At 42.8% G+C, this 72,089-nt stretch overlaps 4 protein-coding genes and 1 pseudogene across 4 annotated transcripts; 2 read left to right on the top strand and 3 right to left on the bottom strand.

The window, feature by feature from the left end:
- The first annotated feature begins 19,192 nt into the window (after positions 1-19,192).
- Positions 19,193-20,140, top strand: LOC149862681 (olfactory receptor 4D9-like). The gene has a single exon (XM_090054053.1). It carries the CDS (start codon positions 19,193-19,195, stop codon positions 20,138-20,140), a length of 948 nt encoding a protein of 315 aa, XP_089910179.1.
- A 9,751-nt stretch (positions 20,141-29,891) lies between these two features.
- LOC149862680 (olfactory receptor 10A7-like) lies at positions 29,892-30,854 on the bottom strand. The gene has a single exon (XM_090054052.1). It carries the CDS (start codon positions 30,852-30,854, stop codon positions 29,892-29,894), a length of 963 nt encoding a protein of 320 aa, XP_089910178.1.
- Positions 30,855-44,240: 13,386 nt separating this feature from the next.
- On the bottom strand, positions 44,241-45,188 carry LOC149862679 (olfactory receptor 6C74-like). Its single transcript, XM_090054051.1, has one exon. It carries the CDS (start codon positions 45,186-45,188, stop codon positions 44,241-44,243), a length of 948 nt encoding a protein of 315 aa, XP_089910177.1.
- Positions 45,189-52,705: 7,517 nt separating this feature from the next.
- Positions 52,706-53,644, bottom strand: LOC149862678 (olfactory receptor 4D9-like; annotated as a pseudogene).
- Positions 53,645-66,502: 12,858 nt separating this feature from the next.
- On the top strand, positions 66,503-67,441 carry LOC149862677 (olfactory receptor 11L1-like). The gene has a single exon (XM_090054050.1). It carries the CDS (start codon positions 66,503-66,505, stop codon positions 67,439-67,441), a length of 939 nt encoding a protein of 312 aa, XP_089910176.1.
- The last annotated feature ends 4,648 nt before the right edge of the window (positions 67,442-72,089 follow it).

Genomic DNA, 72,089 nt, shown 5'->3' with positions numbered 1-72,089 from the left:
GCTATGGTCTGTTATTACCCTAGGTCCCTTTCAGTCATGGTGCTAGTCAAGTTGGTGCCACCGATACTGTATGTGTGCTGGGGATTGTTTGTCCCCAGATGGAGCACTTTACACTTCTCAGTGCTGAAATTCGTCTGGTTCTAATGTCCAATTCTCCAGGCTGTCCAGGTCCACCTGTATCTGAAGCCTATCTTCAAGCATGATCATGCTCCCCAATAGCTTGGTGTCATCTGTGAACTTGGCCAGTGAGCTCTTCACTCCTATATCCAAATTATTGATAAAGATGTTGAAAAGCACTGGACCTAACATGGATCCCTGAGGGATACCACTGGCCACTTCTTGCCAGGATGACACAGATCCATTCATTAGAACTCTCTGGGTCCTACCTTGCAGCTAGTTTCCTACCCACCTAACAGTCGAGCTGTTAAACCCTTAATCCTCTAATTTTCCCATGAAAACATCATGGGATACTATATCAAAGGCCTTTTGGAAGTATACGTATATGATGTTGACCTTCTCTTCCTTATCCAGGTGGTGAGATACCTCGTCATAGAAGGAGATGAGATTGGTAAAACAAGATGTCCCTGTGATGAAGCCATCCTGGCTGTCATTCAGAATCCTACCTTCTGTGAGCATATTGCACATAGACTCCTTGATTAATTTGTCCAGGATTTTCCCTGGGATTGAAATTAGGCTAATTGGCCTATAGTTGCCCAGGTCCTCTCTCCTCCCCTTCTTGAAGATGAGCACAACATTGACCCTCTTCCAGTCCTCAGGTACCTCCCCTGCGCGCCATGAGTTTTGGAGGAGTTTCGCCAGAGGTCCTGCTATGACCTCGGCCAGCTCCTTCAGCACTCTTGGATGAAGATCATCCAGTCCTGCTGACTTCTAAATGTCCAACTTTTCTATTTGATCATGAACTAGCTCAGAGTCAACAGTAGGAAGGTGGTCAATCCCACCATGCCCACTTTGAACCTTATCTTGCATGATATTCCCTTTGGTCCAGTGAAATTCTGAAGCAAAGTAGTCATTCAGTTCAGGTTTTTCCCTGAGTGTCAGTAACCAGCTGCCCTGAGGTGTTAAGCAGTGGCCCCATACTTCCATTTGTTTTCCTTTTCTTCCATACATACCTAAAGAAGGACTTTGTATTGTCCTTGATTCCCATTGCTAACTGAAATTCAGTCACCGACTTAGCTTTTCTAATCTTCTCCCTACAAGTGTGGGCCATTGGGACAATCCTCAAGGAGGACTATACAACAAGTTTTCATTGTCTGTATACCTCTTTCTTCTTTATCAAAAGGACCATGATATCTCTATTAAGCCAAGAGGGCTTGCCAGCTGTTCTGCTACCTTTGCTCTGCACGGGAATGGTCTTCTTTTGTGCTGCGAGGATTGTGTCCTTGAGGAATGACTGTTCTTCATGTACTGCATTCACCTTCCATCCCTGGGCCTGTATCACTTCCCCCACTATTGCCTAAGCCTGTTGAAATTTGCTTTTTTGAAGTGCAAAATTTCAACCTTGCTAGTTGAGTGCCTGCCTTGTGATGGACAGTGAACGTGATGATCCCATGGTTACTGTTGCCCAGGCAACCCTCTATGTACAAGTTGCTTGCAAGATGACAGTGATTTACAAACGAATTTTTATATCTTAAAGAATTATATATTTTTCATTAATTCAATTGGAAGGATTAGCCTTAAATGACTATATCCATTTGGTACCTAACTGGTGGAATAGAGCATTGGAGAGTGTCTCCTGTCTTTGTTTTCCCCAAGATTTAGTTGCATTTTCTTTAGGTGCAAACCATGACTAATAGCCATCCCATAGTCCTCCTGTTCGGAACTGAGAGAGTTCCTGATCTGTAGAATTTCTTATTTCAGTTCTTTCTGCTCAACTACATTGTGACCAGAGCTGTGAACCTCATAATTGTTGATTGAGTTATGACTGATTACATTCTTCATAGCCCCATATCTTTCTTTGGGGAAAACTTGTCCTATATGGAGATCTGCTATACCTCAAACTTCCTGCCGAGGATGCTGGCCAATTTCTTAATGAAAACAACAGGAGTATCATTTAGTGACTGGTTCATACAATTGTCATTCTTTGCTTTTCTGGCAGGGTCAGAATGATACTTGCTATCTCTGATGCCTTCTGACTGGTAATTAGCTTTATACCATCCTCTGCACTGTGCAGCCCCCATGTACAGCATTTTCTGCCTCCAAAATGCATCTAGGGCCTGGAAAAGTGGACTCCTAGCTAACTGGACCCTACCATCACTGGCTTCCAAAATAACGTGCTGTGGCCCCAGTGTAACTGACTATTTCTTTTGGGATTTTGCCCTTTTAGTCAAGCCTCTCTTGGTGTGACAGTCAGCTTGCCTTACTACTAGACAGCATTCTGTCATCCCTGTTCACATTGTCTTGCTTTCTATTCTAACCATCTTGGATCTTGGTTAGAATTCAAAGCATGCCTTCCATAAGTGAATTATCCAACATCTAAGTCAGTGCTTTCTATGGAGTAGGCCTGTGTGAATAGGCAGCTATTCAGTTCAGCTTCGGATCCAGCCAATTCAGATGCCAGTGATCTGATTCAGAGCTCCAGATCAGTTTCTCACTTCAATTCAGCCGAATCAGCTTCAAAGCTTTGGAGCTGCTTTGGAGATCTAGCCATAGGCTATAATGGGGAATCAATGAAATATGTATAAATTTGTAATTTTTTGTCTGATTTTGGATGGAACATGCAGGGGTGGTAGCCTCTTCTGAGAGCATGAAGTCTGCCAAGTGTCACAGAGATAGGTGTGGAGGGTTTGGGGGAAACTTCACCCCAAATTCTTGAAATCAGAATTCATGTCATATGTGTGTGAGTTATGCCACAGAGGGGTGAAAACTGTAGGGGTGGTCACCCCTGCTGAGGCCATGAAGTCTGCCAAGTTTCAAGGTGATAGGTGCAGGGGGAGTCTGGCTTCTTGGGCCCTGCACCTCTGGCTGCTAACAGGCAAAACTCCTGACATAGATGACTCTGTGTGTGTTAAGGCGCAGCAGGGTGAAAGCTGCAGGCCTGCTAGTCCCTGCTGAGGCCACAAAGCCTGCCAGCTCTTAAGGAGATAGGTGAAGGGGGGGTCTGGGGCCCTGCACCCCTAGATGCTGACAGACAAAGCTCATGACATGGGTGCTTGTGCAACTGTGTCTGTCTTGGAGCAGTTGATTGTCTGTATTGATTATTTCCTCTCCTTAGTCTGTGATTTTGCAGGTGTTAATCCTTGCTAATTAACTGGCTACATTAGGAAGCTACTGTGTACTGAGCTGGTCCCTGAGTGAATCACGATTGATTGGTAACTGGTAACACAGTAGCTTAGCAGCCAGGCCTGCAGTAGTCTCGTCCCTTTCCCCTCCCCCACCATGCCCCAAGACAGACACAGTTGCATAAGCACCCATGTCATGAGTTTTGCTTGTCAGCAGATAGAGGTGCAGGCCCCCAGAAGCCCTGCACCTAGCTCCTAGACAGCTGGCAGGCTTCATGGCCTCAGCAGGGGCTACCATCCCTGCAGCTTTCACCCTGCTGCGCCTTAACACACAGTGTCACCCATGTTGCAAGTGTTGCTTCTCCACAACTTGAGGTACAGTTTCCCCCAAACCCCTGCACCTATCTCTTTGAAACTTAGCAAGCTTTGTGGCCTCTGGAGGGGCTACTACCCCTGCAGTTTTCACCCCCCTGTGGCTTAATGCATATACATGGCATGAGTTTTGCTTTCAGGAATTTGGGGTACACTTTTCCCACAAACCATTGCACTTATCTCCTTGGAACTTGGCAGGCTTTGTGGCCTCAGTAGGGGCTACCACTCCTGCAGTTTTCACCCCCCTCCCCCCAGTGGTGGAACACATACACGTGGCATGAGTTTTGCTTTCAAGAATCTGGGGTGCAGTTGCCCCAAAATTCCTACACCTGTTTTCTTGAAACTTGGCAGGCTTCATGCTCTCAGTGTAGGCCACCACTCCTGGAAGTCTCATCTAAATCAGACAAAAAACAACAATGCTATAGATATTTCATTGATTCCCCATTATACCCTATGGCCGGATCTCTGAAGCGGCTCTGAAGCTTTTCTGAACCACTTCACAAGCCTAAAGAAGCCAAAGCTTTGATCTGGACATGCTGCTTCAGACACCGTATCGTCCGAATCTTGTCCAGATCCAAAACACAGTCCAAAGCCTTGCACAGCCCTACTATGGAGCACTTATCGTTGATTACTTGTTACCAAATGGCAAGCAATTGAAAGACCTCAGCACATTTTTCTCTCTTTCCTACTCCCACTCTCAGCCCACTCTTTAGAGAAGCAGGATGTTGCCAGCTGTATCACTCCTGCTTTACCTGTGGCAGGTTCTGGTGTTAATTCCTTGTGTTGTGTCAAGTTGATTTACAAAGAGTTTAGTTTGTGGATTTTAATAGAATGGATTGAATAGGGATGATCCTGCCTCGGGCCAGGGGGTGTAGCAGAAGACTTCTAGAAGTCACTTTAGGCTCTGCTTCTCTCGGAATCTCTGACTGACAGTCAAAGGAACAAAGAGGTAAAGGAGGCACTGAGGAAAGGGACAAGGAAACTTATGAGTTTCAGTCAATTTAATAAAAATGAAGCTTTGCATTTAAGGAATGAAACTTAGCTAAATCAGGGAGTCAAAAATGCCAGCTAAGGCAGGCCTATAACTCTCTCTGGCTAATTTAGAGAGAATCATGGACATATTAGGTGGGATGTTCAAAAGTAATGCTCTGATTTAGAAGGTACAGATGAAAGTTAATGCATAACAGGAAATCCAGCGTGGTACTTTAGGAATTGAAACACCTAAAAAGTAAATACCTGGACCAAAAAGGGAAAAGGAAGATGCCAGTTTGCTTCCTTGGCTCATTATCGTTAGACCTGCTGAAGGCTAATGCAGAGATGTTATAGGCTGATGGGGAAACAGCCCAGAGAGTTCATGGGAATTGCTGAAGAGGGTTATTGGTCTGAACTCACAGTCCCTCTGCGGGGAGGGGGGGAGGTGAATACCTTCATGTGATCCAGATTCAGAGGACAGAGTTCTTCTCTGGCTTTATGCTGGATGTGCAGAAATGCATGCACAGAGACTGAACATGTGTGGTAGGGCGATTCAAGTTCTGGGAATGATGCATGTAGCTGTATATGTGCACTCCTTAATCTATGCCTTGCCTGGCTTGAACCAGGGATATCAAATTAATCTAGCCCCAGTGGCCAGATTAGTAGTGTAAGGCTGGTCTGCAGGCCACGTCAGGTAAATGCATCTCATGCAGCCTATACCCATGTGACACAAATGTCCCGGACCATCCTCTGACATGCATGTCCAGTACTACAAGCTGGATGACAGGTGACCATTGACCATACCCAGTCCACAGGCCATATCTTTATACCACTGTATTAAACAATGGGAGGGCCTTACTCCGTCTCTGGAGTCTAACTTCTGCTAGTCATGGATTTCTGGCATCCCATGATTTACATATCAAGAAAAAAAAAGAATTATACTCAAGGTAACTTTCAACATCCAAATATAGCTTTTTGAAATTATTATCATTTTAAAATGTGATTGACATGTTGAAATTAAGGGGAGATTAGGATTTCTTTTGTCTTCTATTATTTTAAGGATTATCATTAATTTTGATTATTTTCCCAAGTCAAGCGTAACCCTCAAGAAAGCACCAATGTTCTAAGCATATTCCACCTACGAACACTCTAAGGTGTAGCAGATTTCGGTTGATTCATAAATAAGAGGCAAAATCAAGGAATTATTCCAATATGTGTTTTTTTTTAATAAGGGGGGTTCGTTTTTAAAACATTTTTTATAACCTGAAAATGAAATAACCATTTCTGTTCCCTTTGAATAAGCATGATTTTCATTATATTATTTTTATGAAATAATACAAAATAGATGTGACAGCTAAGATTATGAACTCTGCTACCCCCAGGAAATACATTTTTTTTGGTGAGTTCTGAACTATTATTTCTGATTTTTTCAGTTGAATCACTGACCCAACAATCAATTACACACCCATTATACATCTAAAATGGAATAAGGGTGGTAGTACTAGGGACAACGTGAAGTGTATTCCTGGCCACCTTTTAAACTATCTCACAATATCTTCCTTGGATTTTAGTACTGGTATAATTTTATGAGTTGTTAGACCTTTAAGGAAAAGTTTATTCTGTATAAAAGCTTTTCTTAAGGCATCTTTTACCTTTTCATTCCTCAGGGTGTAGATGAATGGGTTCAACAAAAGTGATCACTGTGGTCAGCACACTCACAGACTTCTTGATAGCAAGAAAAAATCTGTGAAGTTCTCAAACACCTGAATATAACGCTGCCATAGTATATGGAGGCCACAGTAATGTAGGTGCTGCAAGCAGAAACGGCCTTTGTCTCCCTGAAGCAGATGGAATCCTTCATACTGTGGAAATGATGTAAATGTAAGACACAGATGTCACCGATAGCAAGCACAATAACACAACAACAGCACTAAGGAAGTTTGCAGTCTCCATGAATATTACAATTAGACCACTTTAAGAGCATTTAAAACTTGAAAGATTGCACATTAAAGCTCCATAACAAGTGCTAAGTGCCCTGTAGGCCTGTTAAAGTCATGCCACTGTATTTGAGGATTATCTTTGAACTGTGCTACCTAGCTCAACTTCAGTTAATTTCTCGGTGTTCACTTGAGAGAAAACCACCAATTTAAGGTCCCATGAGACACTGCTCCTAGGTGGACTGCCTATCATCTAGGACTCTGCAGTCCTAGACTGACCTTTGGGGCAGCAGGTGAGTGGAGGGGGGTGAGTGGCGAGGAATGTGAAAGAGGTGAAGCAGGGGAGGAAAGGGCAAAATGGAGGAGGCAGAGGGAGAGGTGAAGTGGGAGAAATATCCATTTTTAGCTGGACCCCCCTCTCAAATGAAGAATTTTTGTAGTACTGTTTATTTATTGTATCCATTGATTACTAAACACAAGGTGAATTCAGTCAAGAGGAGAGCTGGGAAGAAGTATGCCTATTCTGGATGAGGAGTTCAACACCTAGTTGTCCCATTCCTTTTGAAAGGTGTTCTAGCTCCTGGAATAAGAGGTGGAGGGACCTTTTTTTACTTCTAGCAGATATATGTCTACGGCAATTCTGTTTTGCACAGAGCGAGCAGATTCCCAAACTATGTGTAAGAGTCAGTTCTGGCAGTCACATCGCTGCGTAAAGGGTATATGGGCTGAAAACATGAGGCCCTTTATCTATGTCAGAATAAAGAAGTCATGAAGAATGCAATCAATAATTGTCCTTTGGAATAATCATTAGACTCAAACTCTCGTAATAGAATTAGTAGATAATCTCCTACTTTAACTGTTGCATTATCTTTATATAAGTGCTAGAACCCTAGAGTGTACTTTAACCCTACAGTTATCTCAGTGTGAGGACCAGGACCCACAGGGTCACTTCTAGTCTTCAAGTCAAGCAATTATCATTCACTAGACAGCTCTATACAGGAGGGAATCTCCTAATTCTCTTGTGTGGGCATTTACTAGAGTAAATACAAATAAAATTAAACACTCTGTGAACCTTTTAATATCTCCTTACCTGGGAGAAAGCAAAGATTTTTCCTAAATGAAAGCAGAAAGTTGTTTGATTCAGCCTCAGTAAGTTATTGAGATATGTTTAAATATTACTTTTTATTGTTTTCCTCTCTGAATGCTGGCTAATTACTCAGATCAGAAATCATATAAGGGAATGATTTAGGGGCTGTCTGAATTTATGAACCCATCCACATCCCTGAATTGTCAAGACAGGGAAGAAGAGCTCTGAGATGGGATTTTCTCCAAACATCTTTGATCCTTTGAAGCCAGCCAGCTTTGAGAACATTGGTAAGATAGCTTGTGTGATGATTAGATTCTTTATGTTTGACATATGCAATAACATTTTAAGGACTTTTAATATTATTGGGCAAGGAGGTCTGCTAACAGACATAGCCTATAAGGAAAGATACCTGATTGGGGATAGAATACTTGGCATTTACAGAAGTGTTTCTTTTCTGAAAGTCTTTAAGATATTGGCTCATGTTTTCTGAGGATTGTTAGTGAATAGGGAGAACAGTCCACAGAACTTCTTTTGACTGAAACTATTTTCTTTTGAGTAACATCCTTTTTTTCTCATGCCATCCTCCAGGCTTCTGTGATATGGCATTACAGTTGGGGGAATGATAGGGGTGAGAAGTGAAAACCATAAAGTGTCCAGGGAAGTACTGATCCCCAGTTTTGACATGAGTGTTAAGTTATGAAATGGGATTCAGTACTGGTATATAAAGGATTGACATGTCAATGCATTCAGTAAATGACACAAAAGCTTTAGTTATCAGAACTATTCACTATTAAATGCACCAGAAGAAAAGCAAAGTCCAGGATATTTAGCTGTAAAGGTGATTGGATCTCACCAGTACAGACAAAGAGGCAGTCTCAGTCTTGTCAGCTTCTCAAGCCATGGATCTTGTCTCTTCCTGCACATAAAAATAGTTAATTACAATAAAGATTTTTGTGAGTAGGTCCAGCTCAGCTTAAGCATCACAGTCAACAATGAAGGACAGACTTACACAGGCTTTTTAAAGTACTGGGGAAGGAAGACAGGTGTCCAGTGCCTATAGCAGGGCAGCAATTGAACCCAGACTCTCAGAATCGAAGCTTCACCAACAAAATCACCCTCCCACATTCCCCACAGTAAGACTGGACTTCTCTTGACAGTACAATTTTAAAACTTTTTTGACATCTTTCTTTGGCTGGGGTAGGTGTGGGGGCAAATCTGTTTTTAATTTTTAATGAAAAAAGATCACTGGGAGTTGTTTTATTCATTAAATTTTAAATAAAATGAGGGTTTTTTACTTTTTCAAGTAGTGAAAAATGTGGTGCACTTAGAAAGCAGGTTTTTAAACCTAGCTTCCCAAGAATTGACACAACTCTCGGTTGATGGCCTTTTGGGCTTCTCTGGACTGCACACACCTTGTTGGAAAATCTACTTAGTTCTTAGACTGTTTCTTTAAAGCATCTTTCCTTGATAGTTGGCTGCTTAGAGTCTGAACAAACAGGGAAGAAAAGGATTACCATCCTATTACAATTGTGAAATTGCCTGGCTCCTGTTTTTGGCTGGATCGGTCTAGGTATGAAGACTTGCGTTTCTCTACAGTTGTAGGTTGATTACAGGCGATGGGCTTTGAGTGGTCAAATAGGATGCTCAAGTGTTACTGGATCTGTTGCAATAGCTTGTACTGGCAGCGGTCTGTTTACAAAACTCCGGACATACATTGAACGATTGAGACATTCGTAACACCTTAGACACTGGATGCCTGTTTTGAGAAATATGAGCATGTCAGGTACAGGGCATCTTTCCTGTGCCTTTTTTCAGGTATTTAGTCCTTTGCTTTTTGTAGATGCTAGTTCAGTTGAAATGCATATGTAATTACATGGCCGTCACTGGCTCAACCTTTTCTTTGCCTTTCTTAGCCTGGAAATGCACGTGATGGGTGTGTTAGTTCTCTGTTAGCAGTTTTCTTGATTTGACATAATCTAGCATAGATAATATAACCAGTTGGGGTTGCTCTATTTTGTATGTTGCAGACAAATGCAATTTGGCTATAAAGATTTTATGTGTAGGCCTGGCCAAGCTGCTACAGTATTTAACAGTCCTTAGCTTGATGTTCATGAAGCATTTCTGTAGAATCACTGAGACATTTGTGCAGAAGTTAGTTATTAATACCTTGTTACAAAAAGTGATACATTCAATTTTAGTGTCACTGGGCTATATTACAATATAGCTATGGCTTAACTCTGGTAGGCTGTACATTTTAAAAAGGCAAAAAAGATCTAAAAATACAACTAATTAATTAATATAACATTTCAAAAACATTAATAATAATACATTTGTTTTTAACATATACTCAGACAATTTGCTAAGAAAGAGTTAAATATTTAAGACTGTTACATGCAAGTTAAGGCGCAAAGGAAATTTGTCACTTGAAGCAGAGACCTGCACAGAATCAGCTTTTTCCTTTTTTCTTTTTAATATGGACCCAGCTGGAAGCAAGTATTAATGTTACTGAACACCATGGTCCAGCTTTACAGAAAGGATGCATGTCACCTTCAGCTGCTTTTGAAGTCAAATAAAAACCTAAGCACTTAGAAGAAATTAAAAGAGTAACCTTGGAAAAAAAGAGAAGATAACAGCATTAGATAATAAGCTTAGTTTAAACTGTTACAGTGGTATAGTTTTTTTCTTTCTTTCTTCCTTTTTTCACTCATTAAAATAATGTTGTATTAACTAAATACTATTTGACATTTAACATAAAACCTGTGTGCCTTTTTTTTTTTTGATGGTGTATATACCACCAAGGTGGTTCTTTTTTTATATGCTGGCCAATTTATGAAGAAATACATTTTGAAATGCAACAAGCAGACTTAACTTTGACATCTCCCATGACTACTCAGATATACTACAGCATTTGTTTTTAACCGTTTTTTTTCTTTAGACACAGGTTTTCGGTTTAGGGAAAAATTAACTCTGCAGGTTTTTCTTTCCTTTAACACAGTGGGTTAAAGTAGTGTCTAACACACATCTGGCTAGATTAATATTTATTAATAGCATTTAAATACAAAAGAGATATTCTTTATAGTCTTGAAAACATTTCACTAGGTTGTTTGCTAAAAATGCACATATTACCTTTCAATAAATAGCAGTTTGCTAAAGAAGTGGAATTCACAACTTGAAACTTTTATATGAATTGCTGCCCTTTGTTTCAAAAGTTAGAACAACTGCCCAGTCCAAGCTGGATGGAAGTGTGCAGGGCTGGGATCCACAGACAAATTTAATTTTTAGAGGGGTTATTACCAACAATCTTATCACATCTTTTTGATATTCATATGCATTTAAACTTTTGGCAACTTACAACAAACCAAAGAAACAAAGAACCGTACAACAAGACAACACAAAACGGACAAGACAATTTTTGCTGTAGAGGTAAAGCCATGGCTTAGGTAAGGAAGGTGCTATTGATGGTAATGAGCCCTCATACTTTATCAGTCATCTTTGCCACCGGATTGAATGTTATACTATGGTTGCTGCAAAAGAGAACAAACACACACAAACCTACAGAGGAAAATTCCTTGCAGTGAAATATTATTCATATTCACAGCTTTACAAGACAATGCACACATCATTGCAATTCATGTTTATTTACACACACACACACGTGTGTCTATATGTATGTATGTATGAATGTCTATATGTGTGTATATGTGTGTCTATAAGTATACGTCTGTATACAGGAAACACTCGGCATTCATGGTTTCAAATATTCGCAAATGCTGAACCTACATTTTAAATAGACTTTAAATATTTACCGGAGCTCCTCAGGAGCTCTGTGATTGCCACCACCGGGCTCCCGCTACCACTGCCGCTGCCAGAGCTGTGCCCCCTAGCTGCTGGGGCCATGAACACAGACTGCATTCATGAACGCAGTGCCCTATTCATGGATTTCACCATTCATGAGGATCATAGGAATGTATCCCCCATGAATGGCAAGGGTTATCTATCTATCTATCTATCGTAGGTGTGTATACATACTAAATGGTAAGGATCATCTAGTTGGGGTTTTTTTCAATGGCCCACTGCACCATTCTGGCAATTGGAGTTGAGTCATTTACAATTTTTTTTTTTCAAATCTGAGATTGAGAGATGCCAATACCATTGTTACAATTTAACCAAATTGTCATTTTCAAGATGAGCTTTTCCTTCAGAGGGATAATTTCTTCCTCAGAATTTTTACGTAAAAAGCCTTTTCCCATGTTTTTATTGCTTGGCATTGTGACATTTTCAGGATACGTGGCATAAAACAATACTGTTGTCTCCTGAATATAAATTCAAAATTATACCAACACTTTTATATCAAGGAAATAGAAAACAAAACAAAATAAGATAAGAACTGCACTAGCTAAATGTAATGCTGAAAATCATTTTCCTACTATAGCTGCTAGAATTTCAGGTTTTCTCCTTTTGTCTTTCAGAACCTACCAAATTCCAAATCAGGGAGTCACACACACTAAGCATTTATATTATCACTTCCTGACTTCACAAACTATTTACTATGAGTTATCATCAGGGATCTGTTTCTCACAGAAAAACAGAGAAAACCACGGATTCCCTGTTTTTATTGGAGAAAACACAGATTTTTCTTTTTAGCAGAGAAATCCCCGGATTCTCCACTCTTGCAAAGAGCTCTTGCGGTCTGGCACAGCTCCAGCCTGTTAGAGTCAATTGGAAAAAGGATCGGAAACCCCCAGCCCTGGCCGGAGGGGGAGAGAGAAGGGGGATGGCAGGGCCTGAGCCTCTGAGACACCCAAGGTCAGGCTCAGGTTCAGACTCGCCCTTTGCCTCTGGAGCATGGAGGTAATTGGGGCTTTGGGGCAGGGCTGGGGAAGATGATTGGGGCTGACGGAGTGGGGGGTGCTGTCGGCCCCAGGCAGCATGTCGCAGCTGGGAGCAGGGCCAGAGGGCAAGGGCAGGGGTGCCCCTCTGCGGGGGGCTTTGCAGGCAAGAGATGCAGGGTCCAATGTGGTCATGCCTGCCATGTGCGGGCCGCACACATGCCGCCCAGCTGCTTGCCCAGGGGAGGGGGAGAGGGAGGCTGGCATGCAGCCGGAGCACAGCTCTGTGGCCAGATCTGCAGCCACGGTGAGGGATGGGGGAGGGGGCGGGGGTTGGGCTCTCACACGGCAGCTGCTGCTGCTTACCTGGAGGGCCATGATGGTGGTGATGGCCACTGCCTACAAAACCTCCCACTGCCACTGCAGAGCCATGCCTGGAGCTGGGTGGCTGGCTGCTGGGTGGCAGCGGCAGCATGGTGTTGGGCGGGTGGCATGCAGCCATCCCCACCACCACCCCGTGCTGCACCGCTGCCACTGGCAGCACAGCCCCGAGCACAGCTCCACGGTGAGAGTGGGGGGTTTTGTAGGCAGCTGCAGTCACCGCTGGCACAGGCAGCCCCACAAGGAAGCGGCAGCAGCCGCCCATGCTGGCGGTGACTGCCACTGCCTACAAAACCTTCCACTGCTGCCATGGAGCTGTGCGCAGAGCTGTGCGGCTGGTGGCAGTGGTGCAGCATGGGGTGGTGATGGGGATGGCTGTGTGTCACCTGGCCACCATCACGCTGTCACTGCTGCTGCCGCCTGGTGGCCAGCCGCGCAGCTCTGAGCACGGCTCTGCAGTGGCAGCGCGAGGCTTTGTAGGCAGTGGTGGTCACTGCCATCACGGGCTCTCCAGGTAAGTGGCAGCAGCTGCCGTGTGCAAGCCCCTGCCCCACCCTGCACTCCTATCCCTTGCCATGGCTGCAGAGTCAGCCACAGAGCTGTGCTCCTGTTGCATGCCAGCCTCCCTCTCCCCCTCCCCTGGGCAGGTGCCCAGGCAGCATGTGTGTGGCCTGCACAAGGCACACTCACAGAGGGGCACCCCTGCCCTCACCCCCTGGCCCTGCTCCAAGCTGTGACGTGCTGCATGGGGCCACCAGCACCCCTGACTCCCTCAGCCCCCAACCATTTTCCCCAGTCCTGCACCACAGTCCCCAAGCCCCACTTACCTCTAGGATCCAGGGGCGAAAGGCATGGCTCCACAGTGGCAGTGCTTGCCCACAAAGCCCTCCCCACCTGCCTGCAGCCGCCACCACCCTGCACCGCTGCGGAGCTATGCAGCCAGTTGCAGGGCATGCCACTGCATGCAAACCCCCTGTTTCACCCCCTGGCCGGGTGGTACATATGTGGCCTGCACACGGTGGTTGCCACCGCACTGCTGCTGCCGTGCTGTGTGCCACTTGCCCACAAAGCCGTGCAGGTGGCTGTGGGATGGTAGCATAGGGTGCAGTGGCAGAGTTGTGGTGGCGACCTCTGCGTGTGAACCTTCTGTCAGGCCGGCCGGCATGTGTGTGGCCAACAGCTTGGCACCCCTGGCTTTACCCCCCCAGCACCTTCCCTTTCCCCTGCCCTGCCCCTTCCCCCCCCCACACACTTACCTGCTGGTGTGGGTGTCAGTGTCTGTGTCTGCATGTCTGGGGGGCGGTTGCAAGGGGCATTAGGAGGGCTGTTGAGACTGGGTGGGGGGGAGTACAGGGCACCAGCAGTGCTGGGGAGGGGCATGGGGGGCCTTTAATTTTTTTCATTAATTTTGGGTTTTTAATCAGAGAATTTGTAATTTTTAATTGGAGAAAACCAGGATCCCTGGTTATAATCTTATTTCAGCTTCTAGTGAATATTTACACTGCCTTTGTGGGGGAGGGCTTTGTCTCTCAATCAAGACACGCATCTATATCTTGCTACCTTTTAACTCTTTTTCTGTCAAAACTTTAGGAAATAGCTTCATTTAATTGTCTTGGTTAACCCTATCAATCCCTCAGTCACAGCAAAAACCTTAATAGATGGTAACATTTTTCTTTTTAAGATACCTACGCTATAGCCATACTATTTCTGGCATACCTCACCCTCATTACCAATAACAGCGTACACTTTTACACTTCTAACAGTCTCTCTGTCTGCAAAACAGGCAGAGAGCAAACACACAACACTGGTTCATTTTCTGTTTTGCACAACACCTTAACAATCTCTGCAGTGTAGCCCACTTCTTAGCCTTTACTTCTGTTATAAACTTCCACACAGTTTCTAGCACAGAGCTTAGTCTTCTCTGCTACAGACGTCTTACCAGACCAGTGATAAATGTTGTTTTACTTAACCCAAACAGACCACATAACGGGCCTCAGGCACCCTGAGATCAGGTTACACCTTTTTCCTAAAGCAACTGTGTTTTTCCCTGCTATAAAGCAGTCATTCCTAAAATTTAATTCTTACTTTCTCCTCCTACCATAGGCAGTGGGGGGGGGGTGGTAATGGGGCACAGCTCCCACAAATGTGGGGTAGCGGGAGGGCCACAAAGTAGCCTGGTTACAGGCTTCCAGCAGCTGCAGGAGGCGTGGGGAGGATGGGTGCACATGCAGTGGTGAGGGAGGGAGTGGGGCTGGGGCAGGCACTGTCCATCTGGTGGGAGAGGCATAGGACAGAGCTACGAGTGGCTCATTGGGGAGTGCAGCTCCTGCTCCTACGCACACCCCAGGAGGGCTTGTGGGGGGCATATGGCCCTGGATCTGCTCAGAGCGAGGGTGGACTGCTGCTGCGGGCTGGGGCCAGGGCTGTACCAGGCTTTTCCCAGTGTGGGGGGCTCATGCAGGCTGCACTCTGGGCATTTGGTGGTGGCACTGGGAGGAGGGATATAGGGAGGCTGCAACCACTCCAGAACTCACCATGGCCCCCCAACTTCCCCTCCCAGCACCACTGCCACCCACCTCAATAACAGCACAGTCCAACCCCCTCTGGAAAGTTCCCGGTGCAGCTCTGGCCTCAGCCCACCCTACTCTGCCCATAGATCTGGGCCACATGCCCCTGGGGTGCACACAGTGGTGGGAGCCACCACCCGCTCCCTGAGCCAGGTGCCCACTGGACAAGCAACTCACAACTCTGTCCCACACCCCATCCCAGCTGTGCAGGGCTTGCCCCAGCCTCAGCCTCAGCCTCAACCCCAGCCGCACTTCTTCCCTCACTGATATGTGCCTCCCTGGCCCTTTTCCCTCTGCCCACCCCTTCCCCCACAAACTGAACTGCTGGGGGGAGGGTATGTGCCACATGTGCACACATGTTCAGCTCCCCTTTCAATTGTTCTGCCTCTGCCTCTGCCTCCAGCCTGCTCTTGCATCCAAACTTTTCACTGCCTTCCTTTTTAAACACTTTCCACATCTCTTTCTGTATAACAGCTGCTTTATAGTCTGTTTTTCCACTTCCCTCTGTCTCTTTCTTCCTTTTCCTCTCTGCCACAGCGCCTTGTTTTCTGAATCTCTGTATGTAAGGAAACAAATCTTGAATGAGTGAACTATGCATCTTGGCTAGTGAATTTTACTTTTAACTCCCTCACAATACAGGCACCCGCTGTTGGGGGGCAGTTTCAACCATAATGATTCTCAACCTGTTCAGACCGAGCATTTTTTTAAGAACTGGGTTTCCCTACTGTCCCAGAAATTGGTACAAAGAGAGAAGTCAGGGAACCAAGTTGAGGCCCTTTTTCCCTAACCCCAAAAGGTTACTTTAACCCTTAGGCATTAATGCAGGTTTTTCTGTAATGTGTGCTGACAAGTGGCTGCTCAGTAACCATCTGTGATGGTTGGTCCTGCTTCTTAGTAATTCTTCTTAGTTACACCTACCCTCTTTCCAATGTGGGATTTGGGTTAGGCCTCTGAATACTAGGGTGAAACCCTTCCTACTCAGGTCTAAATACTTGGACTATTCTAGCATGTCACAACAATAAATAACCTCAAAATCTCAAAAACTCAAACTCACAAGAACTCTAAAACTCTCAAAAACTTTAAAGCTTGAAACACAAAATCTCAAAAACCTCAAAGCTCCAAAACTCCCAAACTGAAAAATTCAGAACTCAAAAGTTCAAAACTCAAACCATCAAGACAAAACAATCTTACAAGCATTTCTGCTGTCAATTTACACTAGTATCCCAGACTAATGTAATAAGCCCCTACTTTGCTGCATTTAGAAAGTGGGTTTTTAAACTTAGTGCCCCAAGAATTGATGCAACGCTTGGTAGACTAATAGCAGAAAACCTTGTTTTGATAACTACCAACAAGCTATAAAATTCAATACCAGAGAAAGACCCTTTCCCAATATAAAATGAGCTATAGTCCTTGTATTGTCTTAGCTGCAAAGATCTTCCACAGTGCAGGCAGGAAGCAGTTCTTGTACAGCCTCACAGCATGGATCCTTCACTTATCAGCTCAGTGGCAGGATGGCTTCTTGGTCTTCTCTGGACTGCATACTATGGGTGTCTGAAATGGGCTGTATTGGATTTGGATTCAGCCCAAATTGGGGACAGTGTTTCGATTAGTTGATTCGGATCAGTGTCCCAATTCAATCTGGATGAATCTGAAGATTCAATGATGATTCAGAGAATCAGCGATTTGGCCATAGACACAGCTTGAAATGTTTTTCCTACACACCTTGAGGTACCAGGCCTGGCCCCTGAAGGCTGTGATGGTGGGGCAGATGGAGCGTCCCACAGAGGTGCGGGGGCTGCCCCCACGTGCTCAGCAGTGAACCTAGAGGTGGACCGGAAGTACTTCTGGTTCCCTTCCAGGTCCACTGCTGAGCACGTGGGGGCGGCTCCCACACCCCACTTGTTCAGCAGTCGGCCACAGGGGGACCCCAGGTAACCCCCGCAGACCCAGGAGGCACCAGTCGCTGAGCCAGCGAGGCATGCGGAGGTGGGCGGGGGGTTGTACCCTCCCCAGCAGACCCGAAATGGACTGGAAGTGCTTCTGGTCCACTTCTGGGTCTGCTGCTAAGCGCACTGGGGACCCCCACCATGCTTCTGTGGGATGCTCAGTCAGCCCCAGCATCTCAGCATTCATGAGCTGCCTGGTACCTTGAGGTATGTAGAAAAAACATTTCAAGCTGTGTCTATGCCCGAATTATTAAATCTTTCTAAATCCCTCCGAATCAATTCAGAGTTCCGATTCAATCTGAAGCGATTAAAGGGTCTTCTGATTTGATTCACATTCAGAGATTTGGCCACGAAAGTGGGCCAAATCTCCACCAAATTGAATCAGTGACTGAAGCTTCACATATCCCTTCACATGGTGAGGAAAAAGGTGACCATCCTATTACAAATGTGAAATTGCCTGGCTCCTGTTTTTGGATCTATCTAGGTGTGATTACAGGTTAATTGCACGTGATGGGCCTCGACTGGTCGAACAGGATGCTTAGGTATTACTGGATCTGTCAATGGGGTAAATTTGCAATAGGTTGTACTGGTGATGGTCTATTTACAAAACTCCAGACACACATTTGTAACACCTTAGATACTGGATGTCTGTTTTGAGAAATGTGAGCATATCAAGTACAGGGCATCCTTCCTGTGCCTTTTTCAGGTTTTTGGGCCTTTGTCTTTTATAGTTGCTAGTTCAAATGAAATGCATATGTAATTACCTTGCCTTCACTGGCTCAGTGTTTTCTTTATCTTTCTTAATTTGGAAATACACATGTGATGAGCATGCTAGTTTCCTGTTAACAATTTTCTTGATTTGACAAAATCTAGCACAGAAAATAAGGCCAATTGGGGTTGCTCTATTTAGTATGGTCCCAGCTGCCACTTTGCATTTTTGTGCAAGATGCACTGTTATTTTAATTTGGTGTTAAAGATTTTGTGTGTAGGCCTGACCTAGTTGTCACTGTATTCACCATCAACAAATGGGGCAAAATTATTTCTTCTATTTTTTTCCCATTTAAAAAATTATTTCATTTACTGTTTTCCCATGAAAATAAACCAAATATATTTTGTTTGACAGATTTCACTTCTAGAAACCTAGAAACACCGGATTTTTAAGCAACTCTACAGATTTTCTGGTCTTTTAAGGAAATGAGGTGTCTACAGCAGTTAGAAATCTATGAAGATTTCAGCATTGTTCTGCACCTGGAAATCCTTGCATTCACAATTTTCAAGTTTAAGGGTTAAAACTAAGCACTAACGTCTATTGCTACTTAAATATCCTGAACTGATTTTTCAGAACTACTAAATCTGAGTTGTTTCCATATTAATCAATGTGATATGATTTCTTCTTTGAACAGTCCACTATTGTAGAAAAGGTTCTTCATTGTGTCCACACTGGTAATTCCAGTTATAATTCACTATCCCTGACTATCTTTGAAATCAGGTTCATAAGCAAACCCCTGTATTCCGATCAATTGTTCTCAAGATTTAAATTATACTTGTCCTTTTTTCCTAAACAAGAACTACCTGGTCCTTCTTCATATTGAGTTACTTGTGAATGACATCTTAATCATCATGACTTCTGACTCTTGGCTCTGTCATCCCTGTACTGAGAACTAATATTGAGCCAATATTTGTTCAAGTCTGCTCCCTGCAATCCAGGTCTTCTTCTACTCAAAACCCTTGGGCACCAAGATGATTCTGTGGAATGGATGGGCTGTAGAAAGACAAACAGGGATAAAGGTTAACAAAACAAAAGAGTGAAAATATCTCACTGTTACTTCTGTTCATTTGATGACTATATTTTTATGGTCAAAATGAAACCAGAGAATCTCAGCATCACAGTGACAGAATTTATCCTCTTGGGGCTCACCCAAAATCCCGTGTTGAAGCGATGCATCTTTGCCTTTGTCTTCATAGTCTACTTGACAACCTGGTTGGGAAACTTCACTGTCATCGTCACTGTGATCATGGAACAGCATCTCCACAGACCTATGTACTTTCTGCTGGCCAACCTGGCCTTCATGGATGTTAGTGATGCCACAGTCAATGCACCAAAGATGTTGTCAAGTCTTCTCTTACAACAAGACACTATCCCCTTCAATGAGTGCATCGTTCAAATATTTTTCTTTCATTTCATTTCTGGTGCATTGGTCTTTTTACTTGTGATAATGGCAATTGATCGCTATGTGGCCATCCAGAAACCACTGCGATACTTGATTATCATGAACCGGGGCATGTGTATAGGACTGGTATCTGCGGCATGGCTGGGTGGATTTGTTCACTCTATTGCCCAGGTTTTCTTGATCTTCCCATTACCATTCTGTGGTCCAAAAGTCCTGGACAATTTCTTCTGTGATGTTGCACAAGTTATCAAATTGGCCTGTATGGACACCCACGTGGTTGAGTGGCTGGTGATCTCCAATAGTGGGGTGGTTGTTATACTGATTTTTGTTGTCCTGCTTATTTCATACAGCATTATTCTATTCAAGATGAGGTCACGGGTCACACAAGGGAAACGCAAAGCCCTGTCCACTTGTGGAGCCCAGATCACAGTTGTGTGTTTATTTTTTATCCCATGCATATATATCTATGCTCGGCCCTTCAAGAAACATGCCCTGGACAAAATAGTCTCAGTTATTTTCACTTTGTTTGTCCCCATGCTGAACCCAATTATCTACACACTGAGAAATGCCGAGATGAAAAGGGCTGTCAGAAAAATGATAAGTAGGATCGTTTCCTCAGCAAGGATCCTAATGGCATAAATATATGAAATGGTTCTTTCCATTCCATCCCATGCCATTTGTTTAGTCATTTTAAACATACCTGAACTTTATATGTGAATCACATTCACAACCTAATATCTGTAAAGACCTCAAATTGAAAAACAACTCTCAATTGTAATTTACAATGGCAGTTTATCTACCTATCTAGATAGATAGATAGACTGCCATTGTGAACCAAAAATATATATATGAAAATATATTTTTTTCTTCAAAACTACTGTTATCTTTTAGCAAGCTCATCCTTATATATGCATATAGGAATTTTATATATCCTTATATGCAGACAGCTTTTTATCCTGACCTAATATTTTCCAGAAATGTGTGGACCAGATTATGTCCCACATACCAGGTACTTAGTTGTGATCCCATGCTATGCAGGTCAAATTTTGACAAAAATGTTCACAAACCTTCATGCTAGACCACAACTTAAGTCACTAAAATCATCATTAACTGTTTTGTTTTTGTCTTTTTCCCTCAGACTCAAGTGTTGTGGGATAAGATGGCACTAAGAACCAGATCCTATTTTCTGGAATCAATGCTGAAGTGTAACTTTACCAGCATTCACCCAGCTAACTTTCTAGGTGTGACTGTATTTCAGGGTTTTCTTTGAGGGTGGGGGTGGGGGATGGGGGTTTTTTTGTTTTGTTTTTGAGACTTGAATCAGGCTTCTGTGACTAAGGACATTTCAAAGCCACAGCCAACTTCTGCTACCACTTAGCATGCCCTGGAGAGATTAATTCTGTCTCTGGCAGCAGCCAGTGGCCTCTTACATGTCAGAGCAATTCTGCTCTACTCCTCTCCACTGACAGGGGTATGGGTAATCAGAAAAAGGCAGTTGTCCAACAAGTATGACTAGCAGGACCTAGAGAGAGAGCCATGCTAGTCTGAAGTCAGACAGAAGTCAGGGTAGATTTGCACCTTTTAGAGAGAATCAGAGATGTATAGCATAAACTTTCATAAGAAGTGGGATTACTTCATCTCACAACAGGTGCTGCTGCTATACAGGCCCCATCCACATATAAAACACCCTGGGGAAGCTGTATGATGAGTTTCAGGTGAAGCAAAGGTGAATGCAGCAGAGGAAGAAAAGTGACTGAGGGGGACTCTAGGAAGTAGAGCCAGGTACACGGCAACCAAGAAAGCTGTAGGGATCAGGGGATGATGGAGCAGACTACGGAGTAAAGAGGAATAGATGATACTATAATGGGGCACAAGGACAAGCTAGGAACAGCTGGGGTAGGAAACAAAGGCTAGGGAACATGGTGCACCTAGGCAGACAGAGGTAGGACAGAACATACGGGACAGCTGTGGTTGGCTGGGCACTGGGAGAGATGATAGAAATGATTTCCTACCTGTGATTACATACATGCCCCCACTACAAGTACTGGAATCCATGTACTCATTGGGGGAAGGGGATTCTATTATGTGACTCCCATCCATATAGAGGGATGGGAGAACGTGGCCCCTTTTTAGGCATGGAAGGAACCACACCTCCCCACCTATACATGCTATTGGTCAGGCAGGAAATATGCAGCCTAGACCTGCTCCCAGCAGTTGCACAGAGGAGAGTATCTATCACATAGAGACAGAAGAAGTCCTGCTGTCTCTGAACAATGAATAATGTGGGAGGTGGGGGAGGGGGAAGAGAACAGTGACTTGACTCCAAGGGGACACAGCAGGGCATGAGAAAGGCAGGACACACACGGACAGAGATGTGCCTCTTCACTCAGAATGACAACACATAGCTCTTGTTTACAAAGTGGAGGCTGCATAGAGTCAACTCTCAGGACTGCACACACTTATAGGCTTGACACTACTGCACTTACTAGCACAGTAACCCAAGGAAACTTGTGGGTCATGACTGACCACAAGATGAACATGAGCCACCAATGCGATACCACAGCTGGCAAAGCAAACAAAACTCTGGCTTGCACCTACCAATGCATCTTGAGTAAAGAACCAGGATGTCATCCTCTCACTATACTCGGCCTTGGTGAGACCACAGCTGGAGTACTGCATCCAATTCTGGGCTCCACAATTCAGGAAGGATGTGGAGAAGCTTGAAAGAGTCCTGAGGAGAGCCACGCACATGATCAGAGGGCAACAGAACAGGTTTTATGAAGACAGGCAGCGAGCCATGGCACTTTTCAGCCTTGAGAAGCACAGGCTCAGGGGTGACTTGGCGGCAGCTTATAAGTACATAAAGGGTGTGCCTCAGGACCTGAGGGGATGCCTGTTCACCAGAGCACCCTAAGGGATGACAAGGTCCAGTGGTCACAAACTCCTGCAACACCATTTTTGGTTGGACATAAGGAAAAACTTATTTACTGTCCAGACTGCCAAGGCCTGGAATAGACTCTCACTAGAGGTGATGCAGGCACCTACTCTGGACACTTTTAAGAAACATTTGGATGCTTATCTTGCTGGGATCCTTTTACCTTAGCTGACTTCCTACCCTTTGGGCAAGAGGTTGGACCTGATGATCTTACAAGGTCACTTCCAGCCCTAACGTCAATGAAATCTATGTAGATGACAGAATCTGCTCCTACTATGGTTTCTAACTCTGTTTGAATCTATTCTGGGAGGTTTCATCACATAATGTAATGACATTAATGACATTACTATGTTGCATAGTGTAGTGTAGTTAGTAAACTGAACAGACAATGTCAACGTGCCTGCGACACTGTGTCCACATGCTTGTGTATATCAGTTATGGATTACGGTGTGTAGACTTTACATCACAAAGGCAAATGCACATTACTATTCACTTTAAAAACCCAATGGACTACTGTATAAATTGGACTCAACATTTAATATTTATTTTAAAGTTTGCCCTGTCATTTATCTTCTGGGTAACTTGTGACAGGCTCCTGAAGATAAATATCTAATTCCTGGAGAGTCCAGGGCAATCCTGGAGGGTTGGAAACCCTACCTCCTACCCACATTAACTGAGGCCAAAACCAGCTATAGATGCACCACCCAAAAATTGCTTTTTCATTTCTATTAGGGCAGGGAAGATATCCAAAATTCCTTCCTACCCTCCCTACTATCCCCCAGATTAGTCACACTGGGGTGAAAAAAGGGATTAATTGTGTTTGGAAGCAGTGGTGTGGAGATCAGCTGGAGTGCTCTATTAGTGGGTGATAGGCCATCCAGCAACATAGTGTTAAATGATCTGTGTTGGCACATCACTGGGGTCCAGGCCAGAATCTGAAGAGATCCCATGCTGTTTCTGGCGTCAAGGAGGTACCTGGCACAAGGACAATACACTTGAGGAAAGGTCCTGAAGTAGGAGACACCCAGGGACAAAGAAGGAAGATAAGCAGGCGGAAAGCAGTCTGAGAGTCTTGAGAGAGAACAAACCAGGGCTCTTTCTTCTAAGTGACTACTTGGGCTTTGGAGTGGTGAAGACCGCCTGCAGAATTGCTTTTGTCCAATAAATGCTGTTTTTGTTTAAGTGCTGTCTGTTTCTCTGCATATGACTTTGGGTGGACTCTGTCCTCATAAAGACAAATATCCCTTCCACAGAAGCTTATTCAGAAAGGAACTCTTTGAAGAGTCCACAAATAACCAAGGTGGGGTCATAGACTCAAAGGCTGGGTTTGAGAATGCAAAGAGCTAATGGTTGACCTGCTCAAGAAGCCATGCCTGAGTTTGCATCAGGAGGACTCCAACAGACTGTGTAATGCTGGAAGAGTCCCAAGGACCCTTCAGGGCCTCTAGGGAACCTGTGATGCAAGGCAAATACCAGAGATGGAGGAAGAAATCCAGTTAAGTGGAGGCCCTGGGAACATTGTGGCACCCTGCTCCTCACCCCAACTACTCTCTACCAAGGGGAGCTGCAGGCCGTCAGTGACTTCATGGCCTGGCGGCACCTGGAAGAACTGAGAAGGGACTCCTCGAGACTCATCATATTGTGCATGACTGCCTGTGGGCTGAACTGTGGTACTTGTGGGAGGGGAGGGGACACATGAAGAACTTGTTGAATGCATCCAAAAGAAATGGAAAGACATGAGAATTTGGGAGATGTTATATCAGCTGCATAAAATTCAGGTTTTAGGAAGGAGCTTTGACTGAGAGGCTTGCATCAGACACCTTCCAGCCTCTATGGTTATCATGGCAGAAGTCTGAGGCATTGATCTCATGGTTGATATCATGAGGAGGTAAAACAGAAAACACAGGGGCCCAACAGTAGTCTCCTGTCTCATTTTTCTACATGGACCCAGAGCACATAAACCATTGGTCTGTCTCCATGAATGGGCAGAAGTTACAATGGACTATTTATATGGTTCCTGGATGATGCATGTGCTAGGGGTCCCCATTTATCTCCTGAGGGTCCCCATCCCATTCCATTGGCAACCGTAGTGCAGGCAGAACACCACAGCCTGAAGAAGAGACCTTGAGGAGCCATGCCGCCTGTGCCAAAGTTCAGGAAGCCCACCCATATCTCTGGATAAGGACTGCCATGCCACCAGCTAGTCCTATCAACAACCAGAGGAGGCCTTTATTGTCAATACAACCATAATCATACAAGTACATGTTGCAGAAATGGCTGCGGTTCGTTTCTCGGGAGGTGAAGAACTCTCAGTCTCAGACACACTCTATTAGCAACACAAAAGGTATATTTGCAAATAGGGTCAGAGAGAAGAAAAAAGACCACACTCTGCCCGCGGGGAACACTTCTCAGCAGGCTTTATCCCCTCTCTCCTGAGCACGTGTGCAGAAGCAGGAACTCTTACAACTCATTTCCGGTTCATACAAACATATATGAAATGACGTCACGTCATCCGTCGCATGTGCATTGTAATTAACTACTTAAGTATGCGGGGCGGATAGGCTTATATGCATTAGCTAATTGCGCCTGCTCAGAAAGTACTTTAGGTTACCAAAAGTTCAAACCTTCTCTGCCCCAAGGACAGGACCATTAAAAATTGCAATTTACTCTTATCTGCATGAGAACGCTAAGGAGTATATGCTTTACTGTAACAAAGAGATAGTAAATTTGCAAAACAGAGAGAGAGTGATACCTTAATACAAAGAGCCCTTAGTAGCTTCTCCTCCAACCTCCTCCTCCCACCAGGGAGAGCTGGCAGCTGTGCTGTTCTAACAACACTATTGATAATGCATTTTCAATAATATTTTTAACATACATGCCCAAGGGTCTCTAAGGCCCTGCTTTTGGAGTAGCAAGTCACAGCAGAGGCCTTTTCAGCAGGGGAGAACACGTTGTCTCCTTTTCTTCAGAGAGTAGGATGCAGAGCAGTGGCCTGATGTTTCAGTGAAGTAGGTTTGGATTGGAGATGAGGAGAAACTTTTTCATTGTTATGGTAGTCAGGCAGTGGAATAGACTGCCAAGGGAAGTTGTGGACTCCATTATTGGAGGTGTTCAAGAAGAGGTTGGACAGCCACTGCTCAGGGAAGATAAAGGTGTTGCTAGGCCTATGTTGTACTCTGGGTATTTTACATGCTTATTTGTTTTGCTGTTCTCCCCCACCCCACCCCAGTCCACCCCACCCCACTTTGCTACCATTCTAAACCTACTCTGCTACCATTACAAGTCATTTCAACCCACCCTCATGAATTTTAATTTTAGACAAGTATACATAGTTTGTCATCCAACACCTTGTGCAGGGTGGATGTACAAGTGCCCAAATAATTATTGGGCGTGTTCAGTTGGCTTCACTTTAGTCAGGTAGGTATACAGCCCTGTATGTCTGTAGGTCAGCATAAGTCCTCAGACTGTTGTCTGGAAGATACCAGGAGTAGGGCCCTCTAATGTTTTAATCCAACAGTTATGACACTTGCTGGGGTTCTTCCTCATACCCCCAACATTTCCCATCCAGCACAGGTTTACATTTGCAGCTCTTCAACTTATCAGCACAGAAGCACATTTAGACATAATTTTGGCTGTTCCTTGTTGGCTTAGAAATAGCATTTAAGGTTTGGCTTCTTGGGAATTGGCTTATAGGTATATGTGTATGCATGAGAGAGGTTCAGGATGGGCAGCAGGGCTTAATGATATCTAAGAAGCCTGGGTCTCACACACACAGAGTTTCACAGAGCCTGAGAATTGAGGGGGCATGTACTATACTGTTCCGTAACATCAGATCACAGCCTTGGAAGCAGACAGCTGTCTAACACAACAAGGCCAACAAGGACACATAGTCTGGAAAAGAGTCTGGGAACTGGGGACATGCACCATATTGTTCCATAACATGAAATAAGTGGTGCCAGCTAACAAGGCCCCAAAGCAGGGGGGCCTGAGTTTTGGGGGAACAGACCATATTAGGAGAAGGCCCGGAAAGCTTTGTGGACATGTGACAACACCGAGAGACCTACCAGAGATAGCCATGGATGAGGAGTCATCAGGCATCATCAAATACAAAAGCAGAGATTTGATATTAACAAAGGGTCCTTCCCCATCCTGCTTGGGTCCCTCCCCATCCCTCCTCCTCCCCGTCCCTTCTCCTTGAGATGATCCCTATCCCCGTCCTCTGGGAAGGGGCCCTGAGGCCACCATAGACAGAGGGCACACCACCAGTCTGCCTCATTCCCCCCATGGAGGGGGTGTGCGGGCCTTGGCATCCCACCTCCAGGCTTCTGACATACTTACATCTGACATCTAAGAGAGAGCCTCAGAGTGAAGGTTTAAAATCAGTGGGTGACCTGGTTTTTAAGCCTGAACTTGCTATTATTTGGAAGTAACTCAATTTACACCATGACAGAAATGGAGATTCTACATTGTTTTAATGCTACAACAAGCTTCATATGCTTGAACATACCGCTCAAATTGTGAGCATTTATCTAATTGATTTGCTCAGTTGGCAGAAAACATGGATCAGGTTTCAATCCAATAAGGTTTGGGAATTTGCATATAAAAGTGAACAAAGCAAACAGGATCCCTAGTTATTAAATTCCTTTACAAGGAATTAACTTAGGCTATTAACTCAGCTGAGCTGGGAAATAATATTGTATTCACTGATACATGACACCTCTGTCCACAAGACACCCCATGCAAAAAAGGATATCTTTTTTAAATAAAGGGATTTTTTTTCTTAACATAAATTTGAGTGAATGTTGTCCAGCTTTTATTACAAAAAATAGTGCAGTACAATGTTGTGTGTCCTTATATACATTAACAGTACTCAGTGGGTTTCACAGTTGTTTATGGTAATCTGTTTTACTGTCATCATCACAGTGGTCATTTTTTTGTTGTTATTCATTGAATCCATATAAGTCAGCTTCGTTTTCAAGACCCTCAGGCCACCAGTCTTTTGGAGCTTTTATTTTAATTTGCTTTGCACAGATTGTTATTCTCATTTCCTTCAAGTAAATTGCTGATTTTTCTTTTCTTAAAGGATTCAATTTCTAGTTTGACTCAGTCTTCAAAATACTTTTCTCACTTGCATATTTTTACAATGAAATATATTTAGCCTTCCTGAATCCATCTGCTCCCAGATTCCAGGGGTCACCATCCATTCTTTCCATTCACTTGTACTAGGTGTTAACATAACTGCACTTAGACACCTAAATTCAGGTATGCAATAAGTAGGTGGAAGAGAGTCTGTCATGGGTAAACAGATGCATTGTCTATTTGAGAGCAAGCCCAGTTCCAGACAGACTAGTTTGGCTATCACTACCTCCCCAGTTATGCTGAGCACTAAAATGGGAAGATTGGAGCATTGCCCAATGCGGGTGCCTGTGAGCAATATGGAAAAGAAGATACCAACAGTGGGAGGCATTCAATGCTTGAGTCCATGGTGCTATAATGTATAGCGTTGGGGTGGTTATGTCCTAGGTATATGTTGTTTCCTCCTAGAGATATGGGTAGAAATAACAATTAAAACAGTTCAGATGCTGTTGAAACACTTCAAAGATCAAGCTTTACAAATATAGATGCACTGTGAAACACTTCAAATGTGGCTGAGGTATACAAAAAATTCCTGTTGAACTGAGGTACTGCTTTGGAGGATTTCACTTCATGGGCGCAGGGATAAGGGATCCCAGAATATGTCCTCCAGAATCCCACAGTTGTCCATTCCACCCCCACCCATAGGGAAGGGGAGAGAACAGCATGGATGCTGTGGCAGACTGACAGCTGGGGAGACTTTCCAACAGCCGGGTTGTGCACCTGTGCTTGGGCTGCTGCTGGATCCCCACTGGGACCTCCACGCCCTTTGCCAGACCCTTGCCTACCCCCATAGTTGCTGCGGAAGATGGCCTTTTCAGCTTCAGGTGCTTCTAGTGAGAAGAAGAGAGGTTTGAAGAGGTTTGGAGGATCGGGGCTGGACAGATGGATGTGTGGTGGCAGGAAGCCTCCTCCCATCCACCACAAACCCTGAACCACCCCACTTCCTGCCCCTCAGGTAACTGATGACTTCTTTTTTCTGATTCTCCTTTCTGGGTAGAGAGATCCCGCGCTACCTGTAGTGCACTCAGGGTGGAGAGCCACAGTAATTTTGATGTCTTCTAACCTGGGTGTATAACAGGGGCTATATGAATATTCTGCAGCTAAAACACTCCCCTTTTGAAATATTTCCAAGCCCACATCACAGTGACTTTTGTCCACGACCTAGGGCATGCATCCCAGAGAAAGCATTGGGGCCTGATAATTGGTTCACATGCTCAACGTTTGTGTTTCATGAGATGAGGAACAAAAGTTCAGCTTCCCTGGGGTTGTTTGTAGTCATTGTTTATCCCTATTGGCTACTGTAAGAGAAAGCAAACCACTATTAGCCTGAGGAATGACTGATATAGGAATACATGTAAAAAATAATGTCAGCAGAAGATTAAAACAGGGATGTCAAGACTTGAATAGCACAATGGTGCTGAGGGTGAAGATATCGATATCTAAGCTGCTGGTGGCATAATCATGGGGTGATAGTTGCAGACTTCAACCTTTATAGACCTCCTAGAGGTACAGGAGGGTTGTGGAGTGTTTTTGAATTATGAATATGTGTAGTGGAGTGGGTAATCTGAGAACAATATGTCAACTATTACAAGAGACAACCTTCTGATGGATGAAGAGAACCTGTGAGTCTCCTAGATTTACAGCCTCATCTGATTCCAAGAATGACTGGTGTTTTTCATTATTTAGTTTCTGAGATGTCCAAATATAGGCAATTAAAATGAACCTATTTATCATAGAAAGCTGAAAACTCACCGTCTGTGTAGGCAGTTTCTCTAAGTCAGATACCCAAGAAAAAGCATACTGGAGCTTTTTTTGTCTTTATTTCTTTACCCATGACAACATGGTAAACAATTTGATTTTGTAGAGTCAAGGATTGGGGAAAGAGAGAATATCTGAGATGTCTCTGTAATGGTCAACCACTGATCCATAACTGTTCATCTATAGTGTAACTCCTGTGCTAACACATAACAGGTTCCCTGACTGTGCTTCTCAGTACCTCCAGCTGCCCAGGAAAGCACTCATAGGCAAAGTCCTGGGTACCTTGCACAACCATGGATGGGAAAATAATGGTTCTGAGCATAGTATCATTTTCATCATCATCCTTGGTGGTGCAGTTACTGTTTTACATGATAAACTCCAGCTCCCTGGGGGAAAACCATTTTCCCCTCTACTTTTCCCTACAGTCACCTTACTCTGGCTTCTTAAATTTTATAAGAGCTTAGAAAGGGAATGGTCACAACATCACAACATTGGTCACACACACACACACACATACACACACGCGCACGCACACACACAGATTTAAAATACAACTTATATTTAGATTTTCTGGATTCTTGCATAAGACATGCATTTACCTACAGAATTTCTCAGGGCCTCCTTTACATTTGTATTTCTCAGGCCATATATGAGAGGGTTGATCATTGGAGTCAGGACAGTGTAGAAGACTGAGGAGATTTTACTGAGGTTTCTCAAGGCACTAGATTTTGGTAACATGTAAACAAAAATTAAAGTTCCATAAAACATCGTTACCACAATGAGGTGGGAGGAACAGGTGGAAAATGTCTTTTGTCTCCCAGTGGTCAATGGGATTCGCAGGATGGTGGTGATGATAGAGATGTAGGATGCTGCTGTTAACAGAAATGGGGGCATGGTGAAAAGAAAAGAAAATATGGAAGCTATAAGTTTCACCAGGTGGCTGTCACTGCAGGAGAGTTTTATTAGTGGAGGCAAGTCACAAAGGAAATGGTCGATTTCCCGGGGACCACAAAAAGATAATTGAAGCATTGATAATGTTGTGATGGTACTAACTAGAAATCCACACATCCAGGACCCAGCTGCTAGATGAATGCAGAACCTGACATTCATAAAGGCTGCATAATGTAATGGCTTACATATAGCCACATATCTATCATAAGACATCACAGATAGGAGACAGCACTCAGCACCTGCCAAGAAAGCAAATAAATAATATTGAAGGACGCAGCTGCTAACAGATATGGTCTTATCTCCAGTCAAGAAACTGGCCAGCATCCTGGGAAGGATGGTGGAAGAGTAGCAAATCTCCAAACAGGATAAGTTCCCCAGGAAGAAGTACATAGGGGTGTGAAGGTGCACATCAGCCACAACCAGCACAATGATGAGGATATTCCCAGTTACAGTTGCAATGTAGATCATGAGAAACAACAGAAAGAGAATGATCTGTAGTTTCTTGAGATTACCAAATCCCAGTAGAATGAACTCTGTCATGGCTGTTTGATTTCCCCATTTGATGCTTGTCATGGTGTATACCTAAACAAAATGAAACAAACAATTGAAGAAGATTAAACCTGCAATGGATTACAACAGTTGAGATTTTTGGAGGAACCAAAGGGAGTTAGGAACCCTGCTCCCACTGAATAATTACAAGAAACAGTTTATTCTGAGCTTTCTGATTCCTTTGAAAGTTTTTGCTCCCCCAAACATGTATTTGAATAATAATAATAAAAAAAACACACAAGTTATTATTGACTTGATTTACCATTCTTGTTATTAATTACTTTAAAAACATTCAGGCATATTCAGATATTATCAAAAGGCTTTTTGTGATCATATTTTCCTAATAATCTCTCTGGCTAGATCTCCAGCTAGATCTAGCAGTCAGTAAATAGTTGGAATTGTAGAATGGCAAGGGGAACAAAAAGCCTGCAGATACAATGAAAAAAAGTAGTAGTAATATTTTTCATAAGTATCAAAGAATACTTTCTGGACCTGAGTCATAGAATCATAGAAAACTATGGTTGGAAGGGACTTCAGGAGGTCACATCTAGTTCAAACTCTGGCTCAGATAGGGCTATCCCCAACTAGATCATCCCTAACTAGATCATCTCGGATAGGGCTTTGTCTAGCTGGGTCTTAAAAACCTCCAAGGAAAGAGATTCCACCACCTCTCTGGTTCTTTGGGTAACCTGTTTCAGTGCTCCACTACCTTCCTAGTGAAAGAGTCCTCCCATCCCCACTAATATCTAACCTAAACTTCTTTGATGCAACTTGATATATGGAATTAATGTACAACAGGACAAATTCTTCACTAAAGTCTCTGGTGCTCTTTTGGTTTGCAAAGCTGAAGTGCATGGGACTGACTACCTTTTATTAGTTCCTAGACTCTCTCTTCCATACACTATATTTCATTTTTACTTACCTAGCTATCTACCTATCTATTGACTTTGGCAAGACATTGTTCTTTGCCTCATTTTTCTTATCCATGAAATAACAAAACTAACCTTGTTAAGCCTAGATGCTGAGGAATAGAGACAAATTATAATCATGCATAATAATGAATACATAGAAATAGAAGCATTAAAGAAAATGTTTACCTCACATAGAATCTAATTTATCAGATTTCTGGTTCTTTCTGCAGTTTGCTTTAGACCCTGGTGTCTCTCCATAAAGACACCTGCCTAACACCAAAAGCACAAAGAAATATTATGTACTCACTTGGAACCTGCTATCTAGTCTCTGAGATATGTCCTAGGAAGCTTAGGTACATTCTTATATTATGTCCTTCCCAGGAGAAAGCTTTGTCTCCTTAATTAAAAAAAAAAGGCAGAAGATTGTTGTCCCTTATCCTTACTCTATTTCCAAGTTCTTAATGTACCTGAGTAAGACTGTTCATATTAAGACAAGCTTTATGACACATGTATCAACTTATTGTCAATAAAGACAATTTTGTGACTTCCATCTCTGTTCCTCCATGTTGGATAAATCCCAACATGACATATATTTTCCTTTACGCCATTAGCATTAGAAAGAAAATCAAATTAGTCCATGGGGAATATTTTAGTTTTCAAGGACTAGCTGGCTGAGATTTTGATTCATTATTATTTATTGCCAGGGTTAGCATTTGTATAATCTTTCTAACTTCTACAATTGTCAATGAAAATGAAGATGATCATATTTTTGTAGTTACAAGAAATCCAAGTTGTGAGATGACTAACCCTTACACTTGGTGCTTTGAAATCACAGACCAAAATGAGGGACTTTGGCTCAAGAGTTTATAATCCAATCAATATACAGTAGACATGTAGCAACTTGTGAAGTATCTTCCCCCCACCCCGCCCCCCCAAAAAGGTGGCTCTCCTTTTGAGTTCTAGTAATTAATCATAAAAGTGATAACCTTTAAACAATAAATTAATTACTATAGATGGCTTAACTTATATTTGACTCTGATGGAAGAAATTCATTTTCTGTGGTCATTCAGGACATTGATCTCCGCATCAATATTCAGTATTGAGAGGTGCTTTGGGGGAAATGTTGGGGTGCTTCGGAGCAGCTCCTTAACCAATAGGTAAATAGCTACTTCTTGGCATACAAGTGTCCAGTATAGGGTTTCATGAACTGTGTGAACAGTAGATAAACTGGGTACATGGTGGGGGGAGGTGGCCACTTCTTCCACAGTGATGCTGGAAGATAGCACCATGGCCAGCTCCCCCAGCATCTGGAGGGAAGTCCAGGCTTAAGTTTCTAAACTCTTGGCATTGTGGATTTTGCTGACAACGCAGTGAATACATGGTTGAGCCATGCCTTTGGCCCATGAAACCTTCCAATATGACGGCCTTTGGATTTGATTCACTTAAGCTGTGGTGGTCAGGCTATGGGATGGTTGCAGGAGTGCCCTAGATGGCCTTAATACAGTTCAGAAAGAACTGAAGGTAAATTCATCAATCCCTATGGAATGATAAGGCAAAGGTAATAAATGGCTACCTTCTCAAACCCCCAATCCCCATCCTTCCAATGGCTGCCCCACCCAGCCCCAGCCCCTACTTGCACCCCCAAGCCTCCAGGGCTGTCCCCCAACCCCAGGCACCAGCATTAAAAAAAAAAAGCAACCCCCCACAAAAAAAAAGGACTCTACTCACCATAGAATCAGGGGTTTGGGGGCTCTGGGGCCTCCTGGCAGAGCCCTCCCCCGCCCCCAGGAAGCACAGGGCAGCAGGAAAAGCAGGGCCTGGGCTGGGGCCATTGGGGCTGTCACCCTGCCCTGTGCTGTGTAGGCGGAGCCCCAGTGACCCAGATTGCAGGTGGAACTGCTGGTAAGTTCTGTGGGGGGGACAGTTATTGTGGGGATGCTGGGGTGGGAAGGCAGGGATCGGGGGGCTTGGGAGGCAGAAGAGGGATGGGGCCAGGCAGGACAGAGATCAAGGGGTCTGGAGGAGTGGGTGGGGCCAGTGAGGGTCCCCTCATAGTCTCCTCCAGCCCCCCGACCCCTTACTTACCAGCACTGGAGCCCTGCATGCTTCAGCACCAGGCTGAGGGCCAACCACAGAGATCCTCTGCAAGCCAGAGCATCACTGTGGAGGATCCAGCCTCCAGTTGCCTCTGGGCATGGTTTGCTTTTTTTAGCTCTGGCTTTTTTGGACCCCTCAATATCCAGGGGTCTAATTTTGCCCCCTTGCTGCAAATGTGCAGCAGGGGGAATATTTTCCTGTTCCTGCTTGTGCCTCTTGCAGCATCTCAGAGGGGTTTGAGATGCAGCAAGAGGCATGTGCAGCCTTGTCTAGACATACCCCTAAGGTCCAATGCAAGTGTGGAGGCCTAGGAGGGGATGGAAACTCCACCCCAGCATTTAGAGCATGGAGGGGCAGTACCACATCCCAGAGCCTGATCCTGGAGTGCAGAGTTCAATGTGGGCTGTGGACTGGTCCTGCCCCACTTATCTGATCCCTGGGGCCAAAGGGTAGAGCACTGCTGCCTTTGAGGATGTGAACTTACAGCACCTTTCAAAACATCCAAGATTTCAACAGAAGTTAGTCACATTAATACTTTTCAGAACCTGGGCTTAAGTAACAGTTCCAACAGTTCACTGCTTCTAGAGAACAGCTTGAAGCTCAATTTACTACCCAAAAGTCCTCAGAATTTCCTGCAGCCTCTCCTACCCAGACCGCTCCCCCAACCCCAACCTCCATCTCTCTCTTGCTCTCTCACCTATGCTGTCACCTCCACCCCTACCCTTAGCCCATCACACCGTTCAAGTGGTTCCTGGGATCAGAATCTCCACCAGGCTGGGGCCACATGTCCCCCTCAATAACCAGGGGTTGCCTCTGCAGCTGTTGCTCCCACCAGCAGGTGATATCCCATCCCATCTGGCAGCTGGGTTTGCAGGGTGTGAGATCTGTGGGGGGGGGGATGTGAGTTGTGGGGGAAGTGTGGGGTTTGTGTGGGGGATTGTGGTGATGTGGGGTTTGTGAGTGTGGGATTTGTGGGTGTGTATGTGGGTGGAGTTTGTGGAGGTGGTTTGCAAGTGTAGCATTTTTGGATGGATTGTGGGAAGTTTGTAGGTGTTTAGGGGACTGCTCAGGAGGGTTGGGATCACTGACCCCCCCCCCCCCCCACATGGTACATAGCCCTCACCCCTTGCCAGTAGCAGCAGTGTCTGTCATAGTTTTCATAGACATTAGGGCTGGAAGGGACCTCAGAAGATCATTGAGTCCAGCCCCCACCCAAAGGGCAGGAAGTCAGCTGGGGTCATAGGACACTCTAACTCTAATGTCCACATCATTAATGAAGATGTTGAACAATATGGGTCCAGGACAGAGCCTTGGGGGACCCCACTGGTAACAGGATACCATGATGATTGACATCCATCAATTACTACCCTCTGGGTCCGACCACGGATCCAATTTCCCAGTCAGCAGATCATGGTGGACCCAAGGCCACAATTGGCCAGTTTCGCCAAGAGGTGATCATGGGCTTTTTTGAAGTCAAGATATATGGCATCAATCTCTTCTCCCATGTCCAGGTGATAGGTCACCTGGTCATAAAAGGAAATGAGATTGGTCAAGCAAAACCTACCTGCAACAAACTCGTGCTGGCTATCCCTCAGGATATTGGTGTCGGCCAGTCCATTAAGGATGGCCTCTTTAATAAACTTTTCTAAGATCTTTCCCAGAATAGAAGTCAGGCGGATGGGTCTATAGTTAGCTGGCTCCACTTTCCTCCCTTTCTTGAAGATTGGCACCACATTGGCCTTCTTCCAGTCTTCGGGCACTACACCAGGAGTGCCAGGAGTTTTCAAAGATCCATGCCAGGGGCTGGGCTATGATGCTAGCCAGCTCCTTGAGTACCCTGGGGTGTAGACTGTCAGGGCCAGCTGACTTGAAGATATCCAGCCTCTCAAGGTGTTCCTTCACAAGGTCAGCATTAATGGAGGGCAGGGGATCTCCCTCACCTGGACCTCCCTGTCCCATAGTGGGCATGAGCGTCCCATGGGACTGATGACAGACCGACACAAAGTACCCATTTAATAGACTGGCTTTTTCCTGGGTGTCAGTTGTCAGTTGCCCCATCTGGTTCAGCAGAGGTCCAATGTTGCCCATGCTTTTTCTCCAGCTCCCCACATATCTGCAAAAGGACTTTTTATTGTCCTTGATGCTCAAAGCTAGTTGGAGTTCAGTTGCAGTGTTGGCTTTTCTGGTTTGCTTCCTGCAGGACCAGACCAGTACAGAATAATCTTCCTTGGAGGTGAATCCCATCCTCCATAGGCCTTTCTTTTTAGCCTCAGGAGGTCTGCTAGATCCCTGGAGAGCCTGGCTTTCCTTTGAGATAGAATAGACTTAGCTTGTGCATTGAGGATCACTCCCTTGAGGAGCAACCACTCTTCTTGAACTCCCAGCTCCCTGGGGTTGTGGTCCCTTAGGGCCTCACTGACAAGCCTCCTGAGCTGTTGGGCCATCTTGGCAGGATATCGGCCCAGCCTGCTGGCGTGTGCCCTTGAACAGGACCAGGGCACTCTTTCTGTCACCTGGGATCCCAGCACTGCAGGCAGAAGCCATGCACCCTCAGGCCAGGCTGAGTCCTTCCTCCAAGTACCCCACATGCCATTGGGCTAGGCTTTGGGGGGGGGAGGGTTCTGTGTGCCATTCAGGGGGTGGGGGGACAGGCAGAGCCACCCCTCCTGAGAAGTCATCCCCACCTCCACACCATCTCTCCACCCTTAGTCCCCCCCACCCCCACAGTTACCTCCACCTTTACAGTCTCCCCTCATCCCTACTCATGGGGGACAGTGCCTGGGTATGATCCACTGCTGCAGCCTTGCCCTGCTCCTATTTGGTCCAGCATGGTGAGGCAACATGCTGGGGCAGGAGGGACACAGGGTATGCATGTCTCTGTTTGCCTCAGTTTCTTTTCTCCAGCATGTGGTTTTTTTTATACTCAGACTTCCTGCTTTAATTGTAGAGCCTGTGCTGCAAATACGCAGTGCAGGGAACATTAAAAAAAAATTCTTATCATGCCTCTTGTGGCATCTCAAACTGCTTTGAGGTGCCATGACAGGCACATGCTCATATATCTAGATGTGGCCAAACTGGTAGCATTTCGTATTTGGAGATAGGGCCCTGCTACCTTCTGGCTTCCCCCAGCCCTCAGTTGGGATGTTGTGAAGTACCAGGGAGGATCTCAAAGAATAATGATGCTGGTGGCAAAGTTGTGTCAGTTAAGGCAAAGACCATGGACTTGCTCTCAGACGCATCCATTGCATGAGAGTGAGCACTGGCTAAAAGTAGGCCTACAGCAGGACCAGTAGCAGCTTTCTTTACTGGCTACAGGGAGGTTGTGGCTAGCACTTATAGTAATATCGCTGTGTCACAGAGCAAGACTAACATCCCAGTGCTGGCCTGTGTTACTGTCTACTGCTCTGTGAGGATAGCCTGCATTACCCTGGGGGAGCTGTCCATTCCCTTGACTGTGGCCAGTGTGGCCTGGTGTCCAGGGTGGGAAATGAGACACATGTTGCTCAGGGCCACTGACCCAAGTAATATGCTCTCCTAACCCTGAAGACCTATGGTCAAGGGCTAGAGTACTGAAAGGCTATGAGGATATGAGACCAGAGTACCTGTGCTGCACAGGGCTCACTGTGTCCCTAGGGAGATCCAGGAGATAACTTAGTCCATTGAAGCTCTTATGATCTGCAAGAGCAGGACATTTAGGAAGAAGGAACTTGTGATCTCTCATTCCAAAGTACAGAGCTGTTAATCATTAAACCCTAAACTAAGATGTACAGGGCAGCCATAGGACTCTAACTGTGGCATAAATACTAGAGCAAGTTAAAGAACATATAGTTTTACTTCTGTTGCATAGAGTAAGGACCTTGTAATGTGAAAAAATAACTTGGTTGAGAATTTTGATTCAGTATTGATTAAGGACTGACAAAATAGTGAATAAGTGTTATGGATTTAGACACTATAAATCATACACTAGCTGCAGTAGGAATGGCTTTTTATCCAAATAGTGAACTCCATACCTGGAATTATTAGCACATAGTTTTCTTGTACAACTTTATCACCAGGAGATTAATTAAGAGGAGTCAAGCTTCTAATGAGAGGGAGGATACAATGAGGTATTTTGTTAGCTTGTTTTTTTTTTCTTTCCACTCCCTTACCTTAAGACCTTTTTTCTTCAGCTCAATTAATTATTTAAAAAAAATCATATTTCTATACAATTCATTTGCAAGAATTGGTTTAGGGAATTGCATTTCTAAAATAAAATTGATTATTATTGACTTCTGTAGCTGTGAAGGGGAGAAAAAAAACACATTTTTTTTTTTTTTTACAGATAATTTTATTCCAAAAGTGTGTGTGTGTGTGTGTGTATAAACCTAGGCAGTGTGTATTTGATTTCATTTTCTAGTCAGGTTAGGGTTTTCTTCTTGGTTTTTTTTTTTTTAAACAAATATTTATGTTATCATTGCTATTGTATTTAAATTGTTTTCAAAAAGAAATATTAACATTTGTAGTTACAAATAGCGTATGTTTAAAATTGTTGAAGTGAACAATGCCAACATTTTTAACTGCAAAGTTTAGTTATTAAAATGCCATTTTGGAGGGGTAAAACTATTTACCAGATTCAAAATGAATTCATGTTCCATACTCCAAATAGAGGTTGGAAAGAACTTTTAAAAATAAATAGTATATTTGACCAAAACTAAAGGCATATAAGGCCACTGTGCATGTTTTGCTAACAAAGATATCATTCTTTCTGTTGACAGTATAATACCAGTGCTGTAAACAAAGGAAAGTTTCTATTTCCACCTGGAAACCAGCAGGAGGCCAGTATAGGCACATCCATGACGTTTGTCATCTGCCACCATCACATTAACAGCAGGTACCTTACAGAGTATATTGAGAAGATTGCCAGAGAGCTACAGTACACTAGTAACATACAGTTCGAGGAGGAACTTTACAGGACTACCATGAGTAGCGTGGATTTCTATACTCTTAGAGCTTTTTTGTTTTTGTTTCTGTCTCTTGGAGGAACCTCTGTTGATAGAAGCTTTGTAATGCACATAAGATCAAAATCTTCACAGGCCACACTGTAGTGCCAGCTCCCCTCCAATGGGACACACAAGAAGTGTTCTAACGATGGTTATTACTGTGGTGGACCCCAGAGAAAAGGCTTGTCTAGAACATCGGCTAGTTCATGGATGAGACCTATGAAGGACCATCCAAATCCCATCAAATGACATTCCTGAGATAGCTTGACAATGTGATCTCAGAGTGGTTACAGAGATAATTCAAAGCAATATATCCTTCTCTGTTAATCATGTGGCCCTATCAGGCCTCTGATTTTAACACTTTCCTAATGTCTCCAAGGTAAAAGGACACACCAGAGTTTAACCATAACAAGAGCCAATGGTTCGAATGGAAATCTAGAAAAAATTAAATAAGAAATAAGGCTTTTCTCTCTTTTCTCTTCTTGCCTTCTTTTGCTGATGAGCTGGCATCCTGACACTGACATGGCTTGCCCCTTGACTTTTCTGTTGCACAGAATCCTCTATGCCCAGGTGGTTCACGTCCACCAGGCCCAGGTGCTGGTGAGCCACCCCAATACACAGTGGCGATGGCATCTGTGGCTGCCAGATTCCCCACTGGCCCACCCAGCTTGGCACACCTTGTATAAGCCACCAACCAACAAGAAGACTGATGACCTGCAGTGGTGGTTGCTGCATGGCATCCTAGCCACTCACTGACATGTTTCCGTCCCACTTTGACCCAGCCTCCTCAATGTCTTGCCCCTTCTGCACAGGTGGCATTGAGGAGAAGTTCTTTCATGCCTTCCTCTATTGCCCCACCTGTGGCTGCTCTTTGTCACCCATGAATCGCCACTGCAGGAGCCTCTTGGAGACTACCTATGTGTGCTCCTACCACTACCAGGTGGCTGAGTGGGGCACTGTCTGCCTGGCCAACTTTCTACTGGGATGGCCATCCTCAAGAGTCACCATAACCACCTTGCTACGACTGGCTCAGATGATGTCTTGTGGGTTTTCAGCCTCCTGGTGCAGACACACCTCTTCCTGGAATTTGAGCATGCTGTGCTCCGGCGGGTGCTGCCCGCCTTTGAGGCATTCTGGGCCCCTGAGGAAGTGCTGTGCCATGTGGAGGATGGCTATCTTCAATACACGCTCTGATGTCATGACTGGTCTGGGTGACTGGGCAGGCTTGGTGTTGGACTGCAATTCCCAGCTTGTGCCATGCCCTGGAATATTTGCTAGAGGCAAACATAAACAATATGGGCATATCTGTGTGTGTGTGTGTGTGTGTGTGTGTGTGTGTTTAGGCAGAAGGGGTTAGTGATGCAGTTGTGCCCTCTTTGATTTCTGCTCTACTCACAGTTTAATACAAACTGCCTGGCAGGGACAGCAACATTTCTATTTAGGCAGAACTGAAGGTGTCAATTGACTTCATGGCTCAACTACTTGATTCCTACTAATCTCTTCATTCCATACATGTTAACAACCCTAGATATCCCACTAATCAAACTAGCATTTTTTCCACAGTTCTCTAGTCTTTTATCTACCCCCAGTCATGTTTCTCTGCTCACTACCCAGCATAGCCATAACCGTGTGCTGCTAGAAAGTAAGTCCTGACTGAATTTGTAGGTGTGACCTATGCATGACCTCCCATGATGCATTTGCACCTGGAAGAAGTGTATTGATCTAAAAATTCCTGATTTCTTGGTACATTTTTAGTAGAAAACTGAGCACACAGATTGTGACCCATATTTTAGCTTCAGTTATACTGCTTTAATTTGGGAAGAACTTTGGAAATCCTTTCAGACTTTGCCTCAAAAGTCACATAGATCATCCTGGTAGGATTTGTTGACATTAAGGAGTTCAACAACTGAAAAATCCTTTGTTTTCCAACCAAATGTCCAAAAAGTGAATTCACCAAAAATTCATGAAATAATTAACTATTTTTCTTTATATCAATGTTCACATGATAGTGGAAACAACCATTTCCATGACTATTGCTCATTTAATTAAAGCACAGTTTTCTTACTAAAATTGGCAGAATATTTGACATTTTCCAAAGAGAGAGAAAAATCAGCACCATATTCCCAAGAGCTCTAAGCCTGGCCCATTACATTTGGTTTCCTCTTCATACTGTGGAACAGTCTTACATGGTAGTTTTTTTCACTGAAGGTTTGATGTATGTATCAACAAGACAATACTGCCTTTTGGATATGATTGCTCGGTAGCTCAAATGGTTGAATTGCAGTGCGTATCATGGTAAGGCAACTCTTTTGGAGCAAAATCCATAAACCAGGAGTGTCCAACCTGTGGCACAGGCATCATTATACTATATGTCATGTGTGTGGCAGGTCAGCAGGCCAGGAAGGGGTGTGGGACAGAGGGGTAACACACCTAACATAGTGACAGATAGTGGAGGAAGCACAAAGCATGGGGAAGGGGATTGTAATGGCACTAGCGGAGAGTGCAGGACTAGTTTATTGGTCTCCCCTCCACTGCTCTAAGCCATTGTCATTATTGATCCTTCGACAATTGAGCTCATGAAAAAATGACCTGCATACTTCAGTTAAAATTGTAGTTTGTCATAGAATTGTAGTCCATTGCAGATAGATTTAGACTAGCACAAAGAATGCAGAGGGCATATCTGAAATATAATTTTCTAAAATTATTTTAATTTTCTAAAATTATATTAAATTTTCCACAGAATCATAAAATCATAGAAGTGTTTAAATCATATTTTAGAAGTAATTTTATAAATCATAGAAGTATTTAAATCATATTTTAAATATTTTAAGTCATAGAAGTGTGGGGCTGGAAAAGATCTCAAGAAATAATATCATTCATTCCCTTACACAAAAGCAGGATCAGTTATACTGACATCATCTGTGACCAATTCTATCTAACCAGGTCTAGCAAAACATCTAGCAAAGGAGAGTCTACAATAACCCTACAGTATCCCTACTATTTCACCCCTAGAAAAGTGGTCTGGTGGAGATATTGAGGTTAAGGACACCAGAATTCCAGTCTTGGATCTGGCACATACGTACTAAGGAACAATTTTGAGAGGTGATCTTTTCTATGTTAATATCTACATTCTGTGTTAGTGTCTACTTTAATACCTCCATTTCAGAAATAGGCAATATAAATAATTGCATAACAAGTTAGCGTGAATAGAGTATGCTCAGTGACTGAAAAATCAGGACCTCCTGGTGTGAATTTTCTCTGAGGCTTTTTACTAATTATATTCTTTTGATTTTAATCACTCCATGACTCAAAAGAAGCCTTATTTTCAATGAAGATCTAATACTATGTCCATTGGCCCATCATGGGTGTTGTGAAGGTAGGCTGATCATTGTTTGAGAGGTACTTAAATATAACGGTGATAAGTATCATAAAAAGTGCAAATCTATTCTCAGTGCTGATGTGCATTTAACAAGTCATAGTGTACCAGTTAGAGTTAGAAAAATGTGAAGAGCCCTATTCAGTGAGCATTGCAAGTCATAAGCATAGAGTGAAGTATTTATTCTCTATTTATCCTCTGTAGTAAGTACCCATGGAATAAATGACTGTCATAATGATGTGGACAGGAACAGGGTTTACATAGGAAATACCATTTTAATTAAACCATCCTAGTAAGGGATCTGGTGAACTCTCCTTTCTTTGAAGTCTTTGAAGTATGAATCAATGCCTTTTTTAAAATTACAATTTAGTTCAGCTATCAGTTTCTAGGTTTCATATTAGAATTACCAGGGGAAATTATGTGGTCTGCATTATGAAAGTAAATGACAGTAGGGGGCTCATCTACCTTGACTATCTTTGAAAATCACCTTGTTGATTTTTAGAATGACCTTTTTATTCAGGGCACTGATTTTTATACCCATAAAATGCTGTTTTTTTGTGGAAAAATAAAAAAAAAAATTTTTTTTTTTGCCAAAGCCACAAAAAAAAAAAAATCGCTCAACCTCCCTCCCAATATTCTTACACCATTTAGTTTTCTAGCACTTGAACGTGATATTTTCCAGAAAAAAAGGTGTTACAAAATAAAGTCTTCCTTCATAAAAAAATTCCCATCTCCAAATTCTACCAGATTTCCAAAAAATTGCATGAATGCTTAAATTAGTCTTCAAAAGCAGGCATAATCCTGACATTTCCTAACTTTTGGATCTTAGATGATATAAACTTGGTAATTTTATTTTATTATATTTTTTTTCCATAGACAAGATTTCCTGCTTCATTTCATTGCTTTCAAATTACAGTTCCCCACCAATGAAGTGCATCTCACAACATACCATTTTAGACCCAGTACACATACTGCCCTCTTTCTCACATACAGAAACAGTCCTCAGCAGCGTCCAACCATAAATACAATTATGCACATCAAATCATTTATCTCACAAATTATAGTTTATTTTCTTAAACATTTCTTTATGGAAGCACTCCAGAAAAGTCAGTTGTCTTGGTTTAAGGAAGGTTAGACTTTGTCAAGGGTTTTTTAATTATTTTTTTGTTACTATCATGACACCCAGGTTCATATGCATAAAGGTAGAATCTCCTCTCACTGACTGGCTATGGAAACGCAGGCAGATGCAGGCTCTGACATGTAGAGAAGTAAAAGCATTAGAATTCCATGTACCATTCCTTTACTATTTTAACTTGTAGGTTCCTCATGCTGAAGGTAAAGAGGACCATAAGAGTATCACTATGATGAGCAGCGTCACCAGCCAGCCTGTTGAATGAGGGTTTGCTGTCCTAAGTTTCAGCATAGATGCAGGATGATGCTTTTGGAGAAATCAGCACACCTTAGCGATGGCCGCATGGAACTTTAAATGGAAAGAAGAGGATACCATTTTGGCAGGTCATGTCAACCCGCATCCACCTCAGTTTCCCCATTTATGAAATGAGGGAATTGGCACTCACCAATATTTGTAAAATGCTTTTGGATTACATGCTAAAATTCAAACCCATGTAAGTACTAAGTCTTAGTATTTAGAAGATATTCTGGAGAGACAATAGACAGAGACGCACACAGACAGAGCGACAGCTGCTAGCTACTTAGCTACACAGTTAGATGGTGATGAACCAATGATAGATGATTACAAGTATTAGATTTTGTTTTCTGCTATTGTGGGTGTATGTGTGTATTTGTATGTGGGAGCCAGAGGCAGGGAGAGTTAGAGCACAAAAGAGAGAACACACATGAAACAGAGAGTAAAGATAAATGGGTGTTTGATATACACTGATGCTATTATTGGATAGATGCATAATACACATATATACAATTATATACAATTATAACTAATTATGTATGAGTGAAAGGCATAGTTTTAATGATGACACATTCAGTTTTCCCTTCTTTTCCTTTAACAAATTCTCCTAACAAATATCCTTCAAAAATGACAATGCTTCCTGGAGAAAACCATGCTTCTCTTCATGGCAGCCCTTAGGGCATCTTTCACTTGCTGGTTCCTCAGAGTGAAGACAAAGGGACTCATCAGAGGGGTCACCACTGTGTTGATCAGGGCAACAAGTTTGTTGATTGAGGGATCACTAGTGGAAGGCCGGACATACATGAAGATGCAGCTTCCATAGCCCAAGGTGACAATGGTGAGGTGGGCTGAGCAGGTAGAGAAAGCCTTTTGACGCCTGGAGGCAGATGGAAGCCTAAGGATGGTGATGACAATGCAAATGTAGGACACCACTGTCATAACGAAAGAACCGAGCAAAATGATGATGGAGGACAGGAAGCTCACTAACTCCACAAAGCTAGTGTCTGCACAGGATAGCTTGATCAATGCCACACTGTCACAAAAGAAGTGGTCAATATGATTGACTCTGCAAAAGGGAAGTTTTATGACCAAGATGGTGGGGAAAATGGTAGCTAGGAAACCAGCAGCCCATGACCCAATCACAAGCTGTAAGCACAAGTTATTGTTCATGACCATGGAATAATGCAGAGGGTTGCATATGGCCACATAACGATCATAAGACATGATGGCCAGCAGGGCAAAGTCACTGCAGCCTAGGAAGAAGTAGAAATAGCACTGAGCAATACAAGCTGGGTAGGAGATAGTCTTGTTGCCAATTAGGAAGCTTGCTATAACCTTAGGGATGACAGATGATGTGATGAGGATCTCCAAGCAGGACAGGTTCCATAGAAAAAAGTACATGGGGCTGTGTAGGTTACAGTCAGAGAGGATGAGGGCAATTATCATGAGGTTGCCAGCTAGGGTCAGTAAATACAAAGCCAATAAGGCAATAGCCATGACGTGCTTCAGATGGTGGAAGGATGGGAAGTCCACAAAAATGAACTCAGTAACCATGGATTCATTTCTCATAACTGTAACAATGGTACCTGGAAAGACTGTGGAGAGATGGAGAGAATAGGTCATCATAGGTCAGAAAAAACAGGAAGAAAGAATTAAAAGTAGGTGAAAAATAAGTAGAGAGAAAAAAAAATAACAAAATATGAAAAGTAAAAGACTGGGCAAAATGATCATAATAACATTTTTTAAAAAAATAGAACAGGAACACGAAGGAGAAAAGGGGGAAGGGGAGAGTAGAGCAATACTTGAAATTAAAGGATTAAATTATGAGGGTAATCAGATGTGAGTATGAGCTGGAAAGGACAGAAAATTAGTCCTTCATTTTAAAACACAGGTTTCTGCTGAAAGGCAACGTGGACTATTCCTAAAAGGAGGAGAACTCCAGACACTTAGAAGGAGCAAGATTTCCTGAGAAAAAGTAAAAGTGGAAAAAAGTATAGAAGAATAAGACTAAAAAAAAAAAAAGAAAGAAAAGAAAAACAGGAAAAAAGGAGAAGGTAAAAGCAGAAGGAAAGAAAAGGGACTGCTTGAAAATAAAAAGTAAAAGAAAAAAAGAGAAAAGGAAAGAGGTAAAAAAGGTAAAAAGAAAAAGAGGCATAAGCCTCAAAATAAAAAGAAGGGATAGTGAAAAAGAAACATAAAAGAAAGGTTAAGGGAAGAAAAAGAAAGAAAATAGGAAAGAATGTAAAAGTTATGAAGGAGGAGAATGGTATAAGAGGTGGAAAGAAAGGGAAAAAAAAGAAACCCGACTTTCCCGTACAAAAAATGTTCAGAGTAGAGCACCTACTTACATTAATCCAGTTCTGTTTTGTTTTGAAGCCCCCATGAATGCAAACTGGACAGCCACAGATGTCTGTAAAGTACTGTCTGTATATACAGAATCACCTATAAAAATAGATCAGAGGGAAATTTTTAAAGTCAATATTGCCTTTTTGGCTTAAATGCTAACTTAATTTGATTTGACCTCCTACAAAAGCCTGACATGAAGAAATAATTGCCTTCCTTTTTCTCTTCTTTTCATGCCATAAAACCTCCCAAAATCAGCCTTGCTGTTTCTTAGTCTTTTCACTTTTCCAGCAGATATATTTCAACACAGCTCTTTAGCATGGGTAAGACAGATTCATTAAAATGGCAGCAGACACCCATGGGGATCTATATACTGTTAACCTGTAGGAGATATTTGTAGGAAATGGAACAAAACCATGCCCACATTCTCAGGGCAACTAAGAAATTTAACAATAATACCTTCTATAATCCAATAAACATATTTGAAATTCTTTATATCTGTCTTGAGTTTCCATATGCCTAAAGCTCATTGTGACAACATTTATGGTCAGCCCTAAAGAAGATGTTACAGGTTCCAATTCAGATGCTGCAATTAATACATTTTGGTACCCAGAGTGGAGAACACAGACCAAAGGTAGGCAGTTCAGAGACTGATGTGATCTGAACATCTCAGAATTGCAATCTAAAAGCCAGCATGCTCAACAGAAAGCAAGCTAGTGCTAGGGAGAAGGAAACAGTAAAGACCTAAACTCTCACTGCCCTCTGGAGCTTGGGCCTGTGAAGGAGGAAGAAAGATATCTGTAACCACTTGGGATCCAGAGCATGGAACTCACTCCTGAGGATATGGACCCAGCAGTATTCACTGAAAGGACTGAGTAGGGTATATTGTTTTTTAGAAGTCAGATTGAGGAAAGATAGCTAAAATCTTCCTTTTATAAAATAGGCTTGTAACTAAAATAGTTCCCCAGGAAACTGGAGACCTGCATTCTAGCCCTTTCTCAACCTGAAGGAGTTCAAACCCATACCTCCCACCTCTGAAGAGAGTGTCCTATCTTCTGGGAGGCAAGGTACTTTTGAGGAAAGTATTCTCAGTTCTCTGTTGAAGTTGAGTCATTGTCCAAAGCATGCACAATTAATGGGGCCAGAGAATGACCAAGGAAGCAAGAGCATGATTGCAGCCTATTGCTTAGGACATCCACCTCAGGGCTGAGGAGAACACCAGGCAGGGGATATCAGGGGTTCTGATCCCTGCTGCCAAGACTCTTTTTCTTAAACCATTGCTGGGAAATAATTTATACATTTTTGGTACATCTGATATTTTAAAAATGTTTTAAAAACCTTTATTATAAAAATGTAAAAAAACCCCAAACAATCAAAATGCCCTTATCAGAAGAGATTGAAATCCCTTCCCTAACACTTTGTAGGTGGTCACATTTTTAGGACTAACTATGTAGCACTACCCTCAGTGGCCCAGTGTGACACCAGCTGGGCCTCATTCTGTTGAAAGGTTACATGTCCAAACTCAAATGAGACATATGCCCAGACCAGGAAGCAAAAGAGGTGCAGGGCAGTGTCAGAGCTGCCGCTGAGAACAGGTTCTTGCAGTTTTTCAGGGTCCCTATCTTGGTCTGTCCTAACAGGAAATTGGCCAGGTAGATCACTTTCCCCTCAGATACTTGGTATTGGACAGAAAACATGTACATTGTCTCACAAAAGTTCAAGTCTCACTTGGCAGAAAAAGACGCTGAGAGTGGCAAAACGGGATGTAGCCAGGGAAGTCCAGGAAGGCATGGAAAACTGTTTTTTCCATCTCCTTCTCCCAGAAAGGGCAGGCCACCAATGCTACCATATCTAAGCAGGCACAGGTGGTAGTAGCCAGGGTCCCATGCAAAAGCCACAACTGGAGCTCACCAGTCCTCTTGGCAATGGCCACATTGCACAGGGTGCAGTAGGTGGGGCAAGGTTGCTTTGGCATTGCTGCCTTAGTTGCATTGGGATGGGCAGCAAGAATGTGGATGTGATGCACCTTGACTGTCCATGTGTACAATGCCTTCCTAGGCAGCAGGTGCCAAACCTGTTCTCTTTGGGAATGGGAAGAGATAGCACTGCTCTCATTGCTGTCTACAGCCAGAGATAGGTAGCAATGGAGATGGCATGTTCAGTAAGCTGCCACTAGGGACAGCTCACTACATGCACAGGGAGTCCTCTAAGACAACAGCAACATCCACAGCAGGGGCATCCCTCTCTCCAGCCAAGAGGCACAAAGCAAAGTGAACTCAGTGCAGGCACAGGAATAAAGAACAACTTTGCAATTTTACCTTTTATTTTTTAACGTATCTGTTATAAAGTGCATAGTTCCACTAGGGTCTGGGCATGAAAGCATTCATCAGTACCAAAATTTCATTATCATCAAAGCTTGAAACCCCCTTGCCCATCCCCAACACCCTTCATGTGGTCACATTTTCAGGACTACCCAGCCTCTAGGTGATGGGCAGTGTGTACAGGAAGGGCTGGTTTGCTCTAGTATTGGTGCCTCCTTGAGGTTATGTCTGGGTGGGTGGCAAGGATGCAAGTGTGATACACCCTGACAGTCCACATGTACACTGCCTTTCTAGACAGAATCTCAAAGCAGATCCTGTTGTGACTTTCAGTGGATATAAGGAAGGACACCAGGGTACCAGAGAAGGATGGAAATAATGGAGATAGCATGTCCAGCAAACTGCCATTGGGAGGCCCCATCAGGCATCAGCAGATAGGGCAGTCTTCACTTCAATCAAGATGCATGAAACGAAGTGAATAAACTGCAGAAAAGACTTTTTGACTTAGAATCACAGAATCATAGAACATGAAGGTTGTAAAGGACCTCAGGAGGTCATCTAGACCTCTGGTCAAACCAGGACCATCCCCAACTAGATCATCTCAGCCAAGGCTTTGTCTAGTAAGGTCTTAAAAACCTCCAAGAATGGGGAGTCCACAACCTCTCTGAGTTACCTGTCCCAATGTTTTACTCTGCTCCTCATCAGAACTCTTCTTCAGGATGTTCTTGTAAAAATGTTAAAAAAGATTTAAAAATATCAATGGCCCCACAAGGGGCTGGGCATCAAAGCATTCATCATGTAATCTTACTTTATAACCAAAAGATTGAACTCCCCTGCCACCTTTCTGCAATGCTCTTCACATGCTTACACCTGTTGGATAAACTGGCCATCTGCCAGCATACAGAGTGCTCCCTGATGCCTAAGCATAACATGTTCATCTTTGGGCACTTCACCATAGGAAAGAAGAAACTCAAAAGAGAGACATCCAGGTCAGGAACCAAAACAGGGGGGAGGCATCATTGGAGTTGGTCCTAGGAAGTCAGTTCCTGTGGCTCCTTAGTTGCCATCTTGGCCTAGTCAGCAGGAAATTAGGCAGGCATATCATGCTTCCCATGGAAGAAAGGAAAGGTAAAAAGGATGGCAAGAAAGCTCTAAAAATATTTTAATGGCAGTATTAACAACAAAACCGGAAAGTGCAAAAGTATATTACTCCACCAGGGCTAGGATGTGAAACATTAATAACAAACAATTTTTACAAAGATTGAAACCCCTTCCTCCTAACACCCACCTGGGTGCAGAGCCATTACTTAGGATGACGTGGTGCTGCTTCAAAGTGGTTTGAACCATTAGCATGTGATTGGGGATAACTTCCTAGACAACTGGTTAATCAGGTCTCGGTTTTTGCAAGAACAAGACTGCAACTCCCACATTGCAGCTGGTCCTGTGCTTAGGGAGTTCTTTCTCTTCTTGTCAGCGTGCCGTTTTCCCTTGTTTCTGTCCATGTGTATTACTTACAACAAAGTACAATCCAGCCATTTCTGGTTCAGGAAATCAGAGCTGTTTGTTTCCCAGGGTCCATGCATCCATTCATGTTGAGCAAGCCAGAAGCAAGGGTCAGCATTGTAAAGATTCCAGGAGACACACAATGCAAAAAAATCAAATGGAAGAAGGAAGAAAGGGCTGTGAATCATCTAGGGTAGCCCAAAAAGTGTCGCCTAGCAAGGTGACACTTATTCCCTGAAGACAAACTGCACTGTTGAGGTTGCTTGTCAATCTTGGCTTCCTGGTTAAAGAGTTTTGCAATTTGTTATTAGCTTATCCACTAAAACGATATTCAGCATGTTTCAAAATGTGTTTTTTTTCTTTATCATGGCCTTGTCTCACGTACACTTGCAACAGTTGTAAATCATTTGGATGTTAGTGTCCTATTAAAATTAGTACATGTTAGGTGATAACTTTTGCCTGAAAGGGAACAGCTTTGCAACACCACAGGGGCACTTAACATGTGCTAAATTGCTGGAATCCATCTACTTGCATTTTAACTGCAGTTCATAAGTGTTAAGTTGACCATGTGACACTGTAAGTACATGAATATTTCCTAATTTCAAATCACTGATTGAATAATTTATGTCAGAATTTGTCGGTCAGATGCTTTGGTGGTGGAAGATACTTACTGAGCTACACACATTTGGACAGTAAAAGATTTTCAACACACTGGGCATTTCTTCTACATGTTTATTAATGCACAGTGGTTACTGCGCATTTAATTTAGTACTTCTATGAAGTACTAAATAATTGCTCAATAACCAGATTTACTGTGCAGTAGCGCTGGCGAATGCCTTTGTAGTGATGCTACTTTACAGTAGCCTAATAATACTGCACAGTAGTATATTAGCACTGTCCATGCTGTGACATGCTAATATACTACTTAGCAGTATTATTAGGCTACTGATCTGTTAGCATCTCATGTAGATGAGCCCACGACTCCGTATGGGGATATGACTCTGTCTCTCTAAGGGTGAGTTTATATGTTACAATTAGGCCAGAGTAAGGTCTAAGACCATTTACACTGCTTAAAATGCAACCATCTGCACATTAAAGATCATTAACGAGTGTTATGTGCCTTCTAGGTATCCTAAAGTTACACCACTTTGGGTGAGGATTATCTTTGAACTCTGCTACATACCTTAATTTACCTTAATTTCTGGCTACTCCACTGAGATAAAACCACAAATTTGCAGTCCACCAGCATCTCAGAAGGTACTGCTCCCAGCATGGACTGGATTTCACCCATAACTACAGCTCTGGGTTGACATCTGGGGACAGCTGGGCAGCAGGTGTGTGGAGAGAGCAAAGCAGGGGAGGGGAAAGGGGTGAAGGTGTGCAGAGAGGGTGGGCGGCAGGCAGAGAAGGTATGGGGAAGGTAGGGTAGGCAGAAGTGGGAGCAGAGGAAAGGTGGAGCATGGGGTGGATGGGGAGATTTTGGGCAGCTGCAGAAGTGGGGTGGCACCCAGATCCAGCCCACAGTAGCACCACTGGGTCCTGCAACTTCCCAGGAGCTTCTCTTGAGAAAAAAGAAGTCAAGAGGATAGGGCACTGGTGTGTGGGGACCTACCAGGTAGACACAGGTGGCTCTGGTAGCTCTTTTTATGCCCAGATCAAGGCTTCCCTAACCCCATCAGGCCCTGTGGCTGCCTGGCTACTCCTTGTTTACCCATGCCCCATCCCGACTCCCCAGTGTTCCCCTTTTCCCTGTGCAGAGCAGCCAAGTAGTTGCTCCAGAAACTGGTGGGTGAGAGCTGTGGGGTCCAGTGGGGTTTATGGGCTGGATTTGGGCACATAAGGGAGGCTTAGGCTGCAGAGAGCCCTGTAGCAAGCAGAGACAGGGAACCCCACCTCTGGTGCCGTTGTTGCCACTGCCATTTTCTGGCAGTTGAGGGCCTTCCCCACGGAACTGTGAAAAAGGACTTCACACTTATTTTGCTCCATTAGTGTTGCATACAGTAGTCCAGGTTCAACTGGAAGAATGGAAAGTGCTTCCATCTCCATCTAGCCTGTATTTTGAACAATTTCCTTAGAAAATGAAAATGTGGGTTTGAAGCTTCTCTGTCTCAGACTGGCTAGAACAGATGTTTTCACTTTTTGGTCAAGAATTTTCACCATTAGGCTATTCTGCAGAAGGTGAGCAATAGCACTGAAATCACTACCTACATAATGGATTTCTTAGAAAAAGTGGCTATGGGTTCAGACTTCAATGGCAGAAGTCACTAATACGTGGACAGGACTAGGAGTAATGGCCTTAAGCTACAGCAGAGGAAATTTAGGTTAGGAGGAACTTTGTTAATATGATAGTGGTCAGGCTACCTAGAGAAGTTGTGAAATCACTGTGATATTTCAAAAGCAGTTTGGACAGACATTTGACTGGGATGGTTTCATTATAGATGGTTCTACCCTGAGCAGAGGGATGGACTAGATGACTTTATGTGGTCCTTTCCATACCTGCTTGTCTGTTTCCATGAGCTCCTTATGATCTTGAAGTCTATCTGGAGTTAGGCAATAAAGCAACTATGGTCCTTCCTTGTAGAAAGCACAGATAAGTGAATAGAATAATGGTTGTTCTGTACTTTTTATTCACAATCCTAGTGAAGAATGTCCTAGAGTTTCCTTAGGGTTTGCACATGCTAACTGTAACGTGTAACCATGCCTATAATTGAACTACAACAGTTTACATCAATGGGCGATGTGTATTTACACCACGTGTCAGCCTTGCCTATTGACTACAGGGCAGCTGTGACATGCTTTGAACTTTGATGGAGATTCTAGCCCTTAGTCTGCAACTCATTTATGAACACTGTTTGTTATGACAGCAAAGTGCTTAATGTGTTTCGGTGTGATTTGCTCCCTGTTGTGTTCAGAATCTAAATCCTATTTACTTCCTGAAAAAAATACTCTGTGCATCAGCCTCCTCATGGCCTTTTTCATCTCAGCATTTCTCAGTGTGTAGATCATTGGGTTCAGCACTGGTGTAAGCACAGTGTAAATAACTGAGGCCAGCTTGTCTACGGGGTATTTTTTGAATGGCCGAGCATATATGAAGATGCAGGGTATGAAGATTAAGCTCACAACTGTTATCTGGGCTCCACAGGTGGACAGAGCTTTGTGTTTCCCTTCTGTGACATGTTTCCTTATCTTCATTAATATGATAGTGTATGAAATCAAAAGAAGAAGGAAAACAATTATGACAAGCACCCCACCATTAAAGACCACCTGAAGTTCAACCACATAGATGTCAGCACAGGCCAGCTTGATAACCTGTGGGGCATCACAGTAGAAGTTGTCCAGGATATTTGGACCACAAAATGGTAACTGAAGGAGCAGTCCAATCTGAACAGAAGAATGAGCCAATCCACCCAGTCATGCCAATGCCACGAGGCCCAAGCACACGTTCTTGTTCATGATGGTCAAGTAACGTAGTGGTTTATAAATGGCAACATACCGATCAACTGCCATTCCCACAAGGAAGAAAGACACTGCACCAGCAATAAAGTGGAAGAAGAACATCTGAAGAATGCACTCATTGAATGAAATGATTTTGTGATTAGTGAGAAGACCTGCCAGTAGTTTGGGAGCATTAACTGAAGAGTCACAAACATCCATAAAAGCCAAGTTAGCCAGCATGTAGTACATGGGGGTGTGAAGATGGTGGTCAGTGATCACAGTGGTGATGATGGCAAAATTTACCAGCCAAGTTGTCACATATACTAGGAAGAAGACTATGAAGAGAAAATACTGAAGTTCACGACTTTGAGTAAGGCCCAAGAGAACAAATTCTTTGACTGTAGTGGTGAAGTTATGCTCTTCCATTTAATATTTTATACCTGCATAAAGTACAGTAATAGCATTACTGATAACCATGGTATTTTCATGATTATTTCTTCATTAACCACTGATGAGAAATTGGTTTTAATGCTAAAGTAAAATATATTTTTAAGTATTTCCTCCCCCCCCCACCAATTCAGCCTTGTGTGCTTGAGAGGCCATGGTTACTTCACTAAAGATCTTCAATCCTGAGGTTTTTTAGGACTGAAAAGCCATCTGCTAACCTAAAATGACCTCTTCTATCAATACTTAACATTCGCCTCTCTGTGGCTCTGGATCCCCGAAGTTCATAAGTACATTATAAGGCCTAGTTTCAAGACAGGAAAGAAAGTTTATTGCAGGGAGCAAACTAAGGTGTGGATTTTTAGGGCTAAATCCTATTTCACCTAGTTGCACTTTTGCTACTTGCTCACAGTTTTAGTCTCCTTTGCCCTGTAACAAATGAGGATCATCCAGCTGGTATATTTGCTAGAAGCAGGACTCTCATTGCTTAGCACAAGAGCCTAACCAGTATAGAGCTGTAGTTGCAGGATCTAGGACCCCTACCTCCTAACAAATACAGAGGCAGAGGGGGTTCAAACCTGCACCTCTAATTGGCCAACAAAGTGCACTAAACACCAGGCCACTGATGCTCTGTTGGACAATCAAGGCATATGAAAATGATGTAGGGGCAGTTAAGAACTGACACAGAGTAATTCCTTCCTTTGCCAGAGTGATCTTTGCTACAGCCAAAGAGATGATACAATCTTGCCCCTTCCCCACTTTGCAAGGCTGTTCTAGTGTGTGACAGTTAAGTCTGTCTTCTGGGAAGTTGGAGATTGTTTCATATCTCATCAGCCTGAGAAGAACCCAACACCAACATACAGAATGAAAAATTAAAAACACTCTTCCACACCCTCTTTTTGTAGCACAGATTTCATGAACAATAGATGTTGAAACATACCATCATATTTCAGTGTCTCTATTTTCTATAGCTTTGCCTAGCCTCTGGTAGTCATATTTCTACCTGCCATCCACATTTTTGAAGTGCACTGAATGCACAATAACTTGCACTTAACAGAGAAGAAGAGCACAAACGTGCAATTGCCACAGAACAGGTGACATAGAATAAAGTCATATAATTGTTAATTGTTCAGATGCCCATACCCTTAATTAATGTTTATAACCTTGTGAAACTCTTAAGTTATTCATAATCCTCCTGTTAACCTCCCATAGATTTATCTTCATCCAATCAACTTTTATAGCAGACAGCCATGTGGCTGGAATGGTGCATGTGGTTATTCTTTGTCTGTCTTGCACATAGAGCTTTGTTTTTAAACTCATTAATAATCTCCCAAAACTCTCTTCCCTTGTGTCTTCCTTCAATACTCGATCACAGACCTTTTCCTTTGCTCTTTATCTGTCTCAGTCACCTGGAAAAATATATGCTGATCCTCTTAGTACCTTAAATTATGCACAAGGATTAATCTGAATGCCATTCTTAAATCCTTGGAGGAACTTCCTACAGTCTTAACTAACAAATCAATCTTAACTGTTCTTATGGAAAAAAAGTGGTAAAAGATTGACAGATAAGATCAGAGCAGAAACCAGAGAAAGTCTGAGTTATCCAAAGTATGAGCATATAATTTATTCATGGTGTTTTGAGGTGTCAGAAATGGAGCTATCACAACAGCACTACATAAATTCAAAATTGTGTCTATAATAAAAGCAGGAGTCCTTCAGAAAGCAAAATGATGCTTTCTATTTGGATATTGAGAAAAATCAACTCATGAATGCCTTGGTTTAAACAAGACTCACATTAAACACAGTGCCTTTTTGAGGTCTTAGGTAATAAAGAGAAGAAGAGGTTTAAATTTTTTTTTAAATAACAATGTGTGCATTTGATGGCCTTCCTTAATGTTGAGAGGGACCTCTCAATCATTAAACTACTTATTTTCCAGCTTCCTACAAAATAAGAAACCCTGTTCTTATTAGCTGCCTGAAAATGCTATCCCAAAATTGTGGTTTGCCAGCATTCCTTGTGTCACTGAATACTGTAGAAAGTGGCTAAATTTAAAAAAGAAATAAATAAATAAAGGACTTCATGTAAAGCAAGCTTAAACTTTTGAAAACAAAGACAAACAAACTCAAGGTACATTCCACTGTCAGAATGTAACCTGAACTCTACTTCTTATGAGTGATGTTCAGACAAGTCTACCTACTTAAGGCAGGGGTGTCAAATACTCCGTCCACCGCTGGTTGCACCCAGTGCAGAGGGCTCCTTGTAATTTCGATCTGGATATGATGGTGGTGATGGGGCATATGGAAGTGGCCGCAAGGATTAATGCAGTTGTTGCTCTCCCGACTGCTGCAGACTCACATTCCCGATGGGGTTCTGCAGCCTGGATTTCGGCAGCTGTTCTTGTTCTCGCTTATGCCGCTTCTGCATTCCTGGCTACTCTATGACACAGTTGTGCAGGCTTCAGCCATGAGTCATACGCTTGACACTTCTGATTTAAGGCATCATATTTCCCAGCCGGGTAGACAAATGTGTGTCTGTGCACAGTAGGCTTTGCAGGGGCCAGGCATAAACATATCCTGAGGCATAGCAGGGCAACTGTGCACCTGGAACAGCACTGTCTGACACTGTATTGATTGCGGTGGCATGAGCAGCTGCCATCATAGAGAGAATTACTTTGACATCTGCCCTCCCCACACGTACAAAAAGGCAGCCCCCAGGGCTTTTGCCCCACTTATCTCTTCTCTATTATGCTGCTGTACACATCTACCTGGGGCTTTGCTCTTACAGAGACAGACACTTGTTTCTGTCCATTTTTTCCAGTGACTATCTGCACAAGGGAAAGTGGTTCAGCTCCAAAAAGGGTGCCGCAGAATACTCAGCATAGTACTGCTCCTGGGTCGTGTTGGTTAGAGTAGTGTGTCTAGAACCTGGATTTCTGGTTTTCTAGGCATGTTTCCTGACTCCTCAGCTACTGTGCCTAAAACATGAGATGGCTCTCCTCTGTGAATTTGTTTCCAAAATATGTGTCTATATTGGAAACTATGCAAGTAGGGTTGTATGTCTGGGAAACAGAATCCTTACCTGCATGTAAGTGCCAAAAATGCAATTTAGGTGTGTAAAGAAAGATGAAATGGTATATTTGTGATTTTGTGTTGCTTTTGCTGATTTCTGTTTTTTAAAAAATCCAAAAAAAATCTGAACCTCTACCTGGAAAATTGTTTAATCTATTTAAGAAAAAAAGCATGCTTTGTTTTCAGGTGAAACTACACTTCACTTCAATATTTGCTTCTGTCTGACAAAAATATTTTAATAAACCCCTTCAAAATGAATATGTACAATTTCACTGGGCTGAATGAAACCATTTTGATTCCTTTTTTGTTTTGGTGTGTTTTTACTCTTTAATATAAAAGCCAGTTTTATGTTATATTGATTTTTGTAGAAGTGATTTTTCTTTCAGAACTGCAAGTGAACTAAGATATAATTAGTTATATAATACTCATCATATGAACAGGTCTGACTATTGTCTTCATCTTCAAATATGTAGATGGAGAATGCAAATAGATCATTTTTAAAACTTAAGTTTTTGGGCTACAGCACAAGCAGGAGCTCTTTTTCTTAGCAGCTCCCTTCCTGTACCAGTATTTCTTGCCCATTTACTGAAAACAAAGTAAAGGTTCCTTTGTGAGAGTGACATGTGCCCTAATTTAGGTTTCAGACCTTTGAATCTGTGGTAATTCCGCCTTGCCTTGCCTTTTGTCACTTTTTAGAAGAGCATGAGACTGTACTAGGCAATTTTCACTAGGCGCATCTACATGAGATTCCTTAATGCACAACGGGCTGTTCTACTGTGCATTAGAGCAGCATGGCAAAAACTGTGCTAATGCTCTAATGTGCAGTAGAATTGGTTTACTGCATACTGTCACAACAATGTTCACTTTTGCTACTGTGCATTAGTGCAGTTCCCATACCTTTATCTAGTACCTCATATTAGAGGTACTAAATGGCAAAAGTGCATTAATCAACATGTAGATACACCTACTCTAGCCTAATAAATTTTTTACATTGTTGCTAATAATACTATCCTCCTATTTCATTATAATGCTGTAAGATAAACTATTTAACTGATTGGATTGAGAGGCATAATCATTTCTTGCCAAGAAATTCCCAAATAAAAACTTCTATTGACAGAAACTGGGTAAAAGAATTGAAAATGTGTAGCAGCTTTCTCACTTCAGACATGAATATCTTGTGCAGTCTTCCAAAACTGAGAAGGCTCACCAGATTAAAGAAGAAGTCTAAGTCTAGATCCATAAAGTCTCACTCTAAAAGACCAATGACTAGTTGAGCTAAAGGAGCTAAACATCTATTAATGCAAAGCTGTGGCGTACCCATAAACTCTGTAATTTCACCACTTTGAAAAGGGTGTAAAGACACGGTGTATTATCCTGAGTTATACCTTTATTTCCAGCCACTGAAAACGTTGCACACTTAGCTTGAACAGCCAGAAATCAATATGTTTACTAAATGTCTTTGAAAAACTCCATCCAAAAACATACAAAGTGAAATGCTGAAATTTAGAACTTGCTCTCCTTTGAAGAACCCAATCTAAATCTATTTTAAAAACTCCAAAATGCTAACAATTCTGCAGAAATGAAAGTTTACAATTGTCATGGTGGTAAGTCTGGGATCTTTTCTCCTCCTAGCTTGTTTAGACCACTCTGAAAACCTGAGCGAGTACCTGCAAAGCCCTTAAAAGGAGCCCATAATACCAGTTCAGAGTGTTACATCTCAGAAACAATGTCTTTTACTTATCAGTTGTGCAAAAGTGATTCTGTGTGTCAAAAACTGAAAACAAACAAACAAAAGGATGAAAATGGTTTTACCTAATCCAATTAAATGTTGCATATTACTTGCAAGAGGTTTACTGTTAAAATATTTTAAATAAAAGAGAACAACCTTTGACAATACCAATATCTATCCCTTATATTGCACTGCACATTTCATGAATCAAGAATCAGTACCTTATACAGATTGCCCTGCATGTGATCTCAGAACCAGCAGCTTCTGAAAGATCAAAGATATCCTAAGGAAGTCACAGCTCAGAGCTCTCTATTGCTCTTTCAACAAGCAGCAGAAGCAATCTTGATTCAAAATGGAGCAGACCCTGAAATGTTCTCCTTATAAAATGTCTGCCTCCAGCATTAAAAGAGAGAGGATCAAGGATTGTCTGAAATCCCCTTGAGTTGTACTGTGCACAATCAAGATATTTTCTGCTCTGGTCATAAGGGAAATGTATCACTGGAAGGGGGAAAGGGAGTGCCATTTGACTTGCTCCACTCCTCCTCTGCCCCAAGATACAGTGCTGCTTGGTAGAGTGCTGTTGCCTGGCGCCCTCTCATAGTCAGTGCCCAGGGCTGCTGCCCCAACCTACCTTACTCCCAGCACTACTGCTTCTTGGTTAACCTTTGTAACAACTCCAGGCTTGTTCCCCCTTGAAGTTACGTGTTTGATATTTCCAACTTGTGCTTCCCCATGCTGATCTCCCTCCCCATCACTTTATGACCAACCTTTCAAGCAAAAAAAAATTCATTTCCAGACCTATGTTAATGCAGCACACCATGAAAAATCAAATGTACTTTCGTGAGCTATACCGTAACGTGCATTCAATGGCTAGGGACAATTGCCAATGAAAGAGTGTACAACTTTCTTTATAACTTAGCTGGTGCACACTTATACTGTAGTTCAGCATCACTGTTAGGATGTGCCTATTGTTTAATTTTAAACACAGAAAAAAAAACAGAACACACAAGTTATTATTTTTCAAACAACTGGAGATCTCTACACATGTCTGTCTTACCAAGAATCCTGGAAAATAGGCCCTTTCCTTTGAATTCTGTCTTCACCCCTCCCCAGATATGTATCTTTAAATCTAGTCCTAAGTTGCATTTTTTCCCGAGCATTTCCTGAGCCTTGTAAAACCTTTTTGGACAGTTCAGTAAGAACTGGGAGCGCCAGTGACTTGTCTTGGTTCCATGAAAAAAATATCTACATTACTGCACAACTTCCTGCCTGCATTTAGTCAGAGTTTATGAAATTAATTAAACATGAATATGCAGAAACAGAATAATCAAACCAATACATGGTACCACTAAGTCCTTTAATACAGTCAGGAGACTTGAAGAACATAGAGCATTTATAAAGTATTACAGGTAAGTCCACTGTGAGCTTGTCATGGAAACATTACAATGGAAGGGACCACCTGTACTATGGTCGCCAATCACTTGCCATTGCAGACAATCATGACATAAACTTATCACTTTACGTTTTAAAACCAGTTAAAATTTGCCACCACGGCTCCTACTGGAAGACTGTTCCAAGGCCTTCTGGATCTGATGGTCAGAAATATTTTAATTTCTGATTTCTATCCTAAATGCATTCATGGGAAGTTATAGTTTTTGACTGTATTGCCATCTGCCTTAAATACCAGTTTCTTGCATAAACTATACATCTTTTTTCCTTTAAATCTCCCCTCTGCCCCCCCCCCAAAAAATCTGGGTTGTGTGTTTTAAGTGGAGAAACTGATTTTCTGCCTATGATAGAAACATGTTCCTTTGATCCCTGCTCCTCAGTGCAGCAGCTGTAGTTTTACTTTTCAAACAGCTCAGGGGCTCAGTTGACTTAATGGATCATTGTTCTTCACTCCACGCATGTTAATGATTGTCTCCCCTTTTTAATAGCCTTGATGTTCCAGTAATCAACTTAACCTTTCTTAGGGCAATTTTCCTGTCTGCTAGCTGCACTCTTCCCATTTCTGGAAATTTTCAAAAGCAGACTGGACAGGCATTTGGATGGGACGGTTTAGACAGGAGTGGTCTTGCTTTGAGCAGGGTGCTGGACTAGATGACCTTATATGGTCCCTTCCATCCCTGCTTGCTTATGATCCTATGATATTGTTATGAACCTGGAGTTTGGCAACCAGGGAATGAAAATCCTTCCTTGCAGAAAGCACAGAAACATGGACAGAGAAATGATTTTTTTGTCCCTTTTACCCACAGTCTTAGTGAAGAGTATTCTCTGCTGTGATGAAAAAATCAAATCTCGCCTCTGTCTAATTTGGAATAATATTTTCATAGAATCATAGAGAAGTAGGGCTGAAAGGATCTCCAGAGGTCACCTAGTCTAACCTCTGCCTGAGGCAGAATTATCTCTATCCAAACCATTCAATACAAGCCATGATCTTAACTCTAGAAAAGACTACTCTTTTTAACCAACTTTCTCTACCTCCCACACAGGTACCCTCTAATCATCAAGCTATAGGGCATTCTGAGATGGCTTTCTCTTAGACTAGGGGTAGACATCACCAAATGGAGCAGATCAGCTGTGCCAGGATATGTGTAGCACAGCTGATTTGGTTCACTGGGTGAAACACATTGCCATTGTCTGTCCCATTGATCTTGTGAACTTGCTCTGGTGTGTTGAATTCACTCCAGTGCAGTCCTAGGACTGAGACTGCCAATCAGTTGATTAACCACCCCAGCTCTAGGACTGCTCTACAGTGTCCTGGCTTTCCTCACTTCCAGAGACACACCTCTGGGATCTCTGGGGTATGTCTTTGCACATAGGGAACCTCAACTTTCCCAGCTTCCAAAGACATGCCCTGGAGATTTCATGAGGAGTGTCTCTGCATTTGGGTAGGTTTTGTACCTCGGTACATTCTGGATACCCACAGGAGCGGGTTAGTACTTTTCTGGGGTCTAAAGAGCCCCTGAACTCTTTCAGAGATGGATCAACAAGCATGTCCAGTGTTCATTCATACAGTTTACCTGGATTAAGTGGAGCTACACTGTGCACTTATGTGTGTGAACAAAAAAAAAGGGAAACTCACACATAGATGAGTAGGTCCATAGATTACTCTTGCACCTCTCTTCAGCAATGATAATTCTGCAGTAAGCTTCTTTTGTGCATCTAACCATCAAGTCTTTGGCAACTATATTATTGAGTTTCAGTAATATTTCATTAGAACCAAGAAACTCCTTCACTTAATATCATTTGAAAATCCCAGCCTTTATATTTAATCTTTCCCAAATCCTACCCACAGACAGACTGAACCTATTCTAGTTTATTGATCACCAATATGGTGTGATGTGTTCAGGATCTCATCTAAATCTGAATAAAATGTCTAGCCCCACAGATGGTTAAGGTTTAGTGATTATTTTATAAAGAACAATTCCACTGTCCAGTTAACAAAACGTAATCCTTTCTTTTATGGTAATGCAAAATATAATCTGTGATCTCACTCCCTCACTCCCATCCCTCAAGAGACCACACATTAATTAGGCACCAAGAGAAACACTCCTGGAAACGTCAAGATATATCAGACTGGAAGGGAGGATGATTCAATATTTGGGAAAGCATTATAAAAATAAAATCATAGTAATGGATACATATTTGACTGATTTTAACTCCTTAATTTAAATTGTTCAAGGTAAGGCTTTGTGTTTTAGATCAATCATAGTTACCTTCCAAAGCTCATCTTTTTGTGTCCTACATTGGCCTCGTACATACAACTTCTTCAGCTAAACCAACAAACAACCTCTTAGAAGCCAAACAACTCAAAGAAATATTGTAAGTATGCTGAATATTGGAATTCTTTCCCTCACCTACAGATTGCTTTCCTCTGTCCTGAGGGATGTAGGTCTGTATTCCTTCTAGTCAGACATGTTTGAAATAAATGTCATAGATTATTTGAATTTATAAGAATGAAAACTTGGGACAAATACTTCTGTAGGCATGAAAAAGAAAGAAAAGTTACATTAATCCCCCCATTTAAAGCTTTTAAAGGTTATCCTAAGAATATCACCTCTCAGTTTTTCTGACTTTTGGAAAACATTCTGTCCACCTGTTCTGTTCATTCTTGTTGCTCCTCAATAATTCTTTTGTTTATTGTTACTTATCTTTTGGGTTTTTCTCCGGAAGAAAAATGGAACAATAAAAAATAATAAATAATAAGCCATGAATAATAACTAAATACTTGTGGCAAGTTTTAAAAGTGATTTTTGACAAATGAAGAAATGTGAGAGAGACAAGATTTTTTTAATGATATTTTTACTGGAATAACTGTATATTGTGAGAAATGTTCTACCAGGTTTGGGCATTTTTCAGCGTATCTGGGCAGTTTATGCCGCCAAATTTTCCAACATCTCTTCCAACTGTAGATTCAATCCAATAAAAGATATAACAAAAAATTATTTCTCCTTAAAAAAAATTGTCATTTTTGAAAATCAAATTTGCATACTCTGTGGGGTCTATAGTTCATTCTCCACAATATTTTTTTGCATAAATTGATATGATTAAATTAGAACCCAATAAAATCCTTAAGAAATTCTTTTTTTTTCTTTCACTTTGCATGTCTTGCAATATTCAACATTGATCTCCATGTGGACTCTTCATCCTTGGAGGTTTTTAAGACCCATTTACACAAACCCTTGGCTGAAATGATCTAGTTGGAGATGGTCCTGCTTTGGGTAGGGGGTCGGACTAGATGTGTGCCTGAGGTGCCTTCCAACCCTTATTTTTCTATAGGTCTATGATTCTATATGCCATCCTATCACCTGTTCACCAAGCTTGGTTAAATATACAGAACTTAATCTTAACCTTAGTCATTATGTACTGTATGCAAAATTTGTAATGTCCCTGCTGACTGTTTTGTCTGGATCACATATTACACAAAGTCTTATATGGAAACATTTTTAAATATATATATTAGGTAACTAGTGGCATGGGACATTGTTAACAATACTGGTAACATTTCACCCTGGTGAAAATTTCCTCTGAATCCTTCTTTCTTGTCTTCTATCTCTTATCCAGTTTTGAATCCATTATTTAACTAGGTCTTTCATCAATGAGCCTTTTTCCCCCCAAATTGTAGTTTGCAATTAAGTTATCAAATACTGCTTGAAAATCTTAATGAATGACACTTAAAAAGGGTCACAGAGCAAACACGCTAATCTATTGGCAAGATACCCAGAACCAGAGCATGTTATGACTGACCAACTTGATTTCATTTTAGTACTAGGTGGCAGCCTTTGTGGATGGAGGGAGAGCAGTGAATATAATATTACTTGCCTTTAGCAGGGCTTTTGACACTGTTTCCCATAACATTCTCATTAATAAACTAAGGAAATATAATCTAAACAAAAGTAGAGCAAGGTGGATATATAACTGGTTGGATCATTATGCTCATGGATTAGCCATCAATGTCTCAATGTTTACTTAGGCAGAAGTATTGAGCGGAGTTGCTGCATTTGTCCTGGGTCCAGTTTTGTTTAAAGTCTTCAGTAATGATTTGGAAGACAGAATCTAGTTCACAATTAGCAAATCAAATGATGGCACCCTCCTGGATAGATTAGCAGAAACTTTGGCCAGTATGAAAAGACTTTCAAAAGGACCTTGAAAAATGAGAAAAATGGTACATAATTAATCAAATGAAATTCAGTAAGGACAAATACCAAATCCTGCACTTAAGACAGATCAATTGCAGGCACAAATACAGATTGGGGAATAACTGATTAAGGTGCAATACTACAGAAAAGGTCCTATGGTTTATAATGGGCCATAAACTGAATGAATCAGTAGCCTGCTCTTCTTTGGAAAAAACGTCACTAGCATACATAATTGTATTACCAGAAATGCCACTTGCAAATCAAGGAAAATGATTCTTCCACTCTGTCTGGCACCCATGAGGTCTCACCTGGGGTACTATGTCCTGTTTGGGGCACTGTACTTCAAGAAAAGGGCGGGCAAATTAGAAAAGTCCAGAGGACAGCATCAAAATCCTTAGAGGTCTAGGAAACATGAGTTATGAGAAAAGGCTGAAAGAACTGGGATTATTTCATATGGAAAAGAAAGACTGAGGGAGGATTTCATACTACCTTTAAATATTTAAAGGGTGGTTTTATAAAGGAGATGTGACAGACTATTCTCTTTTCCTAGAGGCGCAGAACACAAAACAATGTCCTTAAATTGCAACAATGGAATTTTAAAATGGAAACGAGGAAGACCTTTCTCACTCTGGAATGGTTAAAAATTGATTACCTAGAAAAGTTGTGGAATCTCCCTCCTTGGGAGTGTCTGCAGCAGGTCAGACAAACACCTGATTCGAATGGTTTAAATAGGGATGGTTCTACTTCAGCCCAGGGTTGGACTAGATAAATTCCTGATATCCCTTCCAACCCTACCTTTCTATGATTCTATCACTTGAGTTTGATTTTTTTTGTACCAAGAGGCAGCATCTTAAACAATATCTAATCTAATTGTTCTGTATGCTACATATTCTTTACTTACTACTTTTAAAAGTCAAATACCTTAATTGCAACTGCCATGCATTCTACAACAGCAATTAACTAAGCATTTTCCTTCATAAAAGCACTTAAGCAGAATTTTTTCAACCAAAACATATCCTTGGTTTAGCAGCTCACCTTCTTCATTCTAGAGTTCACTCAGAACTCTAAATTTTGTAACCTCATCCCTTTAAACTATTTACAGTTATGAATATGGGTCTGTATGTCCTCAGTTTACATCTCAATTTATGGCCATATTTCATTTTTATGATCTGAAAACGGTAAGTTTGGTGTTTCTCTACAGCACTTTTTCTCAAAAAATCCCCTCTTCAGGTTGCTATTATTATTACTAGTTGTGCCTTTTCTTCTTTTATAGTCTAGTGATGGACATTTTTTGCAAACTTGCTCTTCCTATGTTGAAGAAAAGTCTTATTATTGCCACAGCTACTTTATATTTGCTGTTTTAAGTCTTTTCTAACTCTTATATTTGCCATCATACTTGCTTCTCTTTGATTCAATGTATAGCACCTTGGCATTATCTTGTGATGTGTAGCGTTCTGTGCTGTCCTCAGATTGCAAAGAAGACTGGAGTGTTTTTCACATTTTGGGGCTTTCCTGGTTGCCACATGGGGTGGGAAAGGGATTATTTTCCCTTCCGATGCTACATGTATCAGGCTGTTTTGGGGGGTTTTTTTCCTTCTGTTCTTGTCCTCCTCTCAAGCATTTCCTGTTGGTTGCAGCCAAGGTTGGGGATTTTGAGTGGGGTGTGCTGATGCTCCTGGTGGGACTAAAACTTGTAAATTCCTAGTTAGGGTGTCTTGTTCCTCAACTCAGTGTCAGACCAATATCTTCATTTGGGATCAGGAAGGAATTTTATCTCATGGAATTTTATCTCATGGTCAGATATGGGGTTTTTGTCTTTCTCTGTAGCAAGGGGTGTAGTTCTCTTGCTTGGATCTCTCAGGTGTATTTTTACAGCCACTGCAGTGGTGAGATGTTAACCGTGTCCTTTTGCTCACTTTGTCTGTGGCAGGTTAAGGTGCCCACGGTGTTTGGGGGCAATATACCTCAATGGTTGTGCAACAGGGTTGTTTGTGGAGTTTAAAGAATAGGCAAGACAAACATCTATATGGGAAATTTTGGATAATGATGATCTTACCTTGAGCAGGGGGTTAAAAAAATGACCTTCTGAGGGCCCTTTCCCCCACATTCCTATGATGTTATGGTCTTTTTTATTGTCAATGATCTAAAAGGGGATTATGGTAAATGCTTGAGTCTTCAAGGTGATAATCCTTAACCTGAATTGTAAAGGTCTTACTCTGCAATCTTAATTATTTCTTTTATGCAAAAGTACAAATTTCCATAGCTTACATAATAATTCACACGGGCTCTCTGAAACTCTTAAGCAGCCATCCACATTCATTAGTATATATGCACACCATATCTTGTCTCTGTACTTCTGACTCCCTCCTAATTCCATTCTAGATGGGAGAGATCAACAACATGAAGACATGGAACCAGAGCACAGTGACACAATTCATCATCCTGGGTTTTCCATCCACCAGGCACATACAGATTTTGTTATTCATCATTTTCCTCTTCATATATGTCCTCACAATATTGGGCAATATCACCCTGCTGGTTACTCTACAGAGAGAACCTCGACTGCAGACTCCTATGTATTTCTTCCTAAGCAATCTCTCTGTCTTGGAAATTGGGTACACCTCAGTCACAGTCCCAAAGCTGCTTTCAGTCTTCTTGAATAGAGATAGGGCTATTTCCCGTAGTGCTTGCTTAGTTCAGTCTTATTTCTTCTTCTTCTTGGGCTCCACTGAATGTTTTCTTCTAGCTGCCATGGCTTATGATCGCTATTTGGCCATCTGTAACCCACTGAGGTACCCAGCGCTTATGAGCAGCAAGATGTGTATTCAGTTAGCTTTGTTTTGCTGGGTGACTGGTTTCCTGAATCCCTGCTTGCCCACTTTCTTAGTAAGCAGGCTAAAATTTTGTGGGTCCATTATCAATCACTTTTTTTGTGATGTTCCACCACTGTTAAGTCTGTCATGTACTGATACCTATGTTAGTGCCACCACAATCTTCATCAGTTCTTCCATCATAGTGTTGGGTTCCTTCCTGATGACCTCCTTGTCCTATGCCTGTATCTTGGTGACCATTCTGAGGATGAGCTCATCCAAGGGCCGCCAAAAAGCCTTCTCCACCTGCACTGCCCACCTGACAGTGGTCTCACTCTACTATGGCACAGTGATCTTCATGTACATCAGCCCAGAGGCCCAGAAGTCAATGAAGATAAACAAAGTGGTGTCTGTGGTCTACAGTGTGGGAACACCCATGCTGAATCCTATCATTTATAGCCTGAGAAATGATGAAGTCAAGAAAACCTTGAGGAAAATGTTACTGAACATGTTCCCTGCCAGAAAATGAATGCATCCAGGATGTAGTTACAAGCTTGTTACCTCTAATCAGCAAAATCCATACTGAGGTATTTGTTAGCTGTTTGCCATACATGTCATGTCCATTGCAGTATAAAACTGGCAGGAGTGCCTGAATAAAGGGTTTTTTTTAATTAAGGCTGTGGGGTACAGAATGGCCACATGTTCATCTCTCTGCTTAGAGTCCACTCTGTGGTTCCACAATAAGTATCCCAAGCTGCTTACTGTTCTGATCTGGGCTTTTTGTTTTCCTCTTGCCTCTACCTCCCATGCCTGTGAGAGGATGCAGGGGAAAGCAAAGAGCAGAGCTGCAGCTCATGGCATCTTCCTTTAGCCAGAGGAGTAAGTGGGCACTTGAGTGCCCTGAGTAATAGCTTGGAGCCAAGCATCATCAGTGGCTTCACTGCAGGCTATGTGGCAGGACCTGGGCTGGCAGTCCAGCTGTTGCAATTTTTGTGCCCTACCCAAGACTGGTACCTGGGACTGGTCCCCTGGTCATCCAGGAAAAACATAGGGACACTAAGTGTATTTCCTGGCTGGAAAGTATGGGCACCTATATACCTCACTAACTTCTACTCCAGTGCATGCTAATTAGTATGCATCAGAACAGACTCAATTCAAGTCGTCTGTGAGTCTTCTGGAGTGTCCTAATTAGTTACTGCAGCAGCCTCCCTGTCATATGTATTTAGCATCCCCAGATTTCGAAATGGTGGTGGGGGCACTTTAACTAGAGTTCATTGAACAAGCATAAGTTAAAGCATGCCCACCAGCATTCTGAAGCACGGGACACTAAATATAAGAAGAAAGAAGTGGAGGGCATAATTAGATAGATAGATAGATAGATATGTGATGAGGCCCTCCATTTCTTTCTCACTTTAAGCTCCGGGAATTTTTTTTTAGTTTATAATAAAGCTTTAAAAGTTGCGTGCATTCTCTCTCCACCCCCCGCCCTTCGCTTGAATACATAAAACCTTCTCTTTCAGAGAGACAAGATTCATTGGGTAAATGTGATATATTTTTTTTAACGAACTAATAATTGGAAAAATTGTTCTTTGCAAGCTTTTGGGTACAAACATCCTTCTTCAGGCATAGGGGGAGTCTGCTGGTGTTTTTTGTGCTTTCCTGGGTGGAATTGAAGCCAACATGCATAATGCAGGTCTGTGAAAATGCAAGTGTGCGGCAGTGAAGATGAAGATCAGAGGTAATGGGAGGCAATAGGTGACAGACAGGTAGGTTGAGGTTGGGGGGAATGTTGACCTGATGATAGAATGTAGCTGTTAAAATGTAGAGAGGTTACCCCAGGTACTTGTATAAAGAAGTACTAAATAGCTGCACAGCATATGTATGTAGTAAATTTACTATGCAGTAATGCCAAATAGCATTAATTGCACATGTAGACATGCCCACAGACATTCCTAAGGAGACCAAATTCCTCCTAATTTAAATAGGAATTGGACATGTAAATCCTATTTAAATATTTTTGAACATCAAAGCATTAAGTTATTTGTAGGTTAAATCTATTTCACTTCCTGCTACCTTGAAAAGAGAAAAAATCAATCTCTGTTATTGATTCTTATTGATGACAGATTAATTTAAAGTAATTACAATTCAGAGAGAATCCCCAAATACAGGGTATTTTATCAGTATTCAGGTAAAAGTTGAAGTTTTGCGGATTGGAAAATGCCATCCAGAGGTTTTCTGAAACATCAGTTTATGACCAGTGGTCTCTGGAATCAAAAAATGAAGAGATTGATTATGTGTTAGAAAGGCTGACATGCTTTCTAAATGTCCTGTACTCCCATCACTTCTGCTCTTTTATTCAGCTCTAGGGGCTCGAGTGAGATGTGCCTATGTGCATGAGAGTTTAGACCTTGTCCAGGAATATCTTGCCTGTATGCCACCAAAAAATAAAGGAAAAAATTAGCAACACTTTCAGCTTAGGATATTATTGTTCTCTCCTCTCTTTCAGATGGTAGAAAATTCATCTCTAGAGACATGGAACCATAGCTATGTGACAGAGTTCATTATCTTGGGTCTTCCTGCTTGCCAACAGACACAGCTCCTACTCTTTGTTCTTTTCCTAACCATTTACCCCCTCACCATAACAGGTAACATCTTGATCATCACAACACTTAGGATGGAAAGCCACCTATACAGCCCTATGTACTTCTAGGGAACTTGTCCTTTCTGGATATGGGTTATACCTCCGCAACAGTCCCCAAATTACTTTCCATCCTTCTTACAGAAATGCGAACTATCTCTTTTGCTGGCTTTGTCTTGCAATCTTACTTTTTCTTCTTCATTGGGACAGCTGAGTTTTTTCTTCTTGCAGTGATGGCTTTTGACAGATATGTGGCCATATGTTACCCTCTCAGGTACTCAACTATTATGAGCAAATGAACAAGCACACAGCTGGTCATAGGATACTGAATTGGGGGTTGTCTGTCTCTATTGATGCCTGCCATCCTATTGGTTGGTTTACCTTTCTGTGGGCCCAGTATAGTTGATCATTCCTTTTGTGATATCCCACCATTGCTGAAATTGGCATGCATGAACACCTATGTAACGCAGAAGCTCCTATTCATGCTTTCTGCCATGGTGATTCTGGGGACCTTCATCTTTACAGTTGTCTCCTACATCTATACTGTCATCACAAAAATGAAAATCCTTCCACTGAAGGGAAACATAAAGCCTTCTCCACCTGTGCCTTACACCTGACTGTGGTCTCACTATACTATAGGACAGTGATTTTCATGTATGTGAGCCCAAAGGCATCGATCCTCCTTGAACATGAACAAAATTGTATCAGTTGTGTACAGTGTGGTAACCCCAATGCTAAATCCAATGACATACACTCTAAGGAACCAGGACATGAAAAAGGCCTTGAGGAAAATATTTCTAAACTTCCAGTCCCACATGAAAAAATATGACTGGCCCAAGTTATTTTATTTCTGAAAACTGCAAAGAATTTTTCCTTGAGAAAACAGGGGAATCTTCTTAAGTCATTTAAATGTAGGTGGGATGATGCTTTGGAGTGCTGGTAAACTCTGAAATAACGGGAGAAGAAGTCACAAGCCAGTAGACATCACAACCGCCTGGGCCAGGGGTTAGCGAGGAGTTAGTTAGTTAGGGTACTTCGAGAGGCTGGATGTGTTCAAGTCCACTGGTCCGGACGATCTTCACCCTAGGGCAGTACAGGAACTGGCCGAGGTCATTGCGGGACCCCGGCGCGGCTCTATGAGCACTCGTGGTGCTCTGGTGAGGTGCCGGAGGACTGGAAGAGGGCCAATGTGGTCCCTATCTTCAAAAAGGGAAAAAAAGAGGACCCGGGAAATTACAGGCCAGTTAGTCTTACCTCAATCCCGGGTAAGCTCTTTGAAAAAATTCTCCTGGCACACATCCAAGAGGGCCTTGCGGGGGAATGCATGCTCAGGGGCAACCAACATGGGTTCATCAGTGGCAGGTCTTGTCAGACCAACCTGGTGGCCTTTTACGATCAGGTCACCAAATCATTAGACGCAGGGGTTGCTGTGGATGTAGTCTTTCTGGACTTCCAGAAGGCTTTCGACACTGTCTCTCACCCTGTCCTCATCAAAAAGCTGGGAGACTGTGGTGTCGATGCCCACACGGTCAAATGGGTCGCCAACTGGTTAGAGGGCCGCACCCAGAGGGTGGTAGTGGATGGGTTCTTCTCGACCTGGAAGGACGTGGGCAGTGGGGTTCCGCAGGGCTCGGTCCTCGGGCCCGCACTGTTCAACATCTTCATCAGTGACTTGGATGAGGGGGTAGAAAGCACCCTGTTCAAGTTTGCTGATGACACTAAGATGTGGGGGGATGTGGGTGCACTAGAAGGGTGCAATAGGCTACAAGCTGACCTTGACAGGTTGCAACGGTGGGCGGATGAGAATAGGATGGGGTTTAACACTGACAAGTGCAAGGTGTTGCACATGGGGAGGAAGAACCGGCACCACACTTACAGGTTGGGGAACTCCCCTCTTGCCAGCACGGAGACGGAAAAGGATCTTGGAGTCATCATTGACTCCACGATGAACATGGGCCGGCAGTGTGGGGAGGCAGTCAAGAAGGCCAACCGTACCCTGTCATGCATCCACAGATGCATCTCGAGCAGGTCCAGGGAGGTGATCCTCCCCCTCTATGCGGCACTGGTCAGGCCGCAGCTGGAGTACTGCATCCAGTTCTGGGCGCCACACTTCAAGAGGGACGTGGACGATATGGAAAGAGTCCAGAGGAGGGCCACTCGTATGATCGGGGTCAGCAGGGCAGGCCTTATGAGGAGAGGCTACGGGACCTGAACCTGTTTAGCCTCCACAAGAGAAGGTTAAGGGGGGACCTTGTGGCCTGCTACAAACTGGTCAGGGGGGATCAGCGGGTATTGGGGGAGTCCATGTTCCCCCGTGCGCTGCCAGGAGTGACCAGGAATAACGGTCACAAGCTGGTGGAGGGTAAGTTTAGATTAGATATTAGGAGGCGCTACTTCACAGTCAGGGCGGCTAGGGCCTGGAACCAGCTTCCAGGGGAAGTGGTGCAGGCTCCTAGTCTTGGGATTTTTAAAAGGAAGTTAGATAAGCACCTTGCCGGGGTCATCTGACCCTGGTGCTCTTTCCTGCCAAGGCAGGGGG

This window comes from Crocodylus siamensis, chromosome 6 (genome assembly GCF_052110815.1).
Source record: "Crocodylus siamensis isolate JL-2025a chromosome 6, ASM5211081v1, whole genome shotgun sequence".
In the NCBI taxonomy this organism is placed as follows: Eukaryota; Metazoa; Chordata; order Crocodylia; family Crocodylidae; genus Crocodylus; species Crocodylus siamensis.
This window is presented reverse-complemented; position numbering and strand designations above follow the sequence as displayed.

Excerpts from the sequence above, each read along its gene's own strand:
- LOC149862681 (XM_090054053.1), top strand. The coding sequence starts at position 19,193 with ATGAAACCAGAGAATCTCAGCATCACAGTGACAGAATTTATCCTCTTG.
- LOC149862680 (XM_090054052.1), bottom strand. The coding sequence starts at position 30,854 with ATGACAAGCATCAAATGGGGAAATCAAACAGCCATGACAGAGTTCATT.
- LOC149862679 (XM_090054051.1), bottom strand. The coding sequence starts at position 45,188 with ATGAGAAATGAATCCATGGTTACTGAGTTCATTTTTGTGGACTTCCCA.
- LOC149862677 (XM_090054050.1), top strand. The coding sequence starts at position 66,503 with ATGAAGACATGGAACCAGAGCACAGTGACACAATTCATCATCCTGGGT.